The following is a 72,089-nucleotide window of genomic DNA, read 5'->3' as shown; positions in this document are numbered from 1 at the left end:
GGCCCTTACATGACAGCCCATCTATCATCAATGATCAAAGTATATAGAGAAACAAAAAAAACGTATTGATCAAGTGGATGAGATACTAAATCAACAACTCAGATGGTTTCAAATTACTTCTTCACATGAATGCTGTCAAGAGAAGTTGATGACAAATGTGTTGGTTTCTGGTGACTTTATTCATATTAATGTTGTCGAGCCAGATTGTAAAACATGGCAATGAAAAAAAATCAATGACACTTATTTGGCACAAGGTAATGTCATCAAAGACTAGAATTCCTTTTTGGAAGGCATCTCATCAATAGCATCATTTTTATAACTGTAACCATATTCTATGGATCTCTCAAACACAAACAAGCAAAGTCCAAATGAATTATTGAGCAGACAGACAATACAGTATCTCATTACCCCTGTGCATGTCCCACAACATTTACTATCTATGTTTAGCCCTCCAGCTAACAAAGCATCAAGCAATACAAATGACCTTGACACTGATGCTCTGTTCCACTGTATCACTCAAATGGAGGGGGATTAAACACAATACAAAGAGAGCAAAGCGACAGAGATACACAGAACTACTCAGTGTGAAGAAACATGAACTGTGGAATAATCATGAACTAACTAGGGGTATCGGGCGGTCGGATAGTGGTGGTTCTTGGGGGGCCAGCCTGAGGCCAGTTTTGTCAAAGGGACACATTAGACCTGAGACAAAATAAAAGAGACAAAGACAGTGTACAAGCTTTGTGTCAATTAAACTTTATTGCTTTTCCAAATTTAGACAAACTTACAAGTGATATTAGAACAATAATAAAAGTGTTCAAGCTTTCATGTTTCTTTCAGTGTATAAAGTAATAGCGCAGCAAGAAAAAAAAAACATAAGAGTGGCATTTGTTTCAGGAGCCGTATTTGTTTCAGTGACTTTAGTTACAATTCTATTCTATAAAATCACAATATTGAAAATGAAATTAGACATTCCTGTTATCTTCAGCTCAAGTTACACACATTCTTTGTTGCAACACTTCACAAGGCTCCAATGAACAGTATCAGCTCTACTTTTCTAGAGGGTATCTGCATCCCTGTCTGTAGTTTCCCTTGTAGAATTTCACCTTACAGCAACATAATTCTACGGTTTTTGTGACTTTTGGCAAACAGATCAACAAATGTGTCAAGACTCAAAGCCTTTGACCTACTATACTCAATACACAGTACATCCAGATTGCACATTCTCCCATCAGTTATGGTGGACTCGAGATGATTTTTCACACGTTTCACCATAGAAAAGTTATTCTCAGAAGAAGCAGCACTCACTGGGATTGCGACTGCTATTTTACAGAGTCTGAAGAGCTCAACAAACACATCTTTTAACGGCTCAAGGATCAGTGTCAGCTCTGCTGTACTAGAAGGTCTCTGCATCCCAGCCTGTATTTTCCTGTCTAAAAATCGGCTGAACAACGGTAGTTCATTCCCCAAGTGTTCAATGTTTGAATCATACACTTGAGCAAATGAAAGCAGAACTTCACTTTGAAGAAATGCATCACTTTTGGGGTTTAGAGCTTGGATGCTTTTCATTATGTCACAGGTTGTCTTTGAAAAACGTCTGTTAAGCTCATTGAGCATCTGATCAATGACGGGGTAGAAAAAGGCTTTACGCAACTTCTCTCTCTGATCAACAGTAGTCACTATAGTGTAAGGTTCGAGCTCGGGCGCTATTGCATCATCACATTGCTCAGAAATGCTCAAGATTTCATCCCACAAGTTATCAAAAAATGACTCCTGCCTGAAGTCAGTCAGTGTTTGAACTAAAGCTTCAACTAAGTCAACAACTTTTGAAAAGTCAGGCGCTGAAGACTGTAGCATATCAGAGAGAGGTTTTGTTTCTCTAAATACTTTACCGAGTGCAACGAGATACACAATGAATTCAAGATCCATCTGTTCCAGCAGACATTGAGCCTCGATAGATGTTCTACCACCATCGGGTTCTTGGCCTTCCATTTGCAGTACTCGCATAAGGGCAGGCAATCTATCCATAATGTTCTGTAGAGCTATAAATCGACATGCCCCTCGTGTGTCTGCAGATAATCGTTGGAGTTCTCTTGGTGGTCCTTCGTACATCTCGTACGTCGTACGTCTCTGGATAGCCAGCCATTCAGCATGGACAGATGGCCGAGACGTTAACACACATAGTTTTTCTAACAAGTTGAAGAACGTGTATGCCCCCGGGATAACTTTGACCGCATCTACTAAAACTACATTTAGACAGTGGGCATTGCTATGGATGTAAAATCCATATTTTGCTTGCTCTTTGATTGTAGCCTGCAACCCGGAAAAACTATCACTCAAGAGGCTAACACCACTGTGTGCTTGGGCTACAAGGTTGTTTCTGTGATCCAGACCATGACTTTCCAATATATGGATAATTTTTTCACTAAGACCCGGATTTAGCCCCTCAAAAGAGTCAAAATGGAGAAAACTCTCCTGGACAGCTCCGTTGAAATAGTACCGGACTACTATAGAAATGCTGCTGTTGAAATGCTGCTGACTTGTTTCATCTATCATGATGCTGAACACTTCACTGTGTTTCAGCTCTTCTGAAATTTCGGTTCGAACCATGTCTGCCAAACAATCCAGAACTTCCTTCTGAATGGTTTTGCTTGTGTACACTGCATTATTAACGGAACTCAACCTTTTTTTAATAGCTTCGTTGTATTCACCAATTAATTCTAGAAGTGCCACGAAGTTCCCTTTATCAACTGGGTCTGCAAACTCATTGTGGCCTCTTTCAGCAATGTTTTGCATGGCAGTAAATAGTAGCAGTCGCCCTATTGCTTTCATATATTCCCGATTGTTTTTAACCTGTTTGTTACGTTTCTTTTTTAGGACATTTGCCAGTGTTGGGTTAGTTGCTACAGCTCTCTGATGATCCCTCCATGTAACCATTGCTTGTTTGTGCTGCTTAGAATTGGCATGAATTGCAAACCCTCCCTCTTTGTAGGTTGCTTTCTTCCAGTTTTTGAATCCAGACGCTGGGTCAAATACTGCGTCTGTGCCATTAGGAGGGCTAAAATGTCTGCAGGCGTAACAATACACAGAGTCCGATAATTGAGAATACTCAAGCCAGGGCTGAATGTTGCACCAGGCCGCCTTGAACCTCCTTCTCCGGTCCTCCATCACGGTCCTTGAAAAACGTTTAATCAATGGGTCTTTTTTACGCTTTCTGATACCTGTGGAGAAAGACGAGAGAGAGAAAGACATATATATTGATAAATCCAAACATGTATGACCATTTTATTCATCTCAATCACAAGTATACACACTTCTAGGGTTGGGATCCATTAGAATTGTAACGATTCCGGTTCCTTAACGGTTCCCTTTAACGATTCCTATAGGTAGTTCCAAATGGACCTAGAAGTCAGTAACTCTGAGAGTGTACAAATGAAACCATACCCTCTCACAGTTATGGTGGTCCTTGAAATTAAAAAGTTTGAGAACATAGCATATATATCCCATTAAGACCTGAGGCGATTCTTAAAAATGGTTTTCTAAATCCTAACTTTTTTTTTTTTTTTTTTTTTTTTTTTTATCTAAAAAAAAATGTCACGTTTTTTCAAAAATAGCAATCTACAAGCTGCTTGTATATCTGCTATTTTTGAATAGCCAAAGAAATCTAAAGTGACACAGATGCGTTCCAGGTCTTAATGGGATATATATAGCAGACGTGAAGTCCACATACCAGCTCTGACAGTGTGATAAAAACCGGTTCCGTAAACGGTTACAAATGTGATGGAACCCATTACGGTTTCCTCAATGTTGGATCCGGTTCCGGATCCCAAACCTGTCACACTTCTACATGGACACACCACAATACAATGCTTTACAAGCGAAGCAGCGTCACAAACCTGGTCGTCCACGTCCAGTGCTTGAGGGCTTCATGACTCCTTCCTGCTCTCAGTCTCTCCAACCTGACAAGGCTCTGTGGTGCTCTTCACTTCCTGCAGTTTCTCCTCAGCTCTCTCAAGTCAACACCTAGATCTGTCTAAATGAATGAGAGTTTATTTACAGGTTAATTTAAAAACATATACAACACAAAGACAGGTACACAAAAATAAATAAAGTGTGTTACATGTCTCCACAAATGACTGGTTGCTTGTTCCTGGTGTGGTAGTTAAGGTACTTTGTTGACACAATTGTATAAAACATTAATCCATGAAAAAAAAACATTAAAAAATGTACAATATTAAAACTAGTAGGGTCCATAATAATGGCATTTTGAGAATCATTCAGTTGCATTCAGTTTTTTGGTTTTTTTTTTTATGTTTTGGGGGTGGGGTGCGAAATAGGTCATAATGTCCTTTTTCCTCATCATTTTGATTTATAAGTTTTCAAGTTATAGAGCGGATACAGAATAGGTGGGCACTAGGGACATCTGGGCACCTCGATGTAAAATGGGCCATTTTGTCCAAAACACAGGTTTTGTAGCAATTGTAGAAATATTACACCTTAATTGTCGAATGTTTAAAGCTGTTCTAATCAGGTATACTTTACTGAACACCATTTTCAAATATTTCACTTTCTAACATTTTGGACACAATAGCCAATTTCACAAAGAGGTATGGACAGCAGCCATATCATCACTTCCTTCACAGGTGTTACCAATGATACTAATGAAGGCTCTGTTCCAAGTAGCACAGTGGTTCTCAGATATTTCGATTTCCACGACCCCCATAACTCTGTGTACAAATGGAACCAAAGGTCCATTTGGTTCCATTTGTACACTCTCAGAGTTGCACACTCTTAAGGGGCCATTTTGGAACCCCCTCAAGGAACCACAAGGGTCCCTGGACACAAATTTTAGACCCACTCACTGGTGTAGCAGAGTGTTTCCAGTGAGTCAACAACATGCACAATATCAGCACCTTCTGTTTGACCAGAATGGAACAGAGCCTTCATTAGTATCATTGGTAACACCTGTGAAATGTCTTACACAATTGGCTGCTGTGCAGAGCACACAATGGCGACTGTTTGGCGACGAATGCATAAGTAACACTTCATTATGCATCCCAGAATATTAATATCCTGGCTTCCTTTATTACTAAATAGTGTCGTGGTAGCCTTTGCGCTTATATTTCACAACTAGAGCTAATGGAAACACCAATAACTAATAACTTCATTCATCCAGTCAACTCTCTTAACAGAGACGGAAGACATTTTTCAAAACTTTACAAGTTAACAAGGAGCGCGACACGACAGACAACGGTGTTCACACACAGACAGTAACGTGTCTGTTTGCGTCAACAGCAGCACAATGCACATCCAGAACAGAAGACTTACCTTGTATAGTAAAATACGTTTGCTCTCATAACGTTTAGTTTAGATGTCTTCAAGTGATTATAGTCAGACGCACTGATAGAGCAGGCGTGTTGGTGTTTATCGTCGGTGTTGCCATGTTTTGTGAGAGAAACAAGCAACCAGGTCTATGAAAACAAGCCCAAAAGAAGCGAGCCCTTCGCCCTGACGCCCTTTTTAAGTATAATAACATTGGCTATTTGAAAATAACAAATCTACAACAACAGCTTTTTTTTAAAAATCTTGAAGAATATTTTTGTACATATTATAATTTGGGGGTCCAGGGTCCTTGACTTGAAACTGTTTGAGAACCACTGGTTTAAACAACATTAGGAAACAAGCCCAAATAAGCAACTACACTTTAGAAACAAGGCCAAAAAAACGGCGCAACCACCAATATTTATAGGCAACTTTACAGAAAAACAAGCCCAAAGTTGCCGACATGGCAACCCTGCTGAGCCCGCCACTGGAGGTGTGTACCGCTCTAAGCGATTCGACTAGGAAGCAATGCTGAGCCAAGCCAGAGACACGTTCGTTCCGGACCGTCCGGGGACCCCCAACCCGCAGGGGTCATTGAGGAGGGTTCCAGGGGGTCTCCAGCTAAATGAGTTAATATAGCATCAAAATCAGTTTAACCCAAATCTTCTCTTATCGTCCCTGGCACAAAATCATTTCAGATGGGGGTCTGTGGCCAAAAATACATATCAAGTTGGGGGTCCTTGACATGAAAATGTTTGAGAACCACTGGTGTAGGCTACCTGTTTCCTCAGCCCTATGTTCTATGTTCTATCAGCCTTAACCCTATAGCCAACCCCTCCCTACACCAACCCATATAGGTCTGACCCTGGGACATATCATCACAATAAATGGACAATTTTATTTTATCTATCTATCTACTCGTTCGGAGGTGGGCCACAGGGGGGTCCAAGAGCTCAGTGTATCAGTTCAGATATTCAAAAATAGCGGATCTCAAGATCTCTACGCATCGCGATGTGAGCTTTATCTGCTTTTAAAAAAAAACTTTGGTACTGTAGGAGGACTGAAGTATATTTTAATGCCAAACTTTTATACTTTTACTCAAGTTATTTAATTTTTTATAGAGGCCATTTAATTGTAATATTCAACAACGTATTTCTTATATTGTGGTATTTCTACTTTTACTTAAGTATAAAACCTGAGTACTTTGTTCTTCCACCATTGGAAAGAGGAGAGAAGTACATGGTCTGTTCTGAGGGGGACAAAGTTCATTCAGCTATACTATAGTGTAAATAGCATCTTTCACCTCTCTGGATTCTCAGTCCTGGACACCAGTCTGTGTGTGTGTGTGTGTGTGTGTGTGTGTGTGTGTGTGTGTGTGTGTGTGTGTGTGTGTGTGTGTGTGTGTGTGTGTGTGTGTGTGTGTGTTGCGCACACAAGTTACGAGTGCATGTCTTGCTCCAGCAACTCCTTTGCACCCCTTCCTCACTTTGCACGCCACTCTATCCTGCTCACGAGTCTCTGCACCCCTAACCCCAGACACACGCACCTCCTCCCTTCTCTCTCTCTCTGTCTCTCTCTCTCTATCTCTCTCACTCTCTCTCTCTCTCTCTCTCTCTCTCTCTCTCTCTCTCTCTCTCTCTCTCTCTCTCTCTCTCTCACACGCACACACACACACACACACACACAGACACACGCACACGTGCGCGCGTACACGCGTGGCTCTGTGTACAAAAACTCAATGTGGCAATTATAAAAGCTGTAGTCTATGAGTCTGGTGAGTCATGTACTGCATGCACTCCATTTCTGCTCTCTCAAATAAACACTGCTAAGCCATTGGTTCAATATTCATTTTGGTGGGGTATTCATTCCACAAAAAAAGCTAAATACGTAGCTACGTTTAAACAGTAACATAGTTATAATCTGCTAAGCTAATATTAGAAATAAAATGTGTTGATAGTCATGAACAGAAAAGCAGAACAATTAATGAACACCAAGTGATAATGAAAGGAAATTAAATAGTTACCTAAAGAACACTAGAACGTTTAAAAGTTTTGTCTCTGCCTAACGTTAACTTGTTCATTTTATCAAATGAACAATTGAACATCAGTAGACTGAGTCTGAGCTTCCATGCCTTTCATTTTCAAGCCAATGTCACAGCTCTTGCACTCCATAAAAACATGGGAGAGGGCTAAGTCTCAACAGCAGTAAATATTACAGGGTCAATACAGTAAGATATAGGAGTCTCTTTTAGCCCCACAATTGCTGACTAGTTAGACTGAAACCCCATAGCTGCAGCAGACCAGCACAAGGTCAAGAAAGGGATGGGGAAACGTATTAGCAAGATCAATGTGAACCGCAAGACAATGGATCCATTGTGTCCCTATTGCCCAGCAACTCATATCTATAGTTGTAGAAGAGATGAGGTAGACAGTATGGGAAAGTAAATATATATAGTAGGATCTAGGATGGCTACAGTCATGTTTTCTTTTCAACCCATTAAGACCTGAAGCCGATTCTACAAATATCTTCAAAATCTTAACATTTTTTTTTGTTGCTACATCAGTGGTTCTCAAACTTGTTCATGTCAAGGACTCCCAAAATGTATTTTGGCCGCAGACCCCAATCTCAAAATATTTAGTTCCAGGGACCCCCCAGAAGCAAATATTTGAGTTAAAAATGTTCGCTTTAAAAATAGATATATTCAAAGATTTGCACAAATGTTGAAGATTTAAAAAAAAATTGCAGATCTACAAGCTCATAGCTCATTCTTTGGCTATTTTTTAATAGCCAAAGAATGAAATCTTAAAGTTACACAGATGCGTTCCAGGTCTTAATGGGTTAATCAATAATTATAGATGTTCATACGTTTTTATATACATTTTTATAATCAGATCACAAAGCGAGCATGATTACACATACAGCATATATGGCATTTCAAGCCAGAATCATTTATTGTGTTTTCACAATATTCATTGTGTTTGAACCAATCATGATGAAGAAATATTATAAAAGTGATGCTGCTGAGCATGAGCAGTGTGCTGGATTTTTGTTCATGAATATTTCCTCATGATTCACAGTCCAACGCACCTGCATAAGTGGATGTGCGAAAGATTCCTTCGCAAAGACCATTGATTGTGTTTGTTATTATGTGTTCAGATACATCAAACTTCAAGTTGTTGCCGTTGAGCCCATGACAGATTTCTATATTGTAAATATTATGATTTGGGTCCATTTGTTGAACTGGATTGCAGCACCATCCAAAATGTTTCACAAATGAACTAACAATAGACAAACAATGTTTAAAATATTCTTTACTCTGGTGATATCACTGTCACTGATAAATAGCTACAAATAAGGAATAATTCATAGCACTTGATGATGATCAGCTATCATATGCAGATTCACAATACAGAAATGTAAACATAAATGCACTTTAAATAGTCAACCTAATTAAATTCAAAGCAAAATACAGCATGGGGAGAGGATAGACACTTTTCCACAAAACAAAATGCAACCAAAATGCATCATTCATCTCTTTGATATTCAAAATAGTCAACTCAAGCTATGGTGATTTGACAGAGAAATACACATTCCCTATTATCATGAGAATAATAACTTAGTTTGGAGGGTTAAGACACTGTCAGTGACCATGGAGTGACCCCTGCACTTAACAAGTTCAGTGCCAGTTCAGAACGCCCAGTTAACTTACTTTATCACCATAGGTCACACCAATTAAAGTGGTGTCCTGTAGCGTAGCCTTCTTTAAAGTGGCTTATTAGCCACCTCTGAGAGGGGCTTCCATTTAAAAAGAACGGCCCCAAGGAGAGGCCTACATCTTGGGGTCCTCGCACAGGGTACACCCAGGCTTGAGGTCTGCTTGCCTCTCCATCTGGATGGTAACAGAGTGGAAGTTGTAGGCAGAGAAGCAGACCTGTGTCATCTCCCTCAGGACAGACTGGGCATCTTCTGAGTCATCTGTGGGGGGAGGGGGACCAAAATGAAAGCGTTGTGAAACAGGGCCAGTGGTGGAAAAAGTACCAATACTGCAATATAGAAATACTCTGTTAAAGTAAAAGTCCGGAATTCAAAATTTACTTGAGTAAAAGTGCAAAAGTATTGGCATGAAAATATACTTAAAGTACCAAAATTAAAAGTACTAAAATATTTGAAAATAGCAGATCTACAAGCTCACAACGCGTCGCGATGCGACGCGTTGTGAGCTTGTAGATCGGCTATTTTCAAATAGCCTAGGTATGAAATAGGACTAAAGTGGTTAATGTATGCTTTGTAATATCATAATTTATATCTGCGAAGTAACTAGTACGTTTTCAAATAATTGTAGTGGAGTAAAAGTACAATATTTGCCTCTGAGATGTAGTGGAGTAGAAGTAAAAGTATTTGTAAATACTCAAGTAAAGTACAAATACCTCAACATTTTACTTAAATACAGTACTTAAGTAAATGTACTTAGTTACTTTCCACCACTGAACAGGGCAGTGATAGTCCATTGATTGCATTGTCTCGCACACAGTGAATTATGGACCTTGCAGTATAGGTGCAATACGTGGGTTAAATTAAAACAGGATTTGACTGTGCACCTGTGAATTGAACTGAGCTGAATGTTTGTGTGTGGCCATTTCCTCTCACCTATGGCTACGTGGGCTGTCAGTACAGCCTGGTTCATGGTGAGGGCCCAGATGTGGAGGTTATGGACCGCTGTCACCCCCTTCACTGCTAGCAGATCCTCTCGCACTGCACTGTACTTCACCCCTGCTGGTGTGCCTGCGGTAGAGAGACACACACTGAATGATAAGTGTTAGAGAGATAGAGAGAGATAGAGAGAAAGAGAGAGAGAATGCAAAGGTGTGAATGTGGAGTATGCTGTGTTAGTAAAAAAAAAAGGTAGTTAGTGAAAGCATTAAATGCAGCAACAAAGTCAGCATCACAATTCACAATCTGAAAACACTTCTCTAAGATGCCTGCTTGTTAGTGCCAGGCTTCAATTTTACCCACAGATTTAATTTGACGTTCATTCAATTAGTTAGTTATCGAAGTACAAGTACATCAGGATCAGGATGAAATAAGATGTGTCAATGTCACAGTTTAACAGCAATATATACCTGTAACATTTCAGGGGTTTTATTCATCTTTTATATTTTTATGGTTCGGTAGAATTTCAATTTGAGTAGCCCAAGTCAAATTCCGTGCATTTGAAGACTTGCTCTCACAGACTGTTGCCACATTGACCCATCATTTTAAAAGTGTAGCCTAAAGCCTGATATATGTTTCATATATACTGTAGAGTCGTGCACTCAAAATAGAGGTGGCACTCACATATTTTCACATTTTAAAGGTGTGAGAGAGTTAGTGTGACTTGTGGACATAAATCAGGCTTATGGGATCCCTGCCTTACCTTCCATCAAAACAAGGAGGATGTCCCTCATGATGGTGAAAGTGGTGCACAAGACAAATATAGAGAAGAGGAAGGTACAGATGGGATCAGCTATCTTATACTCTGGCTGAAAGAAACAGATAAACATTGTGAAATCACACAAGCGGGAAAAATATATACTAAGAGTATTGCTTAATGGTCCTGGCGGCACAGCATCACGGCATGGGACAGTGAGAATAAATTGTCTGGTTTCAGTATTTCCCGTGAGCGATGGCCAAAGCACAGCATTACTGAGTGCCCTGGGTGATAAGGTCATGCACATGGTGATCATAAGGGCTTCACGGGCAAACAAAATGGGGGGAACAAAGAGGCTAGCCTAAGGCTGCGTGTCCACTCAGGACAATACGTTCTCAGACAATATGTTATTTTCAAAGTGAAGGATGTGCTCCAGCATGTCACCAACAGAGAGAGCTTAGTGTGATTTTAACATTAGTGTTATAAATGAAAGATGAAAGTAATAAGCCCCAAGAGGCCATGGTTCACAGTGATTTTAGAACAGCTATGGGGCGTTGTTAGGAATGACACAGACGTGAGTGCCTAAAACCCTCTTAGCTCTTCTATAATCACTGTAAACTATGGCCTCATCATGTGCCTTATTACTTTTTTAAATGGTTATTAAATACACAGTGAACCCTTACCTTGAAAAAGATGATGATGGCACTGACCAGCACACTGAAACTCTGCAATAGATCTCCCACCACGTGAACAAAGGCTGCACGGACGCTGGCATTTTCCTGCTTGGCCCTCCCTCCTGAAGGCAAAGTTTAAAAGATTGCTGTTCTTCATTGACACCATACTATAAAGGTAACTGCAATTACTCTAAACTTCATAGTATAGAATAAAGGTCATTGGACATACACATGTAAGGCAGGCAACTCTATCGTCACAAAGTTGATATTACAAGGAATAAATCACCACATATTTGATATAATCATGTATTATCTACAAATACATAATAATAATAATAATAATAACATTTTGTCAACTTCATGATGAAATTGATATAATCATCTGAATCTCCTGAACCTTCACACCGTACCATGCTCCACCCCTTGTTGCTCCAAATCCCTGTTACTTTTCTTGGCACCATCCTTGGCCGGGTTTGGGTCTGGGGTGCAATCCTTTTCCTCCTTGTGATTGAGGGCGTGATCCTTACCCTTCTTGTGACTATGACCATGCCCATGTGAACTAAGCCCGCCGTGACTGTGACCATGTCCAGACTGATGCAGGGTGAGGGCCATGCTGCTCAGAGAGGACAAACAATACAAGTTCATCATTATTTTATATTTTTTAAAGATTTATTTTTGGCTTTTTTAAATGACTTTATTGATAGGATAGTACAGTGGTTTCCAACCTTTTTCATGCCAAGGACCCCTAAATTGATATACATTTGGCCACGGAGCCCCAATTGAAAATGTTTTGTGCCAGGGACCCCCAGAAGCAAAGATATCAGTTAATTTTCGCTTTAAAAAATATAAATATTCAAAGATATGCACACTTTTTCAAGGTTTTTCAAAAATAGCAGATCTACAAGCTCATAGCGCGGCACTCTGTGCCGCGCTATGAGCTTGTATATCTGCTATTTTTTAATAGCCAAAGCTAAGTGGTTAAAAATGATTGTGACGCTATTAACTAATTTTGCTGGGAACCCCCTGGTACTCCCTCAAGGACCACTGGTGGTCCCCGGACCACTGGTTGAAAACCACTGGGACAGTAGGCTGACAGGAAATGGGGAGAGATGGGGGGTGACATGCAGCAAAGACCGTCGGGATTGGGACTCGAACCCACGACGCGCTGTCAGGCTACTTCAGAGCCTAGGTGCCTGGACCGCCACACCAGTGGTCCAGGGCAATGGAAGTTTATTATCAAAAATCATCCATTTTGAGAGATTAAGAGGGAGCCTGTCACTATTTTGTCAATCTGGGAACCCATCGTCAAATAAAAGGTTGTGTTGTCCATTGACACTCTCTTTAGCGCAGAAGGAAGAAATCAAAAGTAACACAGATTGTTTGTGTGGTGACGAAGTCACGTAGATATAAAAAAACGACAGAAAAAAACATATTTTGGCCGTCCAGGTGGCACAGGCGGAAAGTTCCTGCGCTCCATGATGACTGGGGTTTGAAATTAGGGCTTAGAGGGTGCTATAATGGTGTTGTTTTTGTTTGTTTGTTCAAAAAAGGTATTGGATTCATTGTCTTCAAGTGGCGAAGCTCTCTAATCTGCTCTCACTGAGAATCTGTTGTTTACCTCGGGTGATACACAGTAGAGCTTTGGTTAATCACTTGGATCATTTTTTAAATAAATAATCAGCTCTTCATAATATGGACTCCTTTCTTTTCACTAAGTTAGAGTTAGGGTAAGTTAAGGACGTAAATAAGAGGAAGGGGGAAAGACTACATTTTGAGAAAAAAATAAAATAACTAAAAAGGTTGATTATTGTTGTGATTAATGATCCTTGGAATTTCAATGTCTGTAAGATTGTACTGACCTAGGATTGTTAATAGGATGAATTATGTGTGTTTGACTTACATAATGTTGGCCAGAACAGCACAGCCAGAAGTGACGAGCATGATAGTTCCGTCGATGGTGTAATCGTCACTGATGAGGCGCTCAACAGCCAGGTAAACCAACACACCTGTTACCAGCCATATTGTGAACACTGAAAGCAGAGCACCCAGGATCTCTGTGCGGGCGCAGAAATGGAGAGAGAGCAGGTTGGAGAGGGACCCAACGTGGACGGTTTGGAGGAGAGAGAGGGAATGAGAAACAACAAATGAGATGCATTATTTCGGTCGAGTCTGAAGAAGAGCATGGGCTAGAAATGTCACTGTGGTTGATTAAGTAATAACGCTTTTCAAAGGGAGCTATAGTGTTCCCCACACACTCTACTTCTCATTGATCTCAGCTCACTTTGGGGCCAGCACCTACCTTCAAGAGGTCGGATGGGCGCGACTTATCTTTGATCATGAATTATTTCTACCTCATTCTATGGCGAATGGAACATCCCGGTTATCAAGATAACAACAGCAATAACAAAAGAAACAGCCTACAGCTGTGGGCCTGACCTGCGCGGTGCCAGCCGTAGTTGAGTGTGTGTGTGGCGGGTCTGGAGGAGAGCCACAGGGAGCACAGGCTGATGAGGAAGCTGGTGAAATCCACCAGCAGGTGAGCAGCGTCCGTCATCACCGCCAGGCTACCTGCAAAGTACCCACCTGCAGTATAGGGTGGAGAGGACGGGAGAGAGAGAAAGAGGGGATGGGGGGAGAGAAGGAGGTAGGTGGGTTACACAGGGCATGAGGAGGTGCAGATGGAGGATGTATAAACAATGAAGAAAGATGTGAGTTGACAAGGATTGAGATATGGAGAGGAGAGAATGGACGAATTAATGTGGGATTTTAAAAAAATATTTTCACAACGCAAATCTTGTATCTGGATGCCTGGCACAAAATATTTTCAGATGGGGGTCTGCAGCCAAATACATATTAATTTGGGGGTCCTTGACATGAAAGGTTTTTGAGGACCACTGGTGTAGCAGGCTAGTTATGCAGCAGTCAGGCAAAGATAAGGAGGAGAAGGCAGCATTGAAGGAAAGACTCACCCAGGATCTCCCCGACCATGAAAATGAGGCAGATGACAGAGACAATATACAGCCTCTTCCTGGCAACTTTCTTCTCTCTCTCACGGTCCTCCTGGGCATGGCTGTTGTCATGGCAATGACTGATTCCACCGTTGCTGTTTTTCTGAATGCCATCTTCTTCACTGGACACACTGGTCAATCGATAGATGGAGAATTAATACGATTTAGGAAAGAACACACTAGGCTACTACAAGAAGTGTATGTAAACTGGGGGGACGGGGGTTGATCCTAAAAGTTATTTCTGTTTATTAGGCGATTTGTATGGATGTGTAATTAGCTAAATACTTGACTTGTTTGGGTATAGCTATGAGTTTCTACCAGGTAATAACTTTCAATATATAGCCCAATACACAAAGTTTACACGCTTTCTTTCCAGGTTTATCTATTTATTTATTTATCTATAATTTGTTTCTTATATATAATACAAGATATAAGTAAATAAATGAACATTTTCAGTCCTATCGTTTTAACACAGTTGTGGGTGGCCCACCCAGTTCCATCCGCGAGAGCTGTAAGTCATACTGTAGCCTACAAGGTGAAAACATATCAGGCTTATTGTCACTCAGTGGTGGAAAGTAACTAAGTACATTTACTCAAGTAGGCCTACTGCAGGCCTACTTAAGTAAAATGTTGAGGTATTTTCACTTTCACTACAATTATTTGAAAACTTTAGTTACTACTAGTTACTTTGTAGATTTAGATTATTATTACAAAACTTACATTAACCACTTCAGCCATTTGAAAATAGCCGATCTACAAGCTCACAATGAGTCTCTGCTATTTTTCCAAAAGATTTTATACATTTGAAAAGTAGTGAAATGGGACAATCTGCAAAATGAGTACTTTCTACTTTTGGTACTTTAAGTACATTTTGATACCGATACTTTTGTACTTTTACTCAAGTCATTTTTGAATTCCGGACTTTTACTTGTAACAGAGTAGTTCTACATAGCAGTAGTGATACTTTTACTTAAGTAAAAAATGTGAGTACTTTTTCCACCACTGCTTATTGTAGCCTCCGTGATGGAGCGATGTTTGCGCACTGCTAAGAGACCCCAGCCCGTGTGTATAAAATATTGGATATGTGGAGGAGAAGAGAGAAGGGACCGTGAGCAAAGAAACACTGACAAAGAAAGGAAGGAAAGAGATTTCTATCGACGCACAAATAGTCACGGTGTGGATCTATTTTTAACTCTCTGGTGTGGATATAATAATTGTGTGAGTGAGCTGTTAAATAGACGATATTGCCTATTGGCAATTAACCCTTCTAACACACTATAGGGATGTTAGAATGGTTCAATTATGTTTGAGACAGACACACTTCAAATACAAAAATACAATACAAATACAACTAACTGTTGCCAGGCAGCATTATTTCGGATTGGACACAATTAAAGATCAGTGAAAAGTTGTCTTACCTGTCCATGCTATACGTTTTCTTTTCTTCGGACACCAGCAGGAGAGACTTTTCTGGATTCTTCTTTTTGAACATTATTATTAAGTATGGACAGTAATCCGAATCGAATCAAGAAATCCTTTCAAATGGATTGATAAATAAGCGCGATCTAAGAGATTTAAATTATTAAATTAAATATGTTCCCATAGCCTATAAAGAAATCCTATGCATATGAAATCTCTCTCTTCTTTTTGAAAGCTCGCCCCTAATAAAACAGAGTTAACAGACCCCCTAGAAAGGCTATAGACCTATAGATCACCCTGTTGACTATGATCTCTCTACTAAAGGACGTGAAATAAATACCAGGGGTGCAAAACCCTTCACATTCAGTAAGCCTTGTGACTCTGTGTTTGCACCGTGTGCAGCTACAGTCACAAGGCCTCATCAGGCCGCTTGCAGCAGCAGCAGCACCTTCTATTCGGAGGGTGATTTATTATGAAAAGATCAGATCCATTATCCTACAAGGTCAAGGCAATGGGGATAGGAAGCAGTGTTGGAAAAAGTTTTTTTTTTTTTTTTACTTGAGTAAAAGTATCAATACTGCAATGGAGAAATACTCTGTTACAAGTAAAAGTCCGGTATTAAAATTTTACTTATGAGTAAAAGTACAAAAGTATTGGTATCAAAATGTACTTAAAGTACCAAAAGTAGAATCATGCAGAAGGGGCCATTTCACAAGTTTTCAAATGTATGAAATGTATTGCAAATCTTTTGAAAATAGCAGATCTACAATCTCACAACGCATTGTGAGCTTGTAGATTGGCTATTTTCAATGGGCTGAAGTGGTTAATGCATTTTTTAAAATAATAATCAAAATCTACAAAGTAACTAGTAACTAAAGTTTTTAATTACTATAATGACATAATTGTAGTGGAGTAAAAGTACAATATTTGCGTCTGAGATGTAGTGGAGTAGAAGTAAAAGTATTTGAAATTGGAAATACTCAAGTAAAGTACAAATATCTCAAGTAAATGTACTTAGTTACTTTCCACCACTGGATAGGAATTAGGAAGCTATACATGATGATGGAACTACAGTGTGGTAGTCTCTATACATTATAAGGAAGAAGATTAGGTTTACTTTTGGTGTATGAAGCAGCAAGATTATAATAAAGTTTGCTCAACACTATTCTATTTAAACAAACGTTTAGCTCTCGTTTCCCCACTGACATTATTCCAACATTTGCCACACGGTGGCGACAACTCAGACATAATTCAGTTTGGGGGCAGGGCAGGATTCCATTGTCAAATTAGAGTTCTTCAGGCAGTCAGAAAAATGGACAACAATGATGATATGCTTTGTTGATGATCTCTGGTCTCAAGAGGACACTTAGGTGTTGTTGCACAATCCTCAGCTCAGTGCACCAATAAAGACTTGTTGAGCCGTGTTCTAAATGATGTAGGCCTATATAGTTCACAACTGTATAATTTCTCTGTGTCGTTTTTAACCAGGAGATACTTCCCCACAAACTTCTATCAGACACAACAATGACAGCGCCTACGGCCAGAGCAGGCCATCCTACCCGAGAGTATAACTCACAATGGTGAGTCAGAGCTTTTAATGAATGTCAAGGAAGCATGATAATCTGTGCCAATCATATGAAGACATTGAGCAGAACTAGCCATACATAGATTATCATCCAGCACTGTGTGTGTTGCGATCAGATGTACTGCAGGACCTTTGTCCCATGAATGTGGGCAGACATGGAACACAGTTACAGAGATCAAATTAGTCTAATCACTGTCTGGAATCACTAGAATTACACCCTCGTCTCCAGAATGTATTGAGAACACAGTTGTAATGGCTATACATGTTTGCCTTACTTCAGAAACAACTATCTACCAAACATAGATAGATTCAGCTTAAACTGTTATTCTCATTTCTTTCACGTTTGTAGCAACATCAAGGACGTATGTCAGATTTTATAACTTTTTACATAGTAGAGTATATCGCAGGAGTCTCTAAAACAGCCTTTCAGTCTAAAAGTGGAACGAATTGGACTCTAAAAATAGCCTCCAGTGCGTCAGCGTCAAGGCTCTATTTTAGTCCTATATTGTTGATAGACTTTAGAATCTGGGTCTGTGCGTGGTTGGCCAAGTGTTAACATTTCTAAATGGCTCAGGCCTATTGCAAGGGTTGCTAGGTGCTGCAGAAAGAAAAGGCAATAGTCGCCCATTGGTGTTCACACTGTTTGTTAGACCCCGACACAGGGACGGATCCTGTTATTGGAGTAACAACTTACCTCAGTTACCGTGTGTGTGTGTGTGTGTGTGTGTGTGTGTGTGTGTGTGTGTGTGTGTGTGTGTGTGTGTGTGTGTGTGTGTGTGTGTGTGTGTGTGTGTGTGTGTGTGTGTGTGTGTGTGTGTGTGCGCGTGTGTGTGCGTGCGTGCGTGCGCGCTTGTGTGCATGCGTGCACGTGTGTGTGTTTGTGTGTATATGTGTGTGTCCATAAGGTGTCAGTCACTGAATGTGAATAACTGAGCATAACTGCAATTATGTTTGGGTTTCTTTTAATAGCTGTAGCATGACTACAAGCCAAGAACGTCACATGGCAAGTCCTTGTGCTTAAAGCACACAATGACAGTATCCTTGGCAACCCCACCCCCCCACCCCATCCCATTCCCACCCCCTGGTTCTGCTGAACTGTGTGTGTGTGTGTGTGTGTGTGTGTGTGTGTGTGTGTGTGTGTGTGTGTGTGTGTGTGTGTGTCTAGAAAAGTCTAGAGGGCTAGAAAAGTCATAAACAACCCCCCCTGGTCAGGCATGTGGTCACTCAATACCAAAGTAATGACGTTAGCCCTGTTGTTGCGTCACACTCACACCGGACGCCAGGCGACCATGTCAACCAGTCAGAGTATGTGTGACACAGAGAGAGAGAGAGAGAGACAATGAAAGACAGAAAGAGAGGGAGGGAATTAGAGAGAATGAGACAATGTGTCGGTCTGTAAGTAAATGAGACAGACAGACAGACAGACAGACAGACAGACAGACAGACAGACAGAAAGGCAGACATGGAGGAGTGAGTGTGTGTGTGTGTGTGTGTGTGTGTGTGTGTGTGTGTGTGTGTGTGTGTGTGTGTGTGTGTGTGTGTGTGTGTGTGTGTGTGTGTGTGTGTGTGTGTGTGTGTGTGTGTGTGTGTGTGTGTGTGTGTGGGGGGGGGGGTGCTGGGGGGGGGGGGTCCTCATAAATTCTGATAGTCCACAGCAGAGCATCCAGGGAACTCAAGACAGAAGGGACTGGAGAGAGAGAGAGAGAGAGGGTAGAGAGAGCATTCCTCAGACAACGCTGTGATCTTAGCACAGCCGAGACGATCAGCGTCTAGTAGAATGGTACAGACAGTCACATCGTTTAAACAACAAAAACCCATTACCGATCCGTTCGATTAACAGAAAACAAGCTGAGCCCGTATAGTGTGCCATGATGGAAGTGGTCCTCACCAGGCTGCGAGACTTCTCCTGTAAGACCACCACCTTCCAGAACTGCATGTCAGCCGGGCAGAGTGCGCGCAGCAGGGTCCGGGACCCTCGGACGCAAGGCGGCTGCTCCAGGGACGGGGTCCCAGCGGACGGCCATGCAGCCGCCGCGGTGGGCAGCCCCTGCAAACTGGACATTGGGAGTGCACTGGCATGGCTACGTGAGGAACTGGTAAGACTGGGGCCAGACGCTCACAACGCTCTCACTCAGGAATTCAGTTGTTTTTGTTTATGTTTTTAAGACATTTTTGAATACCTATAAAACTGTAAAGTGCACATGATTTACAAAACATGTGTTGAACATTTCACTTGAAACTAAAGAATAAGGAAGCTAATTTAGAACAGTTTTATTCAATTTAACCCATTAAGACCTGAGGCCGCTTCTAAACATTGTCAAAATCCTAAAAAAGAAATCGGAAAAAAATATTTTTAAAATACTTTTCACGATTTTTCAAAAATAGCAGATCTGCAAGCTCGTAGCGCGGCACTCGGTGCCGCGCTATGAGCTTGTATATCTGCTATTTTTGAATAGCCTAAAGAAATCTAAAAGTGACACAGATGCGTCCCAGGTATAATCAAATTCCAAAAAGAAAGGAATAGCTTTTGACTATAATTGAGTAATGGCAGGAAATGTAGACCTACACTGAAACACAAATCCAGTAATTATCACATTAAGGTATGGTATTACATGTTTTTCATAGCCAAAGAAGCCAATACACCCAAGCTGTGAAGCCTCCTGTGTGGTCCTGTGGAGACAGTAGGGTTCCAGTGAATACAGATGCGTTTTTATTGGCCATAATTAAGGCCTATAGGTCAAGACATTTGTCATCCTAACAAAATGACCCTGCAAGCTCATTCAGAATGTTATTGTGTGGGAGGCCCCTGTTATTGTCTAAGATGTGTGCAGGTCATGTTATTACACTGTCACTGTCTAAATCATCCTCCCCAGTTAAAGGGATACTTCACTTTCGGCGGGGGGAAACATTTAAAAAATATATTAAAAATAAATGAAAAAAGTAATGGAAAATTCATGGCCCCCTCACGCATTAGAGTGTCCTACTAATGTGTGAGGGGGCCTTTATTTTGCCATAACTTCTTTCATTGTTTTTAATTTTTTTTTTTTAATGTTTATTTTATGTGAAATATCCCTTTAAATAGGGTGTGTGTGTGTGTGTGTGTGTGTGTGTGTGTGTGTGTGTGTGTGTGTGTGTGTGTGATAGATAGCTGTGTGTGCACGTGTGTGTGTGTGTGTGTGTGTGTGTGTGTGTGTGTGTGTGTGTGTGTGTGTGTGTGTGTGTGTGTGTGTGTGTGCATGTGTGTGATAGATAGATAGTGTCCTATAAAGTCAGAAAGACAGGTGCTCACGTGTGCATGTGGGCTTGTGAGATGTGTGTGTGTGCGCACGCAAATGTGAGTACTAGACTAGAGAGAGAGAGAGAGAGAGAGAGAGAGAGAGAGAGAGAGAGAGAGAGAGAGAGAGAGAGAGAGAGAGAGAGAGAGAGAGAGAGAGAGAGAAGTTGTATAGGCCCATTGTCATTGATTGATATATGTCTTGGCATTTACAGAAGCTTGTCATGGTTACCAGTGTCTAGCACACAGAAAGCAACAACCCAGGCTTTAAAACACAAGGTGTTCAAACGAGCCTGTAGACATGAAGGCCTTCATACTACATTATTAAGATCCGTCTGTGGTCTATGTCCATTGGTCAATCACGAAAAGTTGTTTTTGTGCTAATCTCCTCTCATCTAATTGTTAGACATCCCAGAATATGGGATGAATAAAACATACGCCATTTTCACAAATCGACAATTCATAAATGTTGCACCATTGTCTGATGGACTTTAGTTATTAGACAGCAAGCAAGCCATTGCACAAGATCAGCATCACATACCCTGTGATAGCTTATCTATCGGCCCAATGTAGCAGGCTTCAGGACAGTTTCTATCCACAGACCATACGACCCCTGAACTCAAAACAGTGAAGTTGAAAGTAATATGGATTGTGACTAACTTGGGCTTATACTGTATATAAACTTTAGGCTCAGGGTCCATGTAGCATTGTACTGTATTCAGTGTTCAATATTATACTGCTCTGTTCACTTTATAGCCATAATATATGCGGCAGCTGTAGCTTAGTGGGTAGAGGCCGTTGGTAATCTTAATCATACGTGCTGAAGTGTCCCTGAGCAAGATGCTTAACACTAACTGCTCCTCCAGTGCGCTCATCATGTCCTTCTGAACAGTCATCAGCTGGGTGAAGCTGAAACTGAATTTCCCCCGCTGGATTAATAAGGTCCCGATAAATAAATACATAAATACTAGGCCCGTAACGATACAGTAACTGCATCGATGCATCGTTTTGAATTTTCAACGATCTACTATATCGATATGCAAACAGCTAAATATCGTATCGTTTGACTTTATATCGTATCGAATCGTTTTGCAATGCAAATAATCGTATCGAATCGTTCTGCAATGCAAATAATCAATTATATCAAACTAAGTACTTTTAAGAAATAAAAAAGAGAAAGAGGGGTTTATATCCAGTATCCAGGCATTTATTTTTCACACAGAATGTTTGGGTAAATAAATAGTTACTATATCGATTTTAAGTCATTGAATCGAATCGTATCGTTCTAAATTAACCTGTCCTGTATCGTTCATGTATCGTATCGACTAAATCACTGAATCGAAACATATCGTATCGTTCTAAATTAACCTGTATCGTTCATGTATCGTATCGACAACCAAGTATCGTGATACGTATCGAATCGTTGTTAAAATGTATCGTTACACCCCTAATAAATACATACACTATATATATACACTATAAAGTATTTATGTACAGGATCACAATCTACAATTATGCAGATGTAATTTATTTTCACCTTAATTTAATTAGATTCTATTTTGGAACATAATCAGATTTCTCAGTATTTTGCAGTTGAGGAGGATCTAAGAATATAACTGCTTGAAATTTTGCCACAGCTGTATCGTAGTGCATGTTACAATACAAACTTTGAAACTTAAACCTTGATTTAGATTAGAAAGAAAATGTGTGTTTTTTTATTTTTACAAACCATACACCCACCCAAGATGTTGGAATAATGTTTTAGTGCATACACATCTGCTGCCCTATTTCAGACACAACAAATGATCAACCAAGAAGTGAAAGTAGAACTGATGTTCTAGAGACAAACTACAAAAGACAACCACTGTTTGAAAAAAAACATATTACTTCCACTTCACTGTGACCAACAATCGAATGCACTTTGCTCTCTTAAGAGAGTTTCGGTTACTTGAGCCGAAATGGCCCCTCTGCTCATGTGCCTGTGGCATCAAATAGGCACAAAAGAGGTATATGGAATCGGATCACTGCCAATACTCCTAACTTCAAATAAAGCTTTCAGAACCTTGAAAACCTTTTTTGCAATACTGAAAACTTGTTTCGAATGTCTGATTTTTTTTTTTTATCTCTGAAAAAAGTGTTGAATCTCTGAAAAAAGTGTTGATAGGCCGAAAACAAAATTCAAAACTCTGAACAAATATTTTACAGTGTTTCGCCAACACATTTTCAGAGTTTCAAATTTGTCACAAACACACTTTCAGAATATGCATTTTGGCACTGTTCTCCCTGGGTATTATTTTGTTTTACATGTGTGAAACCTTGTAAACTCCTGACTTAAAATAAAGGGTTCAAAAGGCTTGAAAATAATGTCAAGACTGAGAACTGGTTTTGAATCTTTGAAAAAAGTGTTGATAGGCTGAAAGTGTTTCTCAAATCCTTGCAAACACATTTTACAGTGTTTCGTCAACGCCTTTTCAGAGTTTCAAATTGGTCACAAACACACTTTCAGAATATGCATTTTGGCACTGTTCTCCTTGGGTATTATTTTTGTTTTCCATGTTTGAAACCTTGTAAATGGGGATCGTTTTTGAAACTAGCAACTTTATTGTTGAAAGACTGGGAAAAAAATTCAATGGTTAAACTTTATTTTGAAACTGTGATTCAGCGTCACACACACAGCAGCACACTCTCCTCAAATCTCTGAACGCACGCAGCAGCAGCAGAGGCAGAGCCTCAGAGGCATGCAGGTGCTGAAACTCTGAAACATTCTACTCGAAACCTCGCAGGGAGGCGGGGGGGAGCGGAGGCGGGACCAGAGGCGGGGCCGTTTGACGTCCATTCCAATCACATTTTGTATTTACTGGGCTGGGTGGGACCAACAGCGGTCGGCCAATGACTGACGCTCATAGGGGATTGTCAGACTGCTCAGCCAATGAAAACCCACAAGATAGCCTACACGTCGCTATTCAAGGATTATTATAATAATAATAATATTATCATTATTCATTGCGCACTGGTCCAATACAATACAAACCAATGCGCTGTTGCGCATATCTAAACACACCCACAGCCTGGCACACAACATTCTATCTTCTAATTCTCCAGGAATGTCTGTGATTATAATTGTCCTATTATCAGCAGATGTGAGAGTGTCAATCAATTCCTTGTGTCAATTGCGTTTACATAAGATGATAGTCTATTCAAAGAAGACAATTTGTGCCACGCAATGCCATTCGCTCCAAATTATTCATGGTTACACAGGAAATAATGAACTGATTACAATAATATAAAATTCTCTCAAATCAGTAACAGGTAGGTGATACATATGCCCATCAAATATGGTTTTATTGAAAGGCAATCCAGGTACCAACATTCGGGGAATATCTGACGCTTGGAGCGCCTCAGTGCGGCTGCAGAGTTCATCTTGGAATTTGTCATTACAATTTTACTGTAATCCACATTCCTAAACCCCCCCACTCCTACACCCCCCCCCCCAAAGGAACCCCCCCGAACCCCCCCTGGCCCAAGGGGTCACTCATAATAATTGTATATCGGCATATTTTGCGCATTCAGACAGAACAGTTGAGATTTCATTTGGCCAGATCTCTGGCAATTGTACTTGAATTCTTATAATTTTAATGTTTATATGGTCTGTCAAGTTTATATTTTCATTTGGTATCAGTCATGAATTTATTAGAATGTATTAGAATTTATTTTCTCTATTGATATCAAGCCGGATTTTCCACGTAACTACGCACGCAAGTGCATGCTGTAACATAATAATACACAACGTGTACTGTACATATATATAGCCCACTGTAGGCTAACATTTTTGGGGGTTTTAGCTATGGACCCCCAAGCTCCAAGCTCCACCTAATGGAGCGGTTTCAGAAAAGAAAAATTAAAAAAATTAAACCGAAAAAAAGGCGTGTCTGTCTGTCTGTCTGTCTGTCTGTCTGTCTGTCTGTCTATAAATCTATAAATATCTATCTATCTATCTAGCAAACTATCTATCTCCAGCAATGTACCGCTCAGCAACATGTTGTTCAACAAATAGCAGATCTACAAGCTCACAACAACTGTTATTGTGAGCTTATCTGCTATTTTCAAATAGCGTATGTATAAAATATATATGTATCTACAAGATACATAGATAGATAGATACATACACAGACAGACAGACAGACAGACAGACAGACAGACAGACAGACAGACAGACAGACAGACAGACAGACAGACAGACAGATCTACAAGATACATAGATAGACAGACAGACAGACAGACAGACAGACCACACTAACCGATGCGCTTACTTTAATTGTAGCCTAATATAATAATTATAATAATCCTACACTTCGCAGATATAAATGATTATATTATGAATCACTAACCAATTCAGACATATTTTATACATACGCTATTTGAAAATAGCAGATAAGCTCACAATAACAGTTGTTGTGAGCTTGTAGATCTGCTATTTGTTGAACATCATGTTGCTGAGCGGTACATTGCTGAAGATAGATAGTTTGATAGATAGATAGATAGATAGATAGATAGATAGATATTTAGATAGATTTATAGACAGACAGACAGACAGACAGACAGACAGACAGACACGCCTTTTTTTTTTCGGTTTAATTTTTTTCATTTTTCTTTTCTGAAACCGCTCCATTAGCGGCGCTAAGGTGGAACTTGGAGCTTAGGGGTCCATAGCTAAAAACCCCAAAAATGTTAGCCTACAGTGGGCTATATATACAGTACACGTTGTGTATTATTATGTTACAGCATGCACGTGGAAAATCCGGCTTGATATCAATAGAGAAAATAAATTCTAATACATTCTAATAAATTCATGACTGATACCAAATGAAAATATAAACTTGACAGACCATATAAACATTAAAATTATAAGAATTCAAGTACAATTGCCAGAGATCTGGCCAAATGAAATCTCAACTGTTCTGTCTGAATGCGCAAAATATGCCGATATACAATTATTATGAGTGACCCCTTGGGCCAGGGGGGGTTCGGGGGGGTTCCTTTGGGGGGGGGGTGTAGGAGTGGGGGGGTTTAGGAATGTGGATTACAGTAAAATTGTAATGACAAATTCCAAGATGAACTCTGCAGCCGCACTGAGGCGCTCCAAGCCGTCAGATATTCCCCGAATGTTGGTACCTGGATTGCCTTTCAATAAAACCATATTTGATGGGCATATGTATCACCTACCTGTTACTGATTTGAGAGAATTTTATATTATTGTAATCAGTTCATTATTTCCTGTGTAACCATGAATAAAACTGAAGTGTGTCATTTGGAGCGAATGGCATTGCGTGGCACAAATTGTCTTCTTTGAATAGACTATCATCTTATGTAAACGCAATTGACACAAGGAATTGATTGACACTCTCACATCTGCTGATAATAGGACAATTATAATCACAGACATTCCTGGAGAATTAGAAGATAGAATGTTGTGTGCCAGGCTGTGGGTGTGTTTAGATATGCGCAACAGCGCATTGGTTTGTATTGTATTGGACCAGTGCGCAATGAATAATGATAATATTATTATTATTATAATAATCCTTGAATAGCGACGTGTAGGCTATCTTGTGGGTTTTCATTGGCTGAGCAGTCTGACAATCCCCTATGAGCGTCAGTCATTGGCCGACCGCTGTTGGTCCCACCCAGCCCAGTAAATACAAAATGTGATTGGAATGGACGTCAAACGGCCCCGCCTCTGGTCCCGCCTCTGCTCCCCCCCGCCTCCCTGCGAGGTTTCGAGTAGAATGAGTTTCAGCACCTGCATGCCTCTGAGGCTCTGCCTCTGCTGCTGCTGCGTGCGTTCAGAGATTTGAGGAGAGTGTGCTGCTGTGTGTGTGACGCTGAATCACAGTTTCAAAATAAAGTTTAACCATTGAATTTTTTTCCCAGTCTTTCAACAATAAAGTTGCTAGTTTCAAAAACAATCCCCATTTACAAGGTTTCAAACATGGAAAACAAAAATAATACCCAAGGAGAACAGTGCCAAAATGCATATTCTGAAAGTGTGTTTGTGACCAATTTGAAACTCTGAAAAGGTGTTGACGAAACACTGTAAAATGTGTTTGCAAGGATTTGAGAAACACTTTCAGCCTATCAACACTTTTTTCAAAGATTCAAAACCAGTTCTCAGTCTTGACATTATTTTCAAGCCTTTTGAACCCTTTATTTTAAGTCAGGAGTTTACAAGGTTTCACACATGTAAAACAAAATAATACCCAGGGAGAACAGTGCCAAAATGCATATTCTGAAAGTGTGTTTGTGACAAATTTGAAACTCTGAAAATGTGTTGGCGAAACACTGTAAAATATTTGTTCAGAGTTTTGAATTTTGTTTTCGGCCTATCAACACTTTTTTCAGAGATTCAACACTTTTTTCAGAGATTAAAAAAAAAAATCAGACATTCGAAACAAGTTTTCAGTATTGCAAAAAAGGTTTTCAAGGTTCTGAAAGCTTTATTTGAAGTTAGGAGTATTGGCAGTGATCCGATTCCATAGAGGTAGTCTACATTAGTTATGATCATCCCTTATGATCAACGGCCAAGGCCCAGTATTCAGTGGCTCCTCATAAAGGAGTAGGCAAGCAGCTCTGAAGGGCCAGTAAATGTTTTTTGGTGTTCTGTGATCCACAAGGGCCCGTGATTCATGCCACTATAGGTAAGATTCAGTCCATGTCCTGAAATAGTCAAAGCAAATGGCATTTGCCAAGTGCGCGTGTGTGTGTGTGTGTGTGTGTGTGTGTGTGTGTGTGTGTGTGTGTGTGTGTGTGTGTGTGTGTGTGTGTGTGTGTGTGTGTGTGTGTAGGGGGTGGGACCCCAGGAAGCCTTTAGGCTCAACATTTTTCAAAGGAAAGTTCATGTTTCTTCTCTCATTCCCCCTGTGCTAACAAAGACGACGAAACCCAGCATCTTTCAGCCTGAGCCCAGTCCCAGCCTGGTGCAGTAATTATCAAAGAAAAGAAATGCAGATTGGCCATGATGTGTTTTTGTTTTCGGACATACCTCACTCCTTTGGACAAATTTGGACTCCACATTTGATGGAATGCCAAATGTTCTGTTTGCACAATGCATGCAATTAGACAGCCGCTCTCGTGAAAGAGACAAGAAAGGGAAAGACGAGAAAAATGCATTTGCATCTGAAAGAGGACGGTGCTCAAATGGAACGGCTGGAACAGCACACAATATTTCACACTGAGGGCATGAACCTGACCAGCTTGAAAGAGCCTCTTTGGAAAAGGACATGCTTAGCTTTCTTCTCACTGACAGCTTTTGTCTGCTATGTTACATTTTCATCAATAAATACATAATTCAATAATTGATTGATGATTTGACTGTTTAGGTCGTCAACCTCAGTAACATCATTTTGTTACATGCAGTGTAAAGCGATCTACCAACCTGCTTCGCCACAGCCATCGCCACCTGAAAAAATTTAAAAGTTGAAACAAAAGTACAAATAATCTTCCTACGCACCTCCCTGCCTGTCTGTCTGTCCATCTGTCTGTCTCCTCCATTGAACCTCAGTACATAAATTAATGACATAAATGAATGTGCCTACTGCCTATACTGTATGTGTGCAGATGGAGATGCGTTCCCAGGACCAAGCTTTGATCCGACAGTTGATGGACCTTCACACCGGCATCCAGGAGCTCAAGCAGGAGCTGTCCGATGAGGAAGAGGAGTCCGAAGAGGACTCGGAGGAGGAGGAGCCGGTTGATGAAGATGACGGGAGCTACTGGGACTCTGCGAGTGAGCGGGGAAGCGGTAGTGTCTACTCCAGTTCAGTTGAAGCGGGGTCCTCCATTTCCTGTGTGAGGATGACGCCACCCTCTGTGTCTGGGTCTTGGCCCAAGAGGATGTTCAACAGGAGAAGTTCCGTGCCTTGAACACTCAAAAACGAAACTCCCCCAAATCTCTACCTGACTTTCCCTATCGTCTGTGATTCTTATCGAAGGCCATAGATAACCTAATATGTTTCCTGTCAGATTTAATAGGAGGGGGTGGGAAGAGTTCATGAGAAATTCACGATGCAAACATAAAGAAAGTGTTCATTTAAATTAACAATAAGGATTCTGCTGTACAGTACCCTTGTGTGTGATCATACTATGGTAATTTCTGGTGATAAATAGAGTAGATTACATCCCAGTTACATCCACTCTAATGCTGCAGTTACTAGCTGTACTGCGACTGTATTTCCCATTTACATCAAACACACAAAAACTTGGTGTTCTAATGCCTTAACTGTATTTGTCATCACTTGTGTATTCATTCAAATGTGCACTATGATGATTTCAGACAAAGCCATATGGCTGCTATAAATTAAAAATTGTTTGATGTGTGAAGCTAAGATATGTGACTGTGGACAGCAAATGTCCTCCTACATTATTCAGACCTGAGGACATTGTTTCCTTGTATCTATTAGAACTAGGATTTGAATGACGTCTGTAGTAGTGTGTGTGTGTGTGTGTGTGTGTGTGTGTGTGTGTGTGTGTGTGTGTGTGTGTGTGTGCACACCAAACCAACCCACACATGTCAACACTGGAAGCATATTTATAACACAAATACATTGTGTGATCAGTTTATCTCTTGATACTGAACTCATACCCAGGCCAGGACTGTATGTCTGATAAAAGGTCATTGACATTTCCCTGACTGACTGCAACTGTTCATTTAGGTGAATTAGATTCAATGGTCCGGCTGGACATTCTAAAGTTCACCACAAACCCATTATGCAGATAGTAATTTCACTGCTTGATTGACTGGTGATTGAGATTGATGTCACTATGTAAATTAGTGTTTTATTTAAAAAAAGTGAATTATGCACTGTAAAATACCTGTTAACTGAATAAGCTACAACTATTTCTGTGTGTGTGTGTGTGTGTGTGTGTGTGTGTGTGTGTGTGTGTGTGTGTGTGTGTGTGTGTGTGTGTGTGTGTGTGTGTGTGTGTGTGTGTGTGTGTGTGTGTGTGTGTGTGTGTGTGTGCGTGCGTGCGTGCGTGAGAGAGAGAGAGACATGGATGTATCTATTAACCATCCTTCATCGTCCTGCTACATTAGAGACAGGTACTGTCTAGAGCAGTGTATATCAACCCTGGCAAACGTCCCAATTTTGGGCCGGGGCTACTGCTGAGGTGTGCCGCGCCGTTTGAAGAAGGTTTGAAAAAATATCATTTTTTTTTTATTTATTTTTTTAACAATAATAATAATCAGGCATGCAAACAGCCCCGAGGTGAAAAGGGTGACAAAATGCATTTTTTTTTCGGGTCAGGTGTCACACTATTGCCCTATTTGGATTCAAAATGGCTAGTGGAAGCTGAAAAGCTACAAGTTTGCATGTCTGAATAATGCAAAAACAGAAATATTTGTTTGCATTTGCTTTTTTTCTCCCCCACATATTGTCATGATAAAAAAGTGCGTATCGTATCGAAATCGTATTGAAGTTGTGTGCCCAATATCGTATCGTATCGTTTCGTGAAATTAGTGTATCGGCACACCCCTAGTGTGTGTATATAGATATACCGTATATATATATATAATTATATATATACCGTATATCTAGGTGTGCCCTGGGATTTTTTGGCTATGCCAGGTGTGCCTTGGCACAAAAAAGGTTGATAGACACTGGTCTAGAGCTACAGTATGCCGGCACAATAAAGACATTAAGACGATCATAATTGTGCACATTTAATTTTTGTTGCAAATCATATTCATTCATGGCATTACATAATGTTTTGTAAACACAACCGGAATCACTGCCACAAAACACTACAATTCAGACTACAATCTGAATTTCTTATTTCCCATTTACATTCACTATGTTTGTTTCTCTATCCAGTACAGAAACAGAACCTGCTAAATACATTACACCTCATCATAAGTGCCAGTCACTTGAATATAACTAGGGCTGTGTATAAAAAACACACACAAAACAATGCCCACTAGTACCACACCAACCTTTAACATCAATATTGATTTTAAGGCATCACAATTTTTGGAAAAACTATTTTTTTAAAGGGGGAAAAAGGGGGGCATTTCATTGAAATCAATGCAAAGATTCTGTTTTGAAAAAGAAAGGGCAGAATATAATTCAAGTCTGCAATGAAATGTGACTGACAGTAATTGAAGGAAAGGCTTCACAAAAGGTGAAGTTACGGAGTCTGTATTGAATCTTAAAGAATCGGAAACCAATACTGAAAAGTATTTGCATACTAGATGCAACAGAGAAATGCAGAAAATGTCATTATGAAAGTGAGAAAGTGATTTCTTTCACAATTTCATCCTCACAAGACAGGTGGGTATTACATTTGACTACATTCAGGTGGTTAAAAAACGGCACCAGCAGCTTCAGCGACAAAAACAGTGAATTAATTCCATCTGACAACAGGTTCTGTTGCACGCATCACTCCTTGAAATAATAAACAATGAAAACCATTGCTTTGGTTTTTCATCAGCTCTGTGTTATGAAAGAAAGATTCTTCCTGCTCACTTTCTTTCTCTTGCCACTCCATCTCAAGGCTTCCCCAGAGCAAGAACTCTGCTGGGTAAGGTCACTGCTAATCTCTCAAGACAGATTTTCTTTTTTCTTTTATTTAAAACCGAATGGGTTCCCAGATTGGGTCACTGCTGCTCATCTCCTTCTGCTTCCAGAGCTCCGTAACTCTCCCTTCTCAGTCTCTGGATCTCTGTGTTGAGCCCCAGCAGTGTCTGAGCCAGCTGGCGGTCCTGCGAGCGCATCTCCAGCTGCAAGGAAATGATGAGGGTAGAAAATCAGACCGACCATCCTGAGCATCAAGTATTTACATACACTTGCTCACTGAAGCACAATGCCACATCTAACCTGTGTAACAAAACCTGCATAAACCGATCACAGTTTTTGAGCTCTAAAATAAATGGTTTTGAGCAACAGTTCCCATTTAAAAAAAAGAAAGAGACTGTAAAAGCAAATGATTAACAACCAACAATTAATAGTTTTCCAGTAAACAAAGAACTCACCAGTTCAGTTCTAAGCCAGGTTATTGCTCCATCTATCTTTGCTCTCCGCAGTTCCTCGTTGGCTTGGTAACTCCTGCCAATGCTGACTGGTTGGACAGTGGAGCCAGAGTCCTGGGCTTCTCGGGGCTCCCCTGTTGTCCTGAAGGCATGAATCAGTTTGTTTTTGATGTTCTCCAGGACCATAGTGGACAAAGTGTCCTCGCTGTGACTGTCCCGGTTCATGCTGTCTTTCAAGGGAAGTGTGTGTGAGTGTGTGTGTGTGAGCAGGTGTGTGTGTGTGTAGCCTTGAATCCTTCCCTGCTTTGTAGAGAGAGAACACCCTTTCGCGGCAGGCAGAACTGTGCACTTCTTTGGACTAAACTTTAAGGGTCTCCTCTTCTGTTCCACTACACTGGATCAACGGTTCCCCCCAGTGTCCTTCCACTCTTCCCCTCTCCGTGCTTGTTGTCCTCCCTGCGCGTGAATAGGACTCCTCCTCAGATTCGCAGCAGAAGTTTCTGTGCCTCTGTTCAGCAGCCTCACTCATCCCATTGCCTGCCCGGTGTGGAACCCGGCCTGTTTTGTCATCGTTACTATGGAGAAGCAGCCCTCTGCCTGCAGACCCCTCCCCTCAGTAACCCCAATGAGAATGGTGGAAGATCTCAGACAAAGACCATTGTTGCCCCCGAAAAGAACTGAAGACCCCCCCCCCCCCGCCCCCCACATCCCCACCCACCCACCCCACAACCACCACACCCCCCTCCCCTTTTTTTCTTTCTCTCTCTCACTCTCAGTCTATCCCGCCCCCATACAATTCTAGTGTGAGAAACGTGGTGCGAGTGAGCTCTCAGTTGGAAAGAGTGGCAGTGTAAAAACCTGTGTGTGTGTGTGTGTGTGTGCGTGTGCGAGCGCAGGCCTGCATGCAGCCGCGCGCGCGCGCGCGTGTGTGTGTGTGTGTGTGTGTGTGTGTGTGTGTGTGTGTGTGTGTGTGTGTGTGTGTGTGTGTGTGTGTGTGTGTGTGTGTGTGTGTGTGTGTGTGTGTGTGTGTGTGTGTGTGTGTGTGTGTGTGTGTGTGTGTGAGAGAGTATGTGTGATTGTGCGCGTGTATTATGCACTTCCATCCAAGCCCCGGCCGACTTTTCAGCACCTCTCCCTAAATAAGACCTGCTTGTCAGCTTTGGGAGACAGACAGGTTGGGTGCGGAGAGAGACACACAGCCTCAGTGTTAGCCGATTCACTGGCATAAAGGCCATCCAACAGTGAAATATAACCAGGCCTATTGTGTCCGAGTTAAGTCCATTCCCCATGGGGCTTCTGGGATGTTTTTTTTTTGGCGGCATTTATGTCGTTTTTCTTTTTTCCCCTGACTTCTGTACACAGATAAGACAGGGGTCTAGTGTACTCTCCTCCCTGACATATGGGACTGGCAGTGGGAATTGTGCTAGGCACATTTAGAGGGGCATCAGACAGTGAATGCTTTCAAGCCCGCAGCATTTTCCCAAGGTAATTATTTACTTAGTGGAGGTATTTTGTCTTATTTTAGTTTACACGCCACCCGAAACACAGCCTTAAAAACACTGGCGTACGTACGTTGCAGCGCGTTGTGACGCATTGTGAGGTATTATGAGCTTGTATATCAGCTATTTTTCCAGAATGTTTGCATATTCTTTTGTCAAATGTTCACCTATTTTGGCAGAACGTTCACCTATCATGACACGCCCAGAATCAGGACGCTATAGGCTTCAAGTGGTGAAAGGGTTTAACTATGTGCTTCTGTCATAGTGTGACCACAGCAAGATGGATGAGCGTGTTATGGACAAACAGAAGTGCACTAGTGTCCAAGGCAAGCCACGACTCCATTTGTGCAGTGGTCTCTGGAGCGTGAGAAGAGCTTGGAGGGATTGGGCCATTCAGTCTTGAAGGTCAAGGAAGCAGGGCAACACATGACAACAATGACACGCACAAATGACCCACAAAGTCTGATGAGGCTCAGTCCAGATTTAGTGTGATGGACAGAGTGGTGGTGGATTTCCTTGCGTGACTAAAATGTGCGGCAATTAAATGGTATGTGTGTTTTTGTGCATGAGGGAGTGACAGACTGACTTACCCTGCTCTCTTTGATCTAGACCAGTGGGTTTTCAACCTTTTTCATGCCAAGGACCCCTAAATTGATATACATTTGGCCACGGACCCCCAATTGAAAATGTTTTGTGCCAGGGACCCCCCAGAAGCAAAGATATCAGTTAATTTTCACTTTAAAAGATATAAATATTCAAAGATATGCACGTTTTTTCAAGGTTTTTCAAAAATAGCGATATATATATCTGCTATTTTTGAATAGCCAAAGCTAAGTGGTTAAAAGTGATCGTGACGCTATTAACTAATTTTGCTAGGGACCCCCTGGTACTCCCTCAAGGACCACTGGTTGAAAACCACTGATCTAGACAACCTAACATTTTCATATGAGTAATGGTATGCTAGTTTCTTCTTTCTATTCTAAATTCACACCGCAGCTAGTTGTAAGAGTTGGAATGGATGAGTCATGACATCCTGAAATGGTTAGGTAGCATAGATACATTTAAATTCCAAGAAAAGAGTAGGCTTAAATGGAGTTTAGGCAGTTTTACTATGCACCGCTGTGCAGTGGAATGCCACTGGTATTACTGATAGTGGTGAGAAGCTTAGAAGCCTTGGGAGACATATTGATTTATAAAATGGTCAAATGCGCAAAGCCTGTGACAATATAATGTGAAAGGGCTGTAAAATATACGTCTATGCATTCTGATTATTTAAGTAGCATGCCCACGAGTCTGCAGAGAGAGAGAGAGAGAGAGAGAGAGAGAGAGAGAGAGAGAGAGAGAGAGAGAGAGAGAGAGAGAGAGAGAGAGAGAGATTCTGCCCAAATACTACCATGGTGGAAAGCCTGGTGATGCGAGGTTACCCAAATACCCCCAGACCTGGGCCTTGACAGTGAATCTAAACAAGACATTGGTTCAGTTGTAGCAGTTGTAGCAGGCTCCACATACATTTCTTATTTTTGTTGTCTTTTACAATGGGAGTATGGGTTGTATGAATGTATTTATTGATTGAGTAGAGCAAATCCATTCTCCGCATCCAATGGAAAACACCAAATAATACATTGGTTCTGGGACTCCAGTCTGTTCACAAACATAAGCACCAGAACTATCAAACGGAAACCACACTATAGACTAAACCAAATTGTATGAAAACGAAAAGAAATCTTATCTGACACATTGCCAAGAATCATGCAAAAAAAAACAAAAAAAGACACATATGTGAAAGCTATTTGGCCCTCAACAGAAAATACACCGTGGCAGAATACCTGAGCACAGCTGTGACTGATCCAAAATTAAGCAAATCCTTGACTATGCAAAGACCCAGTGATCACAGCCTCCTCGCCATCGAGAGAGGCCGCAACAGGTGGACCTGCTGGTAGGCCTGTCACAATTATTTTATATAATCGCAATTATTTTTGCATAATCGTCATAATCAATTCCATGTTAAAAAATGTCATATCTTTTCCAAAAATGTCAAAAATTGTGGAAATAGCAGATCTCCAAGCTCAAAACGCGTCGCATCGGATATTTCCACTATTAATGTTTATTTTTAAGTATAAAGTAATTAAATATATGTTATTTGTCATATCTGCCCTGTGCAACTTTTGTGGCTAAAGGCCAAACAGAAATGTCATATTTATTCCTAATGTTCCATTAATTTTAAACGACAGAAACACAATTAAATCGTTAATCGCAATTATTTTGAGTGACAATTTATCTTCAACTTAAATTTGTAATCGTGACATCCCTACCTGCTGGCTCCCGAGAAGAGACAGACTGTGCACCAGCCGTACACAAAATGAGGTGGAAACTGACCTGCACTTTCTAACAACCTGTACCAAGAAATCAGAGACCTGCCCACTTCCAGCAGATCCCAAACACCCCCCAAATTACTTTGAAAACATGACTAAAACATTTCCATATCTGCACTGGGTGAAGAACAGCCACGTGCAAACACAGCAACAAGAAGCTGAAAATTATGTTCAAGGAAAGGAATACAACCACCGTAAAAAGACTGTCAATCGTCTGTGTATTCCTACATTGACAGATACGTACTTTTAAATGATCTTTTCTTATCTATGTCTAAATAATAATATATTAGCATTGTATCTGTTTGCAGTAGGCCTAATCTGTAATTGTTCATACATTTTTGTTCTTTGTTTAATTTCACACTTACTTTGGCAATGTAAACACATCAAATGTATGTTTCCCATGCCAATAAATCCCCTTTAAATTGGAGAGAGAGAGAGAGAGAGAGAGAGAGAGAGAGAGAGAGAGAGAGAGAGAGAGAGAAAGAGAGAGAGACAACAGTATTGCGTTCACATCTGCCACCTAGTGTCCCATGTAAACACACGCACATGGCTCGGGTATCAACAACATTGCAGCTCAGAGACAGAGCCGAGTAAAATGTAGTGCAAGAATCTTCTCCACCAGGACCAAGCAACGAGTATTGTTCGTCTGAATGGTGCCGGATAATCATGGTGTTATTTTGATATGTCACTAAATCTCTAATCATTCAGAACACCCTGGCAGTTTATTAAGCCTCCAAGTACATTTACTTATGCACAGTTATTTTCTAACATTTGTATTGAGAGTGTTTCCTTTTCTTGATACTTTATACTTCTACTCCACCATATCTCAGATGTAAATATTGTACTTTTACTCCACTACAATTATTTAACAGCTTTAGTTATACTTACTTTGTAGATTTATTTTTAGATTATTAATAGCAAATGAGCATTAACTAATAAATGATGATGTATTCACTACCATAGGTTAACCTACCCAGCAGCATATAAAGTAATTAAAATCCTCATCCCGACCCGGGTCTCCTGCACAAATGCCGAAATGTTTACCACTGAGCCTACCTGCTTGCTCTGGGGAGAAATAGAATTTCACATTCAGGTCAAAGTGTCAAACCATAAACAGGATCGTGTCAATCTGTCAAGACAGATTCTGCTAACACCAAGTTCCTGTTACAACACAAAAAAGGAGGTGGTGCCCCCAGAGGCAAAAACTACTCTTTTCTTTACTGGGTTCCCAGATTGTGTCCAGTCCAACCTATGTCAGATCTATGTCTCAAAAGAACAGCAGGGTGACCAAATAGAACCACCCCATTTGTATAAGTTATATTGTATTAACATACCCTACCATACAGATTGGACAAAATAACATTTTATTCACTAAAAACAATTACATGATATAGCTTTAAAGTGATGATAATCAATCTTTATTACAGCCGAAGCCAATAAGGGACATACAAAACATTAAAAGTTAATATATAAAACAACTAAAAAGCACAGTAAAACACAACATTATAAAATGCACTTGTACCAATGCTTCCACATTTGGGAGCGGTATCTTACTGAGCTATGCCTTGGATTTATCATATTGATAATCACCTCATTAAGAGACCCATCAAGTCTACACTTAAAACTATAAATAAGGTTTCTCAGGAGAGCTTGAAAGGTGGTTAGACCCGAGTCACAAAAAAGCTGACTAGCACTGCCACCCCTAGGCTTCCTCAGGAGAATCCTGAGAGCGTCATTGTAAGCCACCTTAAGTTTGCGTAAGCTCTCCTTTTTATATTTCACCCATAAAGGGGCAGTATACAAAGGAGTGCAGTATGCTCTAAACAAATTAATTTTAACCTCATCAGAGCAGTAGTGAAATTTTCTTACCAGCATATTAGCTTGAGCATACAACATACGTCTCTGTCTGAACATGTCAGCATCATCTTCCATCTTATCATTTATGATATGCCCCAAATATTTACAACTGTTGCACACAGTAAGGGTTTGCCCAGACAAATAGAAAACAGGAAAATTAAGTTTCAGGTCCTCCTTGGTCCTGCAGATCATTACCACACTCTTTTTGGCATTGTACTTCACGTCAAACTGAACACCATAATCGGAGCAAATGTTAAGTAGCTCCTGAAACCCAGCACTACTAGGGGATACAATGGCCAAATCATCGGCATACATAAAGTGATTGACCAGGGTGTTACCTATCATGCAACCAGTCCTAGCCCCTCCCAGCTGCTTTGACAGGTCGTCCATATATAGGTTAAAGAAGGCGGGGGATAAAAGCCCCCCCTGCTTAACCCCATTGCCTACATCAAAGGGAGAGGATATGCTATTCCCCCATTTCACTCTCATACTTTGTTTGGCATACCAGTAAGCCAGGATGCGTATGATGCATCCAGGCACACCCCTCTGATTAAGTTTGACAAAGAGTTTGTGATGATTAATACGGTCAAAAGCCTGAGACGCATCAATAAAACCTATCAGCATAGTAGAGCCTTGTCTTCTATATGTTTCAACAGCCTCTTTTAAGGCATATATACATAAGTCTGTACTGTGTTTAGCCTTAAAACCAAATTGGTTGTCTGTGGTGGAGATAAAAACACTTATCCTATCCAGTAGGATCCTTTCAAGTACTTTAGACAAAATGCTGAAAACATGAATGCATAAAAATTTCAAATTGCAATCCATTCTGCATAATGAGTACCTTTACTGTTAGTACTGTAAGTATATATTGATGCCAATACTTATATACAATACTTTTTGCCCCACTATACTGTCACAATTCAATGCACCATCAACTACAAATCCCAAAGTATTTAGACCTGCCATGCATGTCGGCAATAATATTAAACTCTATATACAGTAGTCCACTGATTCTCAACATGGGGTCAGAGGAACCCCAGGAGTCCTTGACCTTGGGGAGTTTTAAGGGGTCCTCAGCCAAATGATTATAGGAACCAAATGGACTATCTAACTCAGAGAGTGTGCAAATGAAACCAAATTGATTTGGTTCCATACTTCCATTAGACTGATTGGAGTCCCAGAGATCAAATCGTATCAAATTGAGGCCCTTGGCCTAACGCATACCAAAGGGTTATTGAAATGAAAAAGGTTGAGAATAACGGATATAGTCTGTCCTCAATACCTATAGAACGTTTTAAATGTGTTAATATTAACCCACCTCTTGTCTAGAGCTTCAAACCATCAGCACTCTATTTGTTAAAGGTACTGTAAGTGATCATCTTTGCTGAAATGTATTAGATAGCTCTATATTCCCATAGCAATCATTGATGTATAGAGTGTTTGTTCAGTGTCTCCTAGACCCAGTCTCTCCAGGTCTTTAGTTAACTAAAGACCTGGTCAGGTTTCGTCCAATTAGGGAAAATAACTCATAGGACAGGAAGTGATAACAAAAACAGAAAAACAATAAAACCATTGGAACTGGAACACAGGCTGATAAATGATCTTTGTTTTGTTCTCTCTCCTGATTGATTGAAATTGGTATCCTGACCTGAAAATGTAGGATGGTGGGGAAACCCTTGTTATTGAACAACCACTCTATTGCAATGATTTTTTTCTCCATAATAAACGTATTGTATCATCATCAACAACAACAACAACAACAACAACAACCAGTGGTGTAAAATAACTAAGTACATGTACTCAAGTACTGTACTTAAGCACAATTGCGTGGCATTTTTTACTTTCCAATTTTCAATACTTTTGCATCTCAAATATGGTACTTTTACTCCACTACAATTACTGGATAACTTTAGTTACTAGTTACTTTGTAGATTAAAAAAAATATTGCAAAACCTGTATTAACCACTTCATCGCATCGTGACGCATTGTGAGCTTGTAGATCGGATATTTTGAAAATATTTTTTAATACTTTTCGAACTTGTGAAATGGGACATTCTGCACAATGAGTAGACTACTTTTACTTTTGGTACTTTAAGTACATTTTCATACCAATACCTTTGTACTTTTACTCGAGTACATTTTGAATACTGGACTTTTACTTTACTAACATATTATTTCTACATTGCAGTATTTTTTACTTTTTACTTAAGTAAAAAAAAATTGAATACTTTTCTCACCACTGATGATGTCACACAGCAGAGTCGCATCCTTGCAGCAGCATCAGCAGCATCAGCAGCAGCATCAGCACCACTCTGATGCTCTGATGTGACCGACAGCAGCAGCATCCTGGATTCAAACCGCTGCTTTGGGCGGAAGACAGGGGAAGGAAACACTGCCATCTTGTTTGTTTTAGTGGGAAGCAGCGTTGCCATGTCCGCTTATTTTTATAAGCGACTTTGGGCTTGTTTTTCTGTAAAGTTGCTTGTAAATATTGGTTTTGATTGCTTGATTGAATACTTTATTAACAGTTTGCACACAAAAAAAAAGCACATCAAGTACTGTTTAATACAAATACAATGCTAAAAGGATTGAACCCAAGAAAGCACTTCCATTATTGGGGTCCTGTATTCAATTCATAGAAACATTTAGGGACAGACAAATATACAATACTATGCAAAAGCATCATATAAACGAGTTGTAATCAAAAAGTAAAATATGTTCTGTAAACAGTTGTGGGGGGGGGGGGACTTGAAAAACATTTTCAAGTCAAGGACCCCCATTTGAAAATATTTTATGCCAGGGACTCCCATACAAGACTTGTGTTGTTAAAATGTTTCAAAACTATTCCAATTTAACCCGCGGCTATTTTCAAATAGCCGCGGTAAAGGTCTCATATCATATGACATATGAGACTTGGCCACATTGGCCTAGTAGTGGCTTCTTTTGGGCTTGTTTTCATAGACCTGATTGCTCGTTTCTCTCGCAGAACCTGGCAACACTGGGAAGATGCAGGGAGGAGGGAGGAGGAGGAGGAGGGAAAAGAAATATATAGCAAACGGTAGCTAAAAAAAAACAAAAAACAGCTGCCAAAACGGGAAAACCACAATAATTGCGCTTGGTGAGTTGATAGATATATAGACTTTAACACGGCCGCTCAGCTGACTGCAGTTTGTGCATTTTTTCCTGTTTATTTAATACGCGGAGCAAAAATAATATCGGGCCTCGTAGTGCATTTAAAAAAATATATATATATATATTATGAATGTTAGCCTTGCTAGCTGAATAATTCAATGTCGGTATGATCAGTACCATCTAATCGCCTGGTGCGATGGGTATAAATATGCCTTCCATCTGTACGACCAGCGATAATGCGGCTTTCGTGGCCGATTCTTGTCCTAGAATGTCCCTAGAACAGCACGGAGACGATCCTGTTTCTCTCTACCTCTCCTAAAATACATGGATTTCCAACATTCACCGTTTATATTTATATTTGGGAGCAGACACTGGAATAAACAACAGTTTAGAATAGATGTGCAGCAGTAGGGTAACCTGGCTGTCAGTGGAAGAAGTCGTTGCATTATGTTTATGAAGCCCCCGCCCCGCCCCCTTCTGCTACATTATATGCAGGGCACCATGCAGTTATCCAGTTTATGTGTTTATGATTATGCAGTGGTGGAAGAAGTACTCTGGTGTTTTTACTTAAGTAAAAGTAGCAATACCATACCACAATATAAAAATACTTGCAAGTAAAAAAGGCCTGTGTTCAAATGCTACTTGAGTACAAGTACAAAAGTATTGGCATCAAAATATTCTTAAAGTACCAAAAGTAAAAGTAGTAAAATGTTTGAAAATAGCCTATGTATAAAATAGGGCTAAAGTGGATAATCCTTGTTTTATAATATAATCATTTACATATTGCAAAGTAACTAGTAACTAACGTTTTCAACCACTGTGATTATGATATGTAGTTATCCAGTTTACATGCAGCTGTTATGATCATTATGATATGTATTCAGAGTTTTGAAATGACTTCTTTTACACAGTCTTTTAGACCAGTGACTCTTTCATTTCAAGGACCCCCAGTTTGATATGCATTAGGCCACATTAGACTTGATTAGATTTGATACAATTATCTCTGGGGTCCCAAAGGAAAATCCATTTCATTTAACCCTTTAAGACCTGGAACGCATCTGTGTCACTTTAGATTTCTTTAGGCTATTCAAAAATAGCAGATATACAAGCTCATAGCGCTATGAGCTTGTATATCTGCTATTTTTGAAAAATCTTGAAAAATAATGTTTTAGATTTTTTTTTTACAAAAAACAGGATTTACAAAACATTTTAAAGAATCGCCTCAGGTCTTAATGGGTTAACTTGGAGCGTGTATAAAATCTGTGTACCCCTAGGTGCCCCCGGACCCCACATTGAGAACCAGTGCCTTGACAAAAAAAAAGAAGGAAAAAACTAACATTTTCAGTCAGATGTCTTCATTTATTTTCATGCTAATCAAAGATTTATTGTCTTTAATGATGCTTCATTCATTTGCCTGCCTGCCTGGTTGTCTTGTCTCTCCCCTATCATCCAGGCTTGGCGCCCAGCTTCCGCCTTCCCCTGTTGTGAGAAGGAGCTGGGACAATGTTTTATGCCCACTTCGTCCTCAGCAAACGTGGGCCGCTGGCCAAAATATGGCTGGCGGCCCACTGGGACAAGAAGCTGACCAAAGCCCACGTGTTTGAGTGCAACCTGGAGAGCAGCGTGGAGAGCATCATCTCACCTAAGGTATAAAAGCCCACACCATGGCAAATGAGCTCAACTTTATTTTCAGGTGTACAAAAGTGGGTGAAATTCATACAAGTTCCATCATTGCAATTTCAAGAAAGGTTGAAAGAGATGGTTGAAAGGTTGAAAGAAACAAACAAACAGAAAAACAGGTCAGATATCAATATGTGCAGTGTGAAGTATACATGTACATAAGGTGCATGAGAAATGCATCAAGTGCAGTTATGTACTGTACATATTAACACATTCCATGCCAGAGTTTAATATCATAATGTACTCACCCACTGCCAGCGATTTATTTATTTTTTTTCGTTTTTTTCACCTCGCCACAGACCTTGCTAAATACCTTATGATCGCGTGTTCAACTGTTTGTAGACAGTAGACACACAGGGTAGTTGTGTGAGTGGCCCAGAGAAGAAATTTTCAATCGGCGACATTCCTGCTGCGGCTTTATTTAGGTTCGCGTAGATCTACGCGATTGGCATGCAATGTGTTAAGGTGCATGGCTTAAGGAAAATAGCAGTATAATGTGGCAGTTAAAAAGCAAAACCATGACAGCCATGTTTCAGAGATTTTTTGTTTACAATAGATTAGACTGTGTATAACTGTTTGCCTTTCCATAAGGTGCCATATATATTTCCTATTTGGGGGCAGTTTTCCATAGCTTCGTTTGATTGGCTCATGCAGCAGATTTGAACTGGAAACACCTGATACCTTCATATGTATTTCCGTGTTCAAATCTGCCGATGAGCCATACAAATTAAGCTATGAGAAACTGACGCAGAACAGGAAACGGGTATGCCACCTTCTGGACAAAGGAACTACAGTTATGCACAGAGCCTATTAACTTTATTTCTACTGGGAGAGTGTGGTGTCTCCTTCCTACTGAAACCATCCGTCATCCATTGTGACAGGCAGTGGTGGAAAAAGTACTCAAATGTTTTACTTAAGTAAGAGTATCAATACTGCAATATGAAAGTACTCTGTTACAAGTAAAAGTCTGGAATTCAAAAATGTACTTGAGTAAAAGTAGAAAAGTATTGGCATCAAACTATACTTAAAGTACCAAAAGTAAAAGTACTCAAATGTTTGAAAATAGCAGATCTACAAGCTGACAACGCATCGCATCGCGACGCGTTGTCAGCTTGTAGATCGGCTATTTTCAAATAGGTATAAAACAGCGCTAACGTGGTTAATGTATGTTTTATAATGTAATAATTTGTATCTGCAAAGTAACTAGTAACTAAAGTTTTCAAATAATTGTAGTGGAGTAAAAGTAAAAGTATTAGCTATTGGAAATACTCCAGTAAAGTAAAAAATACCTCAAAATTGTACTTAAGTACCGTACTTGAGTAAATGTACTTAGTTACTTTACACCACTGGTGACAGGAGGACAGAAGTGTTGGTTTGATGCTCTGTCCAGCTATAAACCATGGTTATCCTTGTTGTATCCCTTCTAGGTGAAGATGGCCCTGCGCACATCGGGTCATCTGCTCCTGGGCGTGGTGAGGATCTACCACAGGAAGGCCAAGTACCTGCTTGCTGACTGTAACGAGGCATTCATCAAGATTAAGATGGCCTTCCGACCAGGTACAGGAGTAGAGCAGTGGTTCTCAACCTGTGGTTCGGGACCCCCAGGGGGGTCCCCACATGATTTTCGGGGGTGACCAGATAATTTGCAAAAGTAGTCAAAAGTAATCAACAAACTATACTATAAAAATTGGTCAAACATTGGCCAAATTGTCAAATAATATAAGAATGAGGGAAATAGATGATCTACATGCTCACAACTCCTCGCAATGAAAAGCATTGTGAGCATGTATGTAGATCATCTATTTTCACAAGATTTATCTATAGAACCAAGGCAAACTAAAGTAAATGCCTCAACTCCTACAATTCCAAGTGCTTGTCAGGTTGTGGGGAAAAATCAAAAAATGTAGCAGCCACAAGCCCATTTTTTGCTTTTAACCTGAAACAAGCATTGTTTCTAAAGGAAAAAGTAAAAGGGAAAAAAAATAGATTTTTTTCTTCTTCTAGCTGTTGAATATGGAGTTAACTTTAGATCATTATTAGTTGACCCCACTGTGAAGCTGTGAATGCAACTCGGTAGATCTGCCCACCAGAGGGTGCTGCAGCTCAACTCTGAACACCTCCTGGTTTTAGACCAGTGGTTCTCTAAGTGGGGTCCGGCGACCCCCAGGGGTCCTTGAGGGGGTTCCAGGGGGTCCCCAGCTAAATGATTGATAGTGAGGATTGCAACCAAATTGACCCTTACAAGTCTGTAACTCTTGAGAGTGTACGAATGCTCTCATAACACGTGAGAGCTTTGTACACTCTCAGAGTTATGGGGGTTCATGGCCTTAATGCATACCAAACTGGGGGTCCTTGAAATTAAAAAGTTTGACAGCCACTGGTATAGAGAAGATGATGTTTATCCTGAGTGGAATATACACTAATAGCGGTCCATCTTCACTGTGTCGTATTCTTGTAGGTGTGGTTGATCTCCCAGAGGAGAACAGAGAAGCAGCGTACAATGCCATCACTCTACCTGAAGAGTTCCATGACTTTGACCAGCCACTCCCAGACCTAGAGTGAGTGTCTGTCTGCATGCATCAGCGCTGCTAAATATCACTCCCATTTCATCATGTCTGTTCTGTTGTAGCATTTAATGTCGCAACCGGTAGCAAAGGATCAAATTCACATTAGAACGTTGCTTGTCAAAGCTCGTGGATCTTCCTATTTTCACCGATTGTTTGCCTATTTTCCACATAATATTTACCTATCTATATGCTAGGGTTCATGTGGATAATGCAAGTGTTGACGCAGCAGAACGGTATATGTTTTTGTACCACAGCGACATTGACGTGGCCGCGCAGTTCACTCTGAACCAGAGCCGAGTGGAGGAGATCACCATGAGGGAAGAGGTGGGAAACATCAGTCTGCTGCAGGACACCGACTTTGGTAAGCGGCATCTCCTCCTGTCTCTGCTGTCATCTCATCCACCGCCAGCCTTATTGTTGTTTAGATAATCCAATTCTGTATCCTTTCTTTAAAGGAACAGTTCACCAAAAAAAAAAATGGTGTCATCATCTACTACTACTACCCTCACACTGAATTCACACCAGCAGTGCCTGTGGTAATTCGCTGAAATACGGCTCCAAATGGAGTACTTTTAAATGGGACCAAATGAACCTGTAAGTTCCTATTTGATTCCATTTTGTATACTCTCAGAGTCTCAGAGAGAATCCTTATGACAACTTACTGTTTTATTATAGCCTCTACGACTATAATATCGGTATTGGTACCACAGTTTAACAACTTATGCCCTCTATACTTACTAACCCCCAGGGCTCTATACTTGGCCCGCTCCGTTTTTCCCTCTACACCAAATATCTTTGCCAAAAATAGCCGATCTACAAGCTCACAACGTGTGACGCATAGATCGGCTATTTTTGCCCCAGAAAAGGAACGCTAGGGTTCACGTGGTCGATATCACAAACAGAATGTGAAATGTGTATCGTAAATGGTGAATGAGACGCGTCGCTGTCCCTGCAGCTGACTTTGGGATGGATGACCGAGAGATGATGAGGGAGGAGAGTGCGTTTGAGGTGGACATCATGGGGGCGTCGGCCTCCAACCTGTTGCTGGAGGCGGAGGGCGGAGCCAACCAGTTGACCGACAAGTCCAACCACCTGGAGTATGATGACCAGTACAAGGATGACTTTGGAGACAACCCCATGGAGAGCACCGAGGGAGGCATGCTGGGTAATTACTTAGGGGTACAAGAGTGTAGCACGAAAGCAGCCAAACTGCAAACCGATCTACACTAGATCGGCTGCTGTCGCTATTTTGAAAACTTTTCAAATTGAACGTTTAACCCATTGAGACCTGAAGCCGATTCTACAAATGTCTTCTAAATCCCAACAGTATCTGAAAAAACGTAGGTTTGTATATCAGTGGTGCTCAAACTTTTTCATGTCAAGGACCCCCAGAATTATATGTATTTGGCCGCCGACCCCAAGCGCAAAATATTTTGTCCCAGGGACCCCCAGATGCAAAGATTTGAGTAAAAAATGATTGTTTTAAAACAACATACTGTACATTCAAAGATTTGCACACATTTTCACGATTTTTCAAAAATAGCATATTTTTGAATAGCCAAAGTGTAAAACAATACTTTTTAGCTCAAATCAAAAAGTGACACAGATGCGTTCCAGGTCTTAATGGGATAAAGTGGTTAAGACTGTCTTAACAAGGGTTAGGGTTAGGGTTTAGTCACAAGCCTGTGACTAGATAGTAACGGCATTGGATCCATTGGAACACAGGTTCTATTTTACATTTCCTGAAACAGTTTTGGACACACAAGGTTTCTGCCCGACAGCGGCGATATGGAAGTTGAAATAACCGCAACGTTATCGCGTCATTTAACAACTAGCAGTGAGGATGTGAACGAACTGTGAAGGGGAAGCCGTTTGATACGTAGAGCAGGTGACTCACAATTGCGATGTATTTGCCGTCTCCACAGTGGACAAGCTGCTGAGCAATGAGGATGGAGGTGGCATCTTCGATGACCCTCCTGCCATCACAGAGAGCGTGCTGATGCCACAGGATCATGGTGGAGACGACGAGGACGATTTTGACGCCCTGTCAGGTACGCTGCTCAGTTTGCCTTGTCGGTCCAGTCTGAAAAAGAAAACATTGTTTGTGTTATGGCATGTCTCGTGCTGTGTTGCAGTGTATGTGTTGATGTAGGCGCACGTGTGTCTTATCTGGAACGTACAAGGGTTATGTTTTCATGTCAAGGACCCCCGTTGATTTGTATTTAGCCGCAGATCCCCACCTGAAAAGATTTTGTGCCCCGGGACACCCGTAAGAGAAGATTTGTGTAATTTATCGGGGACGTGTTGATCTGTTGTAGCCTGTAGATCTAAACTGATTATGATGGTATATTAACCCATTAAGACCTGGAACGCATCTGTGTCACTTTAGATTTATTTGGCTATTCAAAAATAGCAGATATACAAGCTCATAGCGCGGCACCGAGTGCCGCGCTATGAGCTTGTATATCTGCTATTTTTGAAAAATCTTGAAAAAAAACATTTTTGATTTAGAAAACTTTTTTAAGAATTTTGATGGAGACCCCCTGGAACCTCCATAAATACCCCTGGGGGTCCCCAGACCCCACTTTGAAAACCTGTGTGTGTGTGTGTGTGTGTGTGTGTGTGTGTGTGTGTGTGTGTGTGTGCGTGTGCGTGTGCGTGCGTGTGTGCGTGTGTTTTAGCGGGAGCTCCAGACAGTCCAGACTCTGGCCCAACAGAGCCCCCACCAGCAACGGCTGACCAGACGGAACAGACCACACTGGTTCCCAACGAAGAGGAGGCTTTTGCACTGGAGCCCATCGACATCACAGGTCTGTCAGTCAGTTAAAACGTAGTGCAGCAAATGCACACGCGTTTCATTTGGCTTGAATATCTGGTTGCACCGTGGATGTGGTCACAGTGATAGTGGGGGTTCAGATAAATAGATTTGTGATGGGATATTTTCTGTTTATTTGTTTTATTTTTTATTTTAAAATTTCAGTACTCTATTAGTAGAGAATTTTACAAAGCTCCTCAACAAAATCTAAATATTTGAAAAGACACGCTTTCCATGTCTGACAGTTGCTTTTAACTTGTCACACTGTCCAGACCAGCAGTAGTGGAAAGTAACTAAGTACATTTACTTAAGTACTGTACTTAAGTACAATGTTGAGGTATTTGTACTTTACTTGAGTATTTCCCATTTCCAATACTTTTACTTCTACTCCACTAGATACATCTCGGATCCAAATATTGTACTTTTACTCCACTACATGTATTTGAACACTTTAGTTACTAGTTACTTTGTAGATTTGAATTATTATTACAAAACATGCACTTACCACTTCAGCCCTACTGTATATACATTTCGGCCATTTGAAAAAAAGCCAATCTACAAGCTCACAATGCCTCGCGATGCGACGCATTGTGAGCTTGTAAAACTGCTATTTTCGAAAGATTTTAATACATTTTATACATTTGAAAACTTGTGAAATGGGACTTTCTGCATAATGAGTACTTTCTACTTTCTGTAGTTTAAGTATATTTTGATACCAATACTTTTGTACTTTTACTAAAGTAAATGTTTAATTCCAGACTTTTACTTGTAACAGAGTATTTCTACATTGCAGTATCGATACTTTTACTTAAGTAAAAAAAATGTAGTACTTTTTCCACCGCTGCTGTCCAGTTCATCTTCGTCTCCGCTTTGTCCCCACACAGTGAAGGAGACGAAGGCGAAGCGCAAGAGGAAGCTGATCGTGGACAGCGTGAAGGAGCTGGACAGTAAGACCATCAGAGCCCAGCTGTCCGACTACTCTGACATCGTCACCACCCTGGACCTGGCCCCGCCCACCAAGAAGCTGATGATGTGGAAGGAGACGGGAGGAGTGGAGAAGCTCTTCTCTCTCCCTGCACAGCCGCTCTGGAACGCCAGGCTGCTCAAGGCAACACAAACACTATTCATGTAAAACGAACGGAAGCGGGGTTCCAACCAGTGTTGATTTCGTCGACTAAAACTATGACGAAAAGTGTCTGTTGACTACCTTTTTTTCACTTAGGAAAACGAAATAAAAACGGAATAAAAACTAAGCTTTGACGACTAAAACCATGATTAAATATACTGACAATTTCGTCAACAAATAAAAACTAGACTAAAATGTTTGGGAGGGACTAGTGGGGAAGCGATCCAGTAGAACTAAGACAAGTCACCATGGTGTCACAGACCGATGCGACGCGTTGTGAGCTTGTAGATCGGCTATTCTCGGCATGCAGCTAAGTGAAAATCATTTTGATGCCATCACGGCCTAACCTGACACCGTCAAATGGAAGAAGCTTGCGACACACATTTGTTTCACAGCCTACTTCCATCTGAGACTCCGGTCGCAGATTCGATGACAGACGGTTTTTCTTTTTTTCAAGCTACTAGGCAGGTGATTGGATGATCCCGCCCCTAGCAGCCGCTGATTGGTTCGAACACGCAGTGTTCGGGCAGCTTTACTCCCTGCGCAATCCCAGACCTCCTTCCTGAAATCAATTGCAAATGAGATTTCCAGAGGGAGGGGGGTTTACCAGGCTAATCACGCCCCGCCAAAATCGACTAAATCAACTGTAGATTTAGTCGACTAAAATCGTATGATATTTAGTCCACTAGAAGCCAATCAGACGAAACTATGGGAAAACAGAAAAATAGAAATAGAAACTATGGGAAAATAGATTCATTCATTATTATTGGTCATGGAATATATCTTTGATTCTTTTTTATTTTATTTTTAAAGAAAACAAAAAAGAAGCTTTATATGTTATGTCTGGTTAAGGCATATTTAACTCACAATGTTGGTAAGTCTAAGAGCTGATCCCACCGTCATGGTTCTCATGGTATTGATTGTGTAAGTAGTCACTGACTAAGAATGTAATAATTGCTGGTAAAAGTCAGGGAATTTCACCATGCATTTGGGAGCGGGAACACTGTGTGTTGGCAATGTGATTGTTTTCATTCATTGATTTAACTCTTTCTGTCCCTCCCTAGATGTTCACGCGATGCCTGACGCCACTGGTCCCAGACGAGCTAAGGAAGAGGAGGAAAGGCGGTGAAGCCGACAGCCTGGACGAGTTCCTCAAGGACCTGGAGAACCCTGATGTACCCCGAGAGGACAACATGAGCCAGCAGCAGAAAGACATCATTGGTAAGATGAGAGAAGTGTGTCCGGGAACGCATGTCTGTCATTTTAGATTTCTTTGGCTATTCAAAAATAGCAGATATACAAGCTCATAGCGCGGCACCGAGTGCCGCACTATGAGCTTGTAGATCTGCGTAAAGCGAACATGTGTAAAATATTGTGTTCCAGGGACCCCTCAGAAGCAAAGATTTGAGTTACAAATGTTCGCTTTAAAAATACATACATTCAAAGATTTACACACATTTTCACAATAAATAAAAAAAGCAGATTTACAAGCTCATAGCTCAAGCATCATAGACACAGATGCGTCCCCGGATTGAATGGGTTAAGAATGAGAATAGATAGATGCATACTTGATATCCCTTTTCAAACTATATCATCACACTGCTTCTTGCAATAACCACTTTCAACCTGGCATGTCATCATAGGCAAAAATGTTCACATTTTAAATTTGTATATACATCTATAAACAAGCTCATAACGCATGGCATTACAACACATTGTGAGATTAATAGACAGGCTATATTTGCTCTTTTTGTGAAATGGGGCTTTCGAAGTGTTTACATCAAGCCCACCTACTTTCTCAGTGACAAATAGAATTTTGACCTTCAGGCAATACCACCTGTCAACCAGCAGGGGTCCTACTCTACCATAGGGTCCACATTTCTCAATAGAAGAGCAGAAAGACTAAATGCAACCACTGCAGTTGTGTTAGTTACACAGTATACCGTATTAACATACTCTACAATACATATTGGTCGAAATGACATTTTTATTCACACACGAAAAGTGAAATAGTTGTACTTTAAGTGGTTAACCAATACCCCCACCTTCAGACCAGACCATCATGGAGGAACCCAGTGTCCTGCAGGCCTCAGCGATGGAGGGAAGCAGGACCACCCTGGACGAGTCAGCCATGCCCCCTCCAGCCACGCGTGGTCTCAAACGCAAGGCCCAGGAGGCAGAGCCCGCCCTGCCTGTAAGTAGAGTCGTTATTCTCACCCCCATCGTGTCGTTATTTTATGACTTTCTCACAGCGCACTATTCAGTGGTGGGAAGTAACTAAGTACATTTACACAGGTACTGTACTTGAGTACAATTTTGAGGTACTTTTACTTTACTGGAGTATTTCCAATTGTCTATACTTTTACTTCTACTCCACTACTTCTCAGAGGCAAATATTGTACTTTTACTCTGCTACAATTATTTGAAAACTTTAGTTACTAGTTACTTTGCCGATATAAATGATTAAATTATAAAACATACATTAACCACCTTATTTTATACCTAGGCCATTTTCAAACATTTTAGTACTTTTACTTTTGGTACTTTAGGTACATTTCGATACCAATACTTTTGTACTTTTACTCACGTAAATTTTGAATTCCGGACTTTTACTTGTAACAGAGTACTTCTACATTGCAGTATTGATACATTTACTTAAGTAAAACATTTGAGTACTTTTTCCACCACTGTTCCTTACTTACTTCTCTGTCCTTCACTTCTTTTCTCCCATCCCTCTCCTTCCCCTATCTGTGCTCTTCACAATCTTTTCTCCCCGGGCCCTCTCTCTCCCTTTCCTCAATTCCCTACCTTGTCGTCCCCCCCCCCCCCCCCCCCCTTCCATTTCATTCCTTCTCTACTACCCGTCTACCTCTCCTGTCTAGATGGGTACTCTGGACCAGTCTCAGCCACAGCAGCTGGAAGCCAGTTCTTCTGCGGTGCCCGAGCAGCTGGAGACGTCTGGCGTGGATCTCCCTCCAGAGGAGACCAGCACCAGCCAGATGTTTGAGATGGAGCTGCTCGACAAGGACAAGGAGAAGAAGGCTGAGGATGATTCAGAAGACGAGGTTAGGGACGGGGAGATGTGTCATACGTAGTTTCACGTATATTTGCTTTTGATGTTTTTACATTCGGTCTTTTTCTATTGCAAGTTTGACCCTTCATTAGATGTTTAACCCATTAAGACCGGGAACGCATCCCTGTAACCACTTTATCCATTTTTTATACTTTGGCTATTCAAAAATAGCAGATCTACAAGCTGCACAGAGTGCTGCGCTATGAGCTTGTAGATCTGCTATTTTAGAAAAATCTTGGAACATTTGTGCAAATATTTGAATATATAAATTTTTTAAAGGGAACTTTTTTTACTCAAATCTTTGCTTCATGGGGGTCCCTGGAACTAAATATTTTGAGATGGGGGTCGGCGGCCAAATACATATCATTTTTGGGGGTCCTTGACATGAAAAAGGTTTTAAGCACCACTGATATATAGCAACATACTTTTTTTCAGAAAACTGTTAGGATTTAGAAGACATTTGTAGAATCCCCAGATCAAAGATTTGAGTTGCAAATGTTTGCTTTAAAAAAAAGAATATATATATTCAAAGATTTGCACAAAATTTTCACGATGTTTCAAAAATAGCAGATATACAAGCTCATAGCGCGGCATTCGGTGCCGCGCTATGAGCTTATATATCTGCTATTTTTTAGCCAAAGACATCTAAAATGACACGGATGCGTTCCCGGATTGAATGGGTTAATAAGGCTGTTGGTTTGTCTCTCTCAGGAAGAGGGGGTTCAGGCAGGAGACCAGGACCAGGAGGAGAGGAGGTGGAACAAGAGGACCCAGCAGATGCTCCATGGCCTTCAGGTACGTACAGTGCTGTATGTCACATGCAAGCTTGGGTTAGACATGCCCCATTTACACCTGATCATTCTATGCAGCTTGTATAACAGGTTGTAACCCGGGTGGGATTTCTCATTTACATTTACACCTGTTGTCAAACGTGCAACGCTGGTCTGGTTGCCAGATTAAGTTTGAATGACTCAGTGCTTTCTCCCCATGCAATGTGAAACATTCCTCTTACTGAGGGCACTTTATAACCATTATTTGCCTAGCATTTCGTTTTTTGCAGACATGGTAGGCGCTCCTGAAATGATCATTTTATACATATTACTGTGTCTACCGCAAGCTCAGCTCAAAGCAAAACTGCATGCCAACTACGGCTGCTCCCTGATAAGCGACAATTTGAGTAGTCACTCGGAGACCCTTCGGTTATTTGATTCGAGCAGTCGGTTTGTTTGTTTTTTTCCTGTAGTTTCACCTGCTTAGGTACTACTACTCAATAAAACCTGTGTTGACCAATCATATTACAGTTTCCAATAGTTTTAGTAAAAGTGGCTCTTATTATGAAATCTGCGCATTTTAGAGGAAATCCTTTTTTCAATTTCTATTGCTTTCTATTGAAGCCATCTTGATGCTGGTCGGAAGTAAACAAAACAACAGATATGGATTAAAGGCAAGATTTTAGCAAAATGTTTGCATGGGTTACAATATGAAAAGAAAACCATGCTCTTGTGACCTACACAACGTACACACTTAGGAAGTGCGTTCTATTTCGAGCTCCGTAGCAGTAGGTGAGTCGTTTTATCTACAGTAGCATTGTGATACATAACTGTACTACACACAATCTGCAGTCTGCTGCTTTGTCATCAATTCAAATAAAACATCCGCCGTTTTATGTCGTTGTCATGTCGGATTTATTTAAAATGATAAACATTTTCAAATGGCTCTGTTGCACAATGACTATAATGTGGTCTAAATCAGCACTGAAATACAAATTTCATTTTTTGGGGTCAGATAGTTGAATATTCACTTTAAAATCCCAATTGTGTTTCAACCAAAATCCCAACACGTTTTAAAATGGGGGTGAAACTCCTTTACTGTCCTCTCTTCTTTCCAGAGGGTGATGGCCAAGACAGGTGCCGAGTCACTCGGCCTGCTGGACCTATGCAAGAACAACAACAAGAAACAGGCGGCTGCCAAGTTCTACAGCTTTCTGGTTCTGAAGAAACAGCAGGCAGTGGAGCTCAGCCAGGAAGGGCCCTACGGTGACATCATAGCCACGCCTGGACCCCGATTCCACGTCATCTAGAGAGGTGCGGCTCACCACTCGCCCACGAGAGTGCTACAGGGATGGCATCTTTGTGTAGGTCAACCCGGACATTACCTCCAATGGGTTCCCATCAAAGATTTATCATTGCATTGAGATTGGAATAAATTAAGAAAATAAGCTCCATGGGAAACAATGGCTTCTGTTTGTTCAAAATGTCCACAAATCACAACAAAATTCATAGTTGAGATAATAATAGATACGATTTGTCACAGAACAAACCATGATGCTCTTTTGGCTCACGATAGTCTCACAGTAGCCAGCCGATTAGATAATCTGTGGCTTAACTATTGAAAAGAAGTTAAAGGTAGGGTAAGTGATATTTTTGGGTTAAAACAAAAAGTATTTTGTTAAAAGGTTAAAGCACTATATTCTGATAGTAATCATTGCTATAGAGTGTTTGTTCATTAACAGGAGTCTCCCCGTCTCTCCAGCTCTTTAATAAACAGAAAATACATTTTCCGGTAGGTGTCAAAATCTCAGCCAATCAGGAGAAAGTACCCATTTTTAAGCTTCATTTTTATAGTGTTCCAGTTCCAATTTTGCCTGCTCATTTCTTAGTGTCATCACTTCCAATTTCACTTGTTTAATATATATCCTGATTGAGTTCTCTATCCTGATTGGATAAAATTGGAAATGAAACTGAAACGAAAATGCATTTTCTGTTTTATAAATAGCTGGAGAGACAAGGAGAGCTATTTAACACTTGTTTTAACCAAAGCAAATCACTTACCCTACCTTTAAGACCAAAAAAAGCTGAACTTCCATTACAGTCAGGGACTTTTCCTGACTTTTTCTTTCAGACTTATATTTCAGACCCTTCATCGCTGGAATTTATGAATTAAAGACGGTGGGTCTGACCACGTTACACTAGGCTCATATTAACCACATACCTCATTTTCAGGATAAATTGAATGGTTAAAAAATAAACAATTCATTGGAAATCTGGTGAGGCCACGCATTGCAAACTCACTTCCAGGTTTTAGGCCTACAAACTGCAGCATTATTCCCAATCCCAAAAGAAACACCTGCTACTCCTTGCCCCTGCATCTGGTCAACTCAACACTGGCTGTTTATTTTTTACTCAAATTTTATTTGCCTTTCGTTGTTGTGTGTATATGATGTGTATTTTTACTATATCATGTACTTTTATGTATCCTTTTTTAATGACTTCCTGTTTTTGTTTGAATGTAATGGGAGACGTGATGTCTCAGTAACAGTTTTGTGGCAAGATAACATGCATAATAATTCATTCAACTCTGGTACTGAGAGAGTAATTTACCACCCGTTGCAGGTATAAAAAACACCTATATTATACCTGTTAGCCAAAATGAGCATGTTGTATAGTGTGCAACATGCCGTTTTGCTGCAAAGGTACTGGTAGTGATTTGCTAACTCAACCAGCAATTTCTTGGTTTACCAAACATAGTGTCACCGGCTCAAGCATTACAAATGCATACAAGTTCAGAATATTTTTTGTTTTGTGCTATTGTCTGTTTATTGCTACCAAGAATCAATGTAACTACAAAATGGGTCTCTGTAGTTGGATCAGTGTGTATTTTTTGACAATATAATCATAGTTGCATGCTCCATTTTGAAATGTTTTCTAGGAAATAAGCTACTCCAGGAACTGCGTTTTATACTGTTACTACAAGAATTCCCGTTGACCTAAATCCAAGTTTCTATCTGATCCCCCTTGCAGAGTGGTTTTACAGCTGGACTTACTGTAACCACCATGTTTTGAAATTTAGGACTTTTCAGCGGTATTCTACAGGTGTATCACTTCCAGATCATCCTCTTGACAGTTAAATCAAATTGCTATCCTTAAGACTGTAAAACTGCTGTTATGTATTAAATATTCAGCATTCTGTTCAGCATTATATATTTATAAATCATTTGATTTAAAAAGAGAGAAAAAAGCATTTTTATAATATAAAAAATGTCACATAGCATATATACAGTACATTTAAGTCTGAAAGCACATATGCGTTGTTTGGACTCTAAACTGATTTTAAATGGACTGAAATTGAATAAGCTATAGCTTGTCATACCGCAAATCACAGTTAAGACAAATATGCGGCTCATTCAAGCTACACCTTTTATCTCTGTCCCCTTTTCCAAAGACAGCTGAATGCATTGTTTTTGATATCCTCTCCCTTTGAAATTGTATATCATGTAATGTTCCAGTGCATCTTATATTTTAAAATATGTGCCTGTAAACTTGCTTTTTTATTTTGTATAAAATCCAAGTACAAATGTAGTACAAAAAGTACAAGTGTAGATACAGATGGGGGGAAAATTGTTAAATGTCAAAGTGTTATAATGCCTGTAGCCCCAACAACTGTTATGGAACCTTTTTTAAATAAAAGAAATACCGTCTCAATCAGTATTCCTCTGTGGCTAGCATTGATTGGAGTAAAATATTTTTTTATGCAGACATAAAAACAGCAGACTAAGGTGGAAGTGACTCAACACTGTATTATACTTGGTTGTAGAATGGTGTACACATTTGTGGAAATAGCAAATCTACAAGTTTACAACGCGTTGCAATGCGCCGTGTTATGAGCTTGTACATGAGCTATTCTCACAATTTTTTCCTTTTGAATAATCCTTAATTAAATCGTAATCAAGGCAAGTTTGGAGAAGAAATATGGTGATATATTGATTTTAAGTCATATCGCCCCAGCCCTAGCCAGATACTTCTCATATGGACATGGTATGCAGGTATATATTTTTAGGAAAGGTTTGAAATATAAATGTAAAGCTGCTTTCACATACAAGTCTCAGGTTGCCAGGTATATTACGGATTTGTCTTTGGGAGAGCTGCCGCGCCCTCCCCTCCCTCCACCTTCCCTTTCTTGTTCCGTTTCCGTTTCTTCTCTCCCTCAGATGTCTTCTTTGGCGCTGTGGGTAGCCCTTTCTTTTTCTTCTTCAGGCAACTCAGAGGGTTCGGGTTGCTCTGTTTCACCTTATGCCTCTTGCCCCGTCGTTCTCTCTCCTGGCCTATCCCCCGTTCCTCCTTCAGGCTGCGTATGCTCTGCTGCTGCGCTGGGCTGACCAGTTCTCCCATCTGGATCTTCTGGACTCGGTCCAGAGACATCTTGCTGGGCTTGTCCAGCACCATGGTGTTGACGATGATGTACAGCAGAGGCACGCCAGGGATCATCTTCAGGCGCTCGGTTACCTTGTAGTCCTGCATACAGTATTAACCCATTAAAACAAGGACAGCATCTGTGTCATTTTAGATTTTACTTTCACACACACACACACACACACACACACACACACACACACACACCAGCAAAAGTAGTTAATATAGCATCACAATCATTTTATATACTTTGGCTATAGAGTATGCACATGCATCACTTTTCCACCGGGACACGCCCCCCCCCCTCATCCAGACTGAAAACATTGAGCAGTATGGAGCGTTGGAAGCGCTCGTTGGAAATCACTCAACGGTCCTGCGTACCACCTGTTTCTAAATTGCACATAATGCAGGAGGCAGCAGGACATTGCGTTATTGAAAACGAGCGCTTCCAAACTCTTGACACTTAGAAAAAGAATCACCTGCACGGAATTTATTGACAGAAAGTAGCTCATAACATGTCTACGTGACATACGTGGATTTTTATGAAACAAAGACTTTGCAGATAGAAACAGGATGATTCAAGCTTTCCGTACAGCTGCCATGTTGGTGTGTTTAATGGTGTTTCGGAAGCTACACTCTGAAGGACCTCGAATACGCTGATGACACCACTCTGTTCAGTGAGACTGCCGATCAGCTCTCTGAAGCCCTCAGCGTGTTTGACGAGGAGACCAAAAAGCTCGGCCTGAAGATAAGCTGGCAAAAGACCGAACTTATGCACGTAGGCGACGGACCTGACCCACCACCCCTTCTGTTTGATGGCACCCCTGTCCACTTTGTCCCAACATTCAAGTTTCTGGGCTCGACAGTGTCCAACACCGGCAACCTCAAAATAGAGGTCGACCGACGCCGTGCCCTTGCAGCGTCCGTCATGCAGTCCCTATGGAGACCGCTGTGGCGACACCGGCACATATCCAGGGAGACAAAGCTCAGAGTCTACAATGCCTCTGTCATTTCTGTCCTCCTGTACGGCTCGGAAACATGGCCGCTGAATAACACTCTGGCGGCCAGGCTCGATGGCTTCGACTCCAGAGCCCTCAGGAGGATCGAAGGCATCACGTGGAGCCAGCATGTCACAAACCAGGCTTTAAGAGAGAAAACCCAACAGCTCCCAGCATCCCGCCTTGCAGCAATGCGACGAGTGCGCTGGTATGGCCACATCATCCGCCTGCCCGTGGAACACCCAACAAGCACCATCCTGGCCTTCAATCCCCAGCAAGCCGGTTGGAGACGTCCCAGAGGCGCCCCCCGCACCCGCTGGCTGGATGTAATAGCCCAGGACCTAAAGGCTTGTGATGTGACTCTGGCACAAGCTCAACACCTTGCCCACGACAGACCCAGATGGAGAAACCTGGTTGCTACAATTGGCTCTACGCGCCTTAGATGACAGCCCCGCTGCCTCATCTATAAGAAGTGCAAGAGGACTAAGTAAGTAAGTAATACAATCAGATTGGACTTTTCGGTTTTTTTGCCACTCAGTAGGCATTCCTGCATAACATCCGGGTACGATGATGTCACGCTCATAGCCTCTATTAAAAAAATAGAGAAAATTGGCCCAAATATATATATTTTTTTATATGAAGCGAACATTTTTTACTCAAATCTTTGCTTCTGGGGGTCCCTGGAACAAAATATTTTGAGATGAGGGTCAGCGGCCAAATACATATCATTTTGGAATTATAATTTTGAAAAAGTTGGAGCACCACTGATATTGCAACATACGTTCTGAAAAACTGTTAGGATTTAGAAGAGTGACATTTGTAGAATCGGCCTCAGGTCTTAATGGGTTAAACTAAGGCATGAGAAGAAGAAGTGTGTGGCTAAAAATGTCATTCAATTCAATTTTTCAATTCAATTTTTGTCAACTTTGTCTGGATAGTGGGTACTACAGCTCTGATGCTCATTGTAAATTTCAGCAAGCTACTGTAGGAACAGAAGGTTATTCTGCTGCTGTACTTATTTTACATCACTGTTTGGTGTGTATAAGTACATAGGCTAAATGCCTAAAAACAAACGTAGTTCTCTAATGCCGCCTAATTTCAGTCCCGAGAGTAAGACAGAATAACAGTTTGTATTCCCTGAAGAGAAGATGTTATATTCGATTATTTTAAAGGTACATACAAAGCCTGAAAGTTCTTCATATCTTCTTATACAAGTGCTAAAGAGAATAAACCTTAAATTAATTGTGAAATTATACAAACCTGTGTAGCAACAAAGTAGTGGTGTGGGTTTGTGTCTTCTAACATGGAGAGCAGGCACTGTGAGGCAGGAACAGGAACCTTGAGGTGACGACAGTTCCTGACCTGAAACCTCTGGAGGATCATTTTGGCTCCGTACAGTTCCTTTCCCAGAGTCTCCAGTTCCTTCAGTGCACAACTGTAGTGCATGAGAGATTGAAACAATTATGCTACAATGACAATGACATGAGTTTAATTGATACACTTTAAGATAACTATACGCTCTATGCACAGCAGCCATATAGGAAAGAAATTGGGCCTCTTCCATACTTCCTTCACAGGTGTTGCCAATGATACTATTAAGGCTCTGTTCTATTCTGGTCAACCAGAGTCAGGGTGCTGATATTGTGCATGTTGGCTCACTGGAGACACTCTGCTACACCAGTGGGTCTCTAAGTGGGGTCCAGGGACCCTTACAGTATGGTTCCTTGAGGGGATTCCAAATGGCCCCTTACAGGTGTGTAACTGAGAGTGTACAAATGGAACCAAATGGACCCGTAGTGTACAAATGGAACCAAATGGACCCGTAATTTGAACATTCTCAGAGTTATGGGGTCCTTGAAACTAAAAAGTCTGAGAACCACTGAGCTACACTAAAAGGAACAGAGCCTTCATTAGTATCATTGGTAACACCTGTGAAGGAAGTGAGGAAGAGGTCCACTTTCTTTCCAATGTGGCTGCTGTGCATAGAGCCTATTAAGTGTTTTTTGTGAAAATGTTTTGTTTTCAGTTATCAGCTTCGATTTTAGTGTTCCAGTTTCAATTTTGTGTGGTAATTTCTTTGTGTCATCACTTCCAATTTCAATTGTCTATCCTGTATCCTTTCTCTCTCCTGACTGGATCAAATTGGTGTCCGACCTGAAAACCCATTTGCTGTTTACTAAAGAGCTGTAGTGGGGACAGGATGTTTGTTACTGAACAAACACAATGGTTGCTTGGTATCGGAATATAGAGCTATTTAACACTTACGTTAACCAAGAAAACCACGTACTAGTACACCTTTAAGCCATGTTTACTACGCAGTGGTGGAAAATGTACTCAAAAGTTTTACTGAAAAGTATCAAGTATCAAGTAAAAGTCCAGAATTCAAAATGTCAAATAATTGCAGTGGAGTAAAAGGACAATATTTGCCTCTGAGATGTAGTGGAGTAGAAGTACTGAAAATTGGAAATACTCCAGTAAAGTAAAAACTTGTTTTATTTAAGTACAGTACTTAGTTACTTTCCACCACTGTTAGTATGAAAGCAGACAACAAGTCCACTCACTTGGTGGTGCAGAGTGTCACCTCTCCCATCAGGTATTTACACATAATATTATATAATAGCTCTGGTCCATAGCCTAGACATTGAATGAACTCCACTGTCTAGGCTATGGACCAGAGCTATTATATACTCACTTGGTGGTGCAGAGTGTCACCTCTCCCATCAGGTATTTACACATAATATTATATACTCACTTGGTGGTGCAGAGTGTCACCTCTCCCATCAGGTACTTGGGCAGCTGCTCCTTGATCTGGATCTTGTTCTTCAGAGCCGCTTGGCAGAAGGTCCCGTCGATGAGGATCTGAAAGGGTTGCCTGAAGTTAAAGTTGTATTTGTAGAAGCTTATGTTCTTCTTGGCTTGCTTTTGTCGTTTGATTTTCATGGTGCCTGGACAGCAAAACTAGAGAGCTATTAAACTAACTAATGATTAATAATCCGCCTTTTATCACCTAAAATGTTACAGACTTTATGGAGCTGGATGTAAGGAATCAAAGAGCTACTTTACATGTAAGGTTTTGATCGCTAATGTTAACATAATGGTATTTAACTCAGCCTACAACCCAGCATGGCAGGGTAAACATTCAATATGGCGGTGCTTCTAGCAGTGTTGCCAGGTTTTGGGAGAGAAATAAGCAACCGGGTCTAGGAAAACAAGCCCAAAAGAAGCAACTCAGGTCAAATGAGCGCTTTTTAATCGGCTATTTGAAAATAGCCGATCTACAAGCTCACAACGCGTCAAATCGTGAGCTTGTAGATATGTTATTTTCAAAAACTCTTGCAATAAAATGGGGAATATTTTTGAATATTCATTTTAAAAACATTCTAACAGGACACATGCTCCCCTCAGCACAAAACATTTTTATTAAAATATTTGAGAACCACTGGTTTAAATATTATTATTATTATTTTTTGAAACAAGCCTAAATAAGCATGTATGTACACTTTAGAAACAAGCCCCCAAAAACACAACCCGTAACTGCAAGCATTTTCAAGCAACTTTACAGAAAAGGTCAAAGTCGCTTATAATAAGCCGACATGGCAACGCTGGCCACTGGTATTGAGTCCGGACGGAAACAAAGATTATTGAAGATCTTTGTTCCAGCCCATTATTTATTTTATTCTAATAGGAACCACGTAACGATAATTAGCCATTTAAAAATAGTTATTGACTAGATAAATTCAAGCCATTAAAATATGTACGTGTATTTGCCATAGAGTTAGGTATTTGCTTATACATTAGAATAAAACATTGTTCCCTGTGGATAAAACAGATGGAAGCTGGTTTGGGTTGGTTTACCAACACCAGGCTGTTATTCTTGCATCCACACACAGTGTGACTGTGTGTGTGTGTGTGTGTGTGTGTGTGTGTGTGTGTGTGTGTGTGTGTGTGTGTGTGTGTGTGTGTGTGTGTGTGTGTGTGTGTGTGTGTGTGTGTGTGTGTGTGTGTGTGTGTGCGCGCGTGTGTGTGTGTGTGTTCAATTCAATTGAAATTGAATTGTGTGTGTGTGTGTGTGTGTGTGTGTGTGTTGTTTTTAGTAATCACACCGGCCCGGGTCACTCAAAGTTCGGAATGCGCAGTGATTGTAACTGTGCACCATGGGGTGCACAGACAGCCTCTCAGGTCCAGCCTGGTAACCCCCCCCCCCTCCGGAAATCTCATTTGCATTTGATTTCAGGAATTTCAGGGGAATCCCTTGGTCACTGCTTTGTTGCAAATGACGCAAAGCACACACAGTCTGTTCTGTTTCTTCAATGCATTGCAACCACTGCCATTTCTCAAACTAGCTTCATTGAAATGTTCTCTCAAAGTTCTCCGTGCCAACCTTTGGATTGTTGCATGACAACAGTGGCTGTTCGTTCGCTAAGGGAGGATTTAACAACTGGAAAAGGCAAGAGAAAGGTTTGCTGTGATGCATGGACACATTGGACATACATGCCATGTTAAAACTTTCTCACCAGAACGCAAGGCTTCAGGTAAGATGGCTTTATTTTATGCTGTGCAGCAGCTCATGTCTGTGCCTGCATAATAGTTTTTTTCTTTGGAGCAATGCTGCTGTGCATTTACTTATCCAGTTACCTGTAAACCGACAGCATCTCCTGCCAGAGAGTGTGTCTCTCTCTCTCTCTCTCTCTCTCTCTCTCTCTCTCTCTCTCTCTCTCTCTCTCTCTCTCATATTTTTGTACTGTACACAGTACAGTCTGTACTACCAGAGTACCTGTCCTGTGAGCTTGGTTAAGTTGGCCACTGTTCATTTAATGTGTGCATTATGCTGCTGCGTAAAATGCGTAATTTACGCAGGACCTGTGTTTCTGTTTTTTCTTGTAATGCTGCCGCTGTGCAAATGCAAGGAGCAGGACTGGTTATAGTAGGCTGTCGTTTGTCTTTGCAAGGCTGTCTGCCGCTGTGCAGTTTGCCTGTCTGTAATAAGCCTATTGAATCATAATTAACGTGGTTGTAACGTTAAATCGTCAATCGTTTCTGTGTGTCCGACGTCCGTGCAGTTCATGAGCAGTATTAAAGGCTATTCCTGCTTTCGCCACAAGATGGCGCTTGTCGTTAGTTTTATGAAGGTCAAAAACTCAACTGAGCTCAGTTCAGACTGACAAGTCAGCCAGAGAAGAACAGCACCTAATGAAATACAGAATTGTCCCTTATTGATCTGATAAGGGAAACACTTTGTTCCTTACTTTTGGGAATCCATCATTGACACACATCTTAAAAGTTCAAACAGCTCATATACAATAATACAGGTTATTAACAATTTGAATAAGCCTATGACTTACACCAAATCTCTCCCAAAAAATTGCAGATGGTGTTACAGTTCCAATTTGTCTGCTCATTTATTTATTTCATCACTTACAATTACACTAGTTTATCCTGCATGAGTTCTCTCTCCTGATTGGATGAAATTGATATCCTGACCTGAAAATTTATTTTCTGTTTACTAAAGAGCTGGAGAGACAAGGATACCCCTATTACTGAAACATCTCTATCTATAGCAATGATTACTATTAGACTATTGAGCAATTTAACACTTGTTTTAACCTTTAATATACAACAAAAATGTCTGGAAGGCAGGAATAGTTTGACCCATAAAGAGTACTAATACTCTGCTTGTAATAATGTAACATGAATAATGATCAAATGCTCCTGGTATAACATCATCAATAGAAGGCAAACATGAACTACTTATTGGTTAATAATAGTGTTTATTGTCCCACAGGGATATTCAGCTTCACAGTCTGTTGCACAGAAAATACATAATATAACACAAAACATCATAACACCATGACAATACATGAAGTCCCCAGGATACACTAACGAACATATCAGTGTTGTTTAGTGCAGCAATGGCTGAATGGACAAAACTCCAACTATAACCAACTTATTGCCATTTCAAAGTTCTGCATCCTCGTCCGGATGGCATGAGTGTTAAGTGACGATTGAGGGTCATTGTCAGTATAATGTTCTATTGCGAGTGCTAAACGTGTGATGGCTTTATCGTTCATATCAGAAAGTGTGGGTGTGGGAAGGCCAATAGTTTTAGAGGCAATACAAGCAATACTGAAAAGTTTGTTTTTGTTAGACATGGTCAATATATTGTATTCTAACACCTTCAACATGGCCTCCCTATTTTGGGCATGTCATTGTAGGCAAACCTTTTCAAAAATGTTCCAAAATAGCTACAATAGCTGATAGTGTACAGGGTCACAACGCGCCGCAACTAGACATGTTGTGACTCTGTGGAATGGATATTTTTTTACAATCTGTCGTACAACAAATTACATATGGCTTAAAGGTCACAGGTCACAACTAGGATTTCTTATTAACAAAAATGACACTCGTACACCTGCTAAACAATATCCTGTCCAATTCTCTGGTCCAAGAGTACTTGGGAGCCGGGAACTCTAGGGAGACGGGAGATCAATTCTATGGTCATGTTTCTCAGTTTCACTATGTATGCGGTACTTATGCTTAGCAGGGCATATAGAATGTACACAGTTCTAAGATCAGTCAAACCTGAAATGTAGCCTATTGCCCTTTGAACCAAAAAAAGAAAATAAGTCCTTTCTGAGATATTAAGACTGAACAGTACTCAACTAAAACAAAACAAAATCTCTCGTTGAGTATCCAAAAGGGCCCCTTTATAATTGTCCTCAGTCCAAAACATACGAATATAGAAAAAGAAATGGAGAGAATGGAAATACCAATGTTGTCCAAGTATGCAGTAGGAGCAGCAGTGAACAGAGGCACGGTGAGCAGTCAGTTCTCCACAGGCAAGATGAGCAGTCAGTTCTCTACAGGCATGATGAGCAGTCAGTTCTCTACAGGCATGATGAGCAGTCAGTTCTCTACAGGCACGATGAGCAGTCAGTTCTCTACAGGCATGATGAGCAGTCAGTTCTCTACAGGCACGATGAGCAGTCAGTTCTCTACAGGCACGATGAGCAGTCAGTTCTCTACAGGCATGATGAGCAGTCCTCTTTCCTCACTATGTCCATTTTAAACAGAAGAGTGTCACACAGAAAAGTGATGTGAGATGAATGAATGCAGAACGACGTCTCACAGACAGGCAAAAACAACCTAAACCCATTTAGTCTTCTTTTACATTACTGTACCCTGGGTTTAACACAAAATACAAATTAGGACTCACAAATGCAAATCACACATCACCCCATAAAATTAAGAATAAAATAATATCTTATAAAGCATAATATTAAAACGGCATAGACCGTTTACATTCTGACCACAGAGGTACCTTGTACAACCATACTGGCCAAAGATGAATGGATGGATGAATGAATGAAGCGTTCTCCTGACACGTTCTATGGTGAAAACGGCCATAAATCACTACACAGTGAATGAGACCAACACTAATTACACAACTGGCTAACATGACAGCTGAGTAACACGTGTGTGATGATGACCTCTGCCTGCTAGTAGGATACTACAGAATGTACCCAGTGTGTTAGTTCGTGCGTGATGATGACCTCTGTCTGGCAGGTGTAGGTTTGGGATCTCTCCATCCAGATGAGATCTTAGCGCTGCTCTTTCAGCCATCGACCTTGAGAGAACTGAGAGGCTCAGGAGCCTGGAGATTGGAACACAACAGACAGAGAGGAAGGAAAGAGTATGGTTAAGTGGATAGATGGATGGAGAGGCGAGGACGTGTGTGTGTGTGTGTGTGTGTGTGTGTGTGTGTGTGTGTGTCTGTGTGTGTCTGTGTGTGTGTGTGTGTGTGTGTGTGTGTGTGTGTGTGTGTGTGTGTGTGTGTGTGTGTGTGTGTGTCTGTGTGTGTCTGTGTGTGTGTGTGGCGGGGGGCCGGGCAGGCAAAGGGTAAAAACAATGCAACACAATCTACCCTACATTGGGCCTTCTACTGCAAAAAAAAGAAAAACAAATGTTTTGTGTATTTATTGTTGAGGTTGGATGAAAGCTTGTGAGATATGTCCAGGTCTCACTCTCAGCTCCTCCTCCATTGTTCTAACTGTGTTTGAAAGGGTTGATGAAGTCTCTGTTCAGACCCTCAGTAGTCTCCATCATCTGACTCTTCTGCTGCTCTTCCTCCCTCAGTGCAGTGATTCCTTCTGTAGAAACCGACGAAGCATCTTCATGTGAACGCCATAGTAGAGTGTATGACAAAAGAAATCCAAGAAGTACTGCTTGACTCCCAAGTGGTATGGAGTGGACTGCAGAATTCCAAGGCACTCAGTCTTTAATGGAAAAAAAAGAAGAAAATCAACATTTTATTTTAAGAAAGGCAACAGCATGCCTAACACGTGTCGATACAATATGGAGATACGAGGTTTCTGCCCGACAGCAACGATATACAGTACAGCATTTCATGTCAAATGTTATACAGAGAAAAGCAAGCAAGAATGTATGTAGTCGGAAATAATACAGAAATAAACAAAACTGACCTTCATTGCAAGCTGCTTTGATGACAGTGGCTCATAGCTCACACACCTGTTACCTTCACAGCAGAGCTCTGTTCTGAATAGATCAGAAACAAAACTAACGAAGCATTGGCATAATGAGACGCATGACAGTTTAAGTAATAGTTCTTACATTCAACGACTTTGATGGTTTCAGAGTGCATTGATTTTGTGATGAATTCTGTAACATGATAGTTTTAAGGGATGAAGTTGTTAACCTCATGCCCAACCCCCAATATGGAGGACTAGGGATTGTCCTTAGTCTGATCCCTACCCTTGTGAGCTGTCCGGCATGGTTGGACCAGCCAGAAGCCGTGACTCCAGCCGGCTTAGCTCTCTGGGTCACTGGGATAACTCAAGCTCCTCCACCACCGGCAAGGTGACAATCCATGGGAGGAGAACCCGATTTAGTCATTGCCAATTCCCAATTATCCCCAAGTGTCCTGCAGTCCCTGTTGCTGCCACCTCCCCTCACCTTTGGAGGTATAAACTATGTGCATCAAGGTTATTATAGGTAAATGAAATTAGCGAAAAAACGAAACTAGAACCTTTTAATAACTCACCCCTGACAAATACCCCATCCTACAATAAAAAACTAAAACCTAACTCCCGGCCGGGACTCGGCGAATCCAGGATTTCTGGGGTTGTAGGCGCATATGTTATCAGTCGGGTAAAAAGCCAGGCTCGCTAGCGAGCGGCAATGTAACGGCCTATATCTACAGTCGTCCCCTGAGCTTCTCCACCTCAGTAAGGACGATTAGCAAAGGCGGCTAATCGTCAACAAGGCAGCATTATCCACTATCCAGTCAGCTTTTTCAAAAAATTAACTAGTGAACTCACTTTAAAAACTTATTACAACTAAATTGAAATAGAAAATACGAAGTCAAAACGAAATACAAACTAATGAAGTATTCAGAACTATAATAATCTTGATGTACATCCTGCAGCGCAGCAAAAAGGACATGATCACTTGATCCTCACCAGCTTCCCACCCGTAAACACGGCCAATTGTGTTTGTTGAAGCGCCCAGCCAAGCTGGATGCACCGCCTCTGCTGCTGGGTATTGAACCCAGGTATCTGCGGTGGTGGGGGAGTGTTTTGCCTCTACCACACCCAGACGCCCCAAAATGTTTAGATTGTGTGTCTGTGTGAACACACACACACACACACACACACACACACACACACACACACACACACACACACAAGATATACAGTATAGATAGTAGACAGATATTGATTGATTTATATATTTTTAGCTTTTTTTGTTTTTTTCTTTTACATTTCAACAACTATTCCTAAAATGACTATTACTACTTGATGTTAAACTCTAAACCATATAAAGTAACAGACGAAAGTAAATGAGCTTACCTCAGGTTATTTCAAACAAACTGTGTCTTCTGGCAGCCACAGTACAGCCTATGCATGCCTACAGTCGTCGTCGTCCCTTTCTGGAAGCGCATCCACACGCACCAGGAGCGATCAGGAGCGAGGCTCGACTGACCAACTTCGACTGGGGGGACCTCCGCTTCCAGTCCGGGGAAACTCCTACACGGTCCATAAAAGACAGACAGGTAGTTTGTTTGTTGCATTTTCACCCTTTGACTTCTTAACAACTATTCCTAAAATGACTTAGTTTTGTCTGTTACTGGTTTAGAGTTTAACAACAAGTAGTAAATGTTCTTACCTCAGGTCATTTCAAACACATTTCCTAGTGTTTGCTGGCAGCCACAGTACAGCGTATGCATGCCTACAGTCGTCCCCCTTTCTGGAAGCGCATCCACACGCACCAGGAGCGATCAGGAGCGAGGCTCGACTGACCAACTTCGACTGGGGGGACCTCCGCCTCCAGTCCGGGGAAACTCCTACACGGTCCATAAAAGACAGACAGACAGGTAGTTTTTTTGTTGCATTTTCGCCCTTTGTCTTCTGAACAACTATTCCTAAAATGACTATTACTACTTGATGTGAAAATCTAAACCATATAAAGTAACAGACAAACGTAAATGTTCTTACCTCAGGTCATTTCAAACACATTTCCTAGTGTTTCCTGGCAGCCACAGTACAGCGTATGCATGCCTACAGTCGTCGTCCCTTTCTGGAAGCGCATCCACACGCACCAGGAGCGATCAGGAGCGAGGCTCGACTGACCAACTTCGACTGGGGGGACCTCCACCTTCAGTCCGGGGAACCTGCTGTGTGGTCCATGACTGACAGACAGACAGAGGTACAGGTGTATTGTATGTGTGTTGGTGGTAGGTGATTTCTTGCCTGTTTAAGTTAAAATAAAATAAACTTTAATTGAATGTAGCAGCAGTGGGCCCCAGAGGCAGGGTGCACAGGCCCACCGGTGTGTGGACAAGCCCTGGTGTCCAACAACCTGATCCTATCTCGACACGCTGATCTCAGACCATACCATACATGCTCTCAGGACATCAGAGAGGAAACTCCAGCAAGCCTCAACTCAACTAACCATGGTCATCTTGGGGGGACCTCCATAACCAAACAGGGAATCCTCCCTGATGTTCACGGCTGGTCCTCCTCTTAGGAGATGGGGCTCAGCAGCTCCCCTCAGTCCAGACTCAGCTCCCCACCAAAGGCAGAATCAAGGAAGGACTTCCAGTCGAAGTCCTCCACCTGATCCTCCTCTGTGGGGGTGGGGCTAAGTGGCTCCCCGCTGTCCTGGCTCAGCTCCTCACTCAAGGCTGGATCAAGGAAGGCGTCCCAGTCATAGTCAGCCACCAGGTCCTCCTCTGTGGGGATGGTGCACTGACTCTGTGGGAGCCAATCCAAGGCACAGCTAGGAGGGGAAGGAGGCGCAGACACAGCGGAGCTAGCCACACTGCAGAGCTCCGGAAGCTGGTGCTGGATAGGAGGGAGTGTGTAGCTCAGTCTGGACAGTGGCTCGCCGCTGTCCGGACTGAGCTCCCTGCTCGAGGCCCACTCCAGGAGGGCGTCCAAGTCAAAGTTCCCGTCGACCGACTCTAGCTCTTTCTGTTCGTCTCCTTCACGAAGCAGCAGGGAGCTGGAGCGCCGGGGGACTTTGGCCAGGCTAGTTGCAGAGGCTTGGGGCAGCTTCCTCTTGTGCCCGCCGACCGCCTGGCTCGGGTGGTTCTGTTCCGTCCAGGTGACTACTTCAAAGTTCCCGGGGAGCTGCTGCGAGCCGGATCGGGGGTCGATCTGGAACTTGTAAACACCGTTGAGGAAGCGCTCAACATGCTGCGGGTCAACCGTCCAGAAGCCCCCCTTTCCCGACTCGTCTTTCTCCCGCGGGAGCTTGATGAAGCCCTTGTTGGCGGACAGGGTGTGCCGGATGGTGCTCTGCCAGGACTTGGTTTTGGCGCAGCGGTAGAAAGGGAAGTTCTCACTGAACCACTCGTAAATAGAGGCCAGTGTGAGCTTTCTCTTCTCGCTGGCCTGTATGGCCATGCAGATCAGCGTGGGACAGGAGAAGTGTGGCCTCTCATGGGCGTTGGTGTTGTAGCCCACCCCACCGGGGTAGTGGCCGTGCGTCACGACGCCTGGGAGGCTCTGCTGGGCCCGGCTGCAAGCCGCTGGTGTGGGCATGACCGGGGTCAGGGGAATGCCCATGGACGCCATGTCCCCGGCCAGAGGGGACAAAGCCGCCACAGACAAACCCAATGGCCGACGGTGACTGGACAGCGGAGGGTCCCAGCCTGGCTGGGGGCCTCTACCGTTGGCACCGAGGGTGGAGAAGTCCTGGAGCCAGTGCAGGCTCGTCAGGCTTTCGTCCACCTTGGCACAGTGCAGAGGCAGCATGGCTATCCTCTGAAACATAATGTGTGTGTGTGTGTGTGTGTGTGTGTGTGTGTGTGTGTGTGTGTGTGTGTGTGTGTGTGTGTGTGTGTGTGTGTATGTGTGTATTGGTCTACTGGTGTCCTGTCCTCTTGGCTGCACTGCAGTGAGGAGAGAGAGAAATTGAGAGAGAGGGGGGGGGTCAGTAAACACGAATAGCTGTAACAAGATGACAAAAACACCAACACAATGATGGCCTCATTTGAAAACACATAACAAGAGGCCAACAATTTGTTAATATAGCATCAGAATCAGTTTAACCACTTTAACTCTATTTTATATTTCATCTATTCATAAAATAGCAGATCTACAAGCTCACAACGGGTAGCGATGCAGTGCGTTGTAAGCTTGTAGATCTGCTATGTTCTAAACATTTGGAAATCTGGACTAATTTGGAAACATTTAAACACAGTGTTTCAGTTATGGGGGTCACAAAATCGTTTCAGATGCATTTGAATGCATATTAATTTGGGGGTCCTTTACATGAAAACGTTTGAGAACCACTGATAAGCCAATAAGAGTCTCCATTTGAATGATATGGAGAGTGTATGGTCTGTTGGTCTGTGTGTCTGCTGGACAGTGAAACATTTATAACGTGTACAGTTCAGTTCATAATAAGACCCAACACAGATTCCAACACATGTCTCCTCCGTTATGGTTTAAATTGGTGACCTGGAGAAATATGTCTTGTGGACTACACAAAACGGACATTTGAGGTCTTGCAATACGTGGCCTAAACACCACTAGGTTTAACTCTGTTAATAAACCGAGTAAACAACTGCGATTTACGGTCGGACATCGACGTTCATATGTGAAGTCCAGTCCACACGATGGTCACATATTTCTCCTGGTCACCAATGTCACCGTAACGCCGCCATGTTGGAGGCCGCCTGATACACATGACTCAGTCAAAGCCCCCTTAAACCCCGCAGTACCAACGTGTCGCTTGCCAAAAAAAAGAACAGATCTACAAGCTAACGAGTAACAGTTGTTGTTAGCTTGATTTCGTACGACAACATGCGGCCTTTCGTCATTTTATTTAATTCAAAACAACCTCTTCATCCAGCCAGTGGATGACCGTTGGATACAGAATTGTAGCCTAATCAACAAATATGAAATTACATTCCCACCAATTCAGTTAACGTTTTGAAAATAAACAAAACTCACCCAAAATCACCTAAAAACTGTTCTATGAAGCTTATCTTCTGTTCTTTTTGACAAGCGACAGGATGACTTGAGTGATTTCAACGACAACGGCTTTCTGTCCGTCATTCAGTAAAATTGAAACAACTAGCTAGCTACTAAAAACTAACAACCCACTCTTCTTGTATCCCCCAAAAAACATTTGAAAATGTAAACGATCCACAACTGTTGTAGACATCAGCCTCTCAAGGTGTAAATTAACTACAAACACAGCCGTTAAGAGCGTTTTGAAAAACTAAAACACCGCTCGCTTACCTTAGTCGGTTAACCTGAAGATGACTTGGAATTCCAAAAGATGTGTCAGCAAATGTTGAAAAAGCAAAAAAATACACGTTGAAATGACAAAAGATCGATGAAAACAAGCAGTAGTTCCTCAGTAACGGTGTCTCTGTGGAGCTGGTGTGATGCACGTCTGGTCTCAAAGAGTCTCTGGACAGCACTGACGTCTGGTTCTGAACGCACTTGATTAGAACACCTGCGTGCAGAGGAAGGATGCCCGAGAGCCCTGTTCCTATTGGTCCGCTGCTCGCTGAGGCATTTTCAACTGTAAACAATTCG

At 41.4% G+C, this 72,089-nt stretch overlaps 4 protein-coding genes and 1 long non-coding RNA gene across 6 annotated transcripts; 1 reads left to right on the top strand and 4 right to left on the bottom strand.

The window, feature by feature from the left end:
* Positions 1–817: 817 nt before the first annotated feature.
* LOC308094955 lies at positions 818–5,433 on the bottom strand. The gene is made up of 3 exons (XR_013934000.1): positions 5,329–5,433; positions 3,897–4,033; positions 818–3,221 (listed from the first exon to the last, which is right to left on the bottom strand). It is a non-coding gene; the product is annotated as an uncharacterized lncRNA (long non-coding RNA).
* A 3,718-nt stretch (positions 5,434–9,151) lies between these two features.
* On the bottom strand, positions 9,152–15,903 carry slc30a8 (solute carrier family 30 member 8; the record flags this gene model as incomplete). The annotated part of the gene is made up of 9 exons (XM_080442685.1): positions 9,152–9,297; positions 9,970–10,104; positions 10,736–10,841; positions 11,413–11,525; positions 11,814–12,016; positions 13,304–13,457; positions 13,840–13,986; positions 14,373–14,542; positions 15,830–15,903. 9 exons carry the CDS (start codon positions 15,901–15,903, stop codon positions 9,152–9,154), a joined length of 1,248 nt encoding a protein of 415 aa, XP_080298811.1.
* Positions 15,904–19,478: 3,575 nt separating this feature from the next.
* LOC308095905 (double-strand-break repair protein rad21 homolog A-like) lies at positions 19,479–56,311 on the top strand. Of its 2 annotated transcripts, none has more exons than XM_080443058.1 (14): positions 19,479–19,511; positions 42,023–42,216; positions 43,677–43,806; positions 44,708–44,807; positions 45,071–45,177; positions 45,772–45,981; positions 46,742–46,867; positions 47,498–47,626; positions 48,516–48,739; positions 49,822–49,978; positions 50,809–50,951; positions 51,640–51,822; positions 52,542–52,625; positions 53,719–56,311. In XM_080443058.1, the coding sequence occupies exons 2-14, from the start codon at positions 42,073–42,075 to the stop codon at positions 53,908–53,910; spliced, it is 1,929 nt and encodes a 642-aa protein (XP_080299184.1). In that variant the 5' UTR covers positions 19,479–19,511; positions 42,023–42,072; the 3' UTR covers positions 53,911–56,311. The 2 variants fall into 2 exon arrangements, with proteins under 2 accessions (XP_080299184.1, XP_080299183.1); XM_080443057.1 differs by lacking the exon at positions 19,479–19,511 and adding an exon at positions 40,460–40,555.
* aard (alanine and arginine rich domain containing protein) lies at positions 31,338–31,934 on the bottom strand (the record flags this gene model as incomplete). The annotated part of the gene is made up of 2 exons (XM_080442684.1): positions 31,338–31,460; positions 31,713–31,934. 2 exons carry the CDS (start codon positions 31,932–31,934, stop codon positions 31,338–31,340), a joined length of 345 nt encoding a protein of 114 aa, XP_080298810.1.
* Positions 56,139–61,152, bottom strand: utp23 (UTP23 small subunit processome component). Its single transcript, XM_080443060.1, has 3 exons — positions 60,770–61,152; positions 59,278–59,452; positions 56,139–57,121 (listed from the first exon to the last, which is right to left on the bottom strand). Exons 1-3 carry the CDS (start codon positions 60,955–60,957, stop codon positions 56,729–56,731), a joined length of 756 nt encoding a protein of 251 aa, XP_080299186.1. The 5' UTR covers positions 60,958–61,152; the 3' UTR covers positions 56,139–56,728.
* Between the last annotated feature and the right edge of the window lie 10,937 nt (positions 61,153–72,089).

This window comes from Gymnoscopelus braueri, assembly GCF_963280865.1.
Source record: "Gymnoscopelus braueri genome assembly, chromosome: 11".
Classification (NCBI taxonomy): domain Eukaryota; kingdom Metazoa; phylum Chordata; class Actinopteri; order Myctophiformes; family Myctophidae; genus Gymnoscopelus; species Gymnoscopelus braueri.
The sequence above is the reverse complement of the archived record's forward strand: the minus strand, read 5'-3'. Positions and strand labels throughout refer to the sequence as shown.

What these genes read in the sequence shown, in the direction of transcription:
- utp23 (XM_080443060.1), bottom strand. Translation starts at nt 60,957, where the DNA reads ATGAAAATCAAACGACAAAAGCAAGCCAAGAAGAACATAAGCTTCTAC. An exon ending in GTGACACTCTGCACCACCAA is followed by an intron (nt 59,453 to 60,769) that starts GTGAGTATATAA and finishes CATGCACTACAG; the next exon opens with TTGTGCACTGAAGGAACTGG. An exon ending in ACTACTTTGTTGCTACACAG is followed by an intron (nt 57,122 to 59,277) that starts GTTTGTATAATT and finishes TACTGTATGCAG; the next exon opens with GACTACAAGGTAACCGAGCG.
- LOC308095905 (XM_080443058.1), top strand. Translation starts at nt 42,073, where the DNA reads ATGTTTTATGCCCACTTCGTCCTCAGCAAACGTGGGCCGCTGGCCAAA. An exon ending in AGGCAGAGCCCGCCCTGCCT is followed by an intron (nt 50,952 to 51,639) that starts GTAAGTAGAGTC and finishes TCTCCTGTCTAG; the next exon opens with ATGGGTACTCTGGACCAGTC. An exon ending in AGGATGATTCAGAAGACGAG is followed by an intron (nt 51,823 to 52,541) that starts GTTAGGGACGGG and finishes TGTCTCTCTCAG; the next exon opens with GAAGAGGGGGTTCAGGCAGG.